Here is a 72,089-nt window from a genome sequence, read left to right as displayed (position 1 = left end):
TGCCCCTCTTTGCTATTATCGTGTAACGAGAATAGAGCAAAGACACAAAGAAAGGCCAATTTTGCCTGGTCTTGTTGGGTCTTGGTGCTCTTCTAGTTCAGATAATCTTCTTCATCCACTGCATCTTCTGATATATGCCTTGTAGTTTAAATCTACTCCAATGTGACTTCAAGATATGTGATTTGTGGCTTTGATCTGCTTCCATGTAGCTTCATAAAGATAAGATCTAAGCTTCAATCTGCTCTTTTATCACTTCAGTGAGATGAGATTCGTGATCTTCTCTTCTGTAACTCTAGCGAGACAAGATTTGATATCCTCGATCAGTTCCACTGCGACCTCAGGGAGACAAGACTTGCAACTTTTACCGGCTCCACTGCAGCTTCAGGGAGACCAAGTCTGGTGTCTTTCATCAGCTTCAATCTTTATTCTTACTCGGCATGTGATCCTGAGTTCAACTCATTCCTCGCAGTATGAATTGACTCTCGTATGTGACCGAGGCTCAACTCACTCTGCAATATGAGTGATTTGGAAAAAGTAGAAATTAAAAGGTTCAACCCACCTCTCGCAATATGAGTTGATTTTTGAAAGTAGAATTTGAAAATACCTCGGCGTGCCCCGAGGCTCAACTCACCTCTCGCAATATGAGTTGATTTTTGAAAAAACAGAAATTGAAATTACCTCAGCGTGTCCTGAGGCTCAACTCACCTTTCGCAATATGAGTTGATTTTTGAAACATAAATTGAACAGGAATTGAAAATACCTCAACGTGTCTTGAGGCTCAACTCACCTCTCGCAATATGAGTTGATTTCTTGAAAAGCAGAAATTGAAATACCTCAATGTGTCTTGAGGCTCAACTCACCTCTCGCAATATGAGTTGATTTTTTTTGACAACAGAAATTGAAATTACCTCAGCGTGTCCTGAGGCTCAACTCACCTCTAGCAATATGAGTTGATTTTGAAAACAAAAATTGAAATTACCTCAGCGTGTCCTGAGGCTCAACTCATTTCTCGCAATATGAGTTGATTTTTTTGACAACAGAAATTGAAATTACCTCAGCGTGTCCTGAGGCTCAACTCACCTCTAGCAATATGAGTTGATTTTGAAAAAAAAAATTGAAATTACCTCAGCGTGTCCAGAGGCTCAACTCATTTCTCGCAATATGAGTCAATTTAAAACATAAACTAAAAATACCTCGGCGTGCCCCGAGGCTCAACTCACTTCTCGCAATATGAGTTGATTAAAAATACCTCAACGTGTCTTGAGGCTCAACTCATCTCTCGCAATATGAGTTGATTTTCCTTGGAAAGCATGAATATCAAAATACCAAAACCAGTCCTTTGGTAGAATTCGGGTATCTTTTCCTTTGATTCAGTGCGACTCTCATTCAAGATTTCTTGCTTTACTGGATTACCTGTATATGCCATGCATGATGTCATCATGATATGCACATGTTTGTCTTAAATGCTTTATGCCTACATGATTATGCAGTGTTCCTTAAGCATATTGGTCGTATGTCATTTTCGCCATGATTGTTGAGGATCTGCGTTCATTGCTTTGATTCTCGACCTTCTCTTCAGGCCTCATACCTGTCTTCGAGCTTTACGAGTAATCGACGTTTCTCAGATATCACCCTTTTGCCCTTGGTTAAACTTTGTTCTTGCTTTGAAGATCTTGCACTTATCAAATTCTTATCCGGGTAATGCTTGACATTTCTTTTGTTTAGAGTATGTCATTTCACTATTTATCATTAAATAAACACATAATGAGATGCATGAAAATGGTCAGGTAGGACAAAAAGGATATATCATATTCCTTTATTTCAAATGCGGCAAACAAAGAAAGTTAACCAATGAGAGTAAAAATGTCAAAAAGAAAGAAAATGTCGTATTCAACGGATACAAATGCTCTAGATATTCAACACATGAACTCTTCCACGTTCCTCAATCAATAATCTTTTCGAGCATGGCTTCTTGCGTAGAAAATTTCGAGCTTTCAGAAGTGCTTCAAATACTGTAGTCTCACTACTTGACCTATCGTTCGACCGCCAGGTTTGTTTCATTAGGACGCCCTCTCGGGTTTTCATCCTAATCTTTTTGTACTAATCAAGACGCCCTTTTCGGGTTTTCCCCTGATCCTTTTTTTTAGATGCCATTTTCGGGTTTTCATCTTAAGCATAATATTTCTTCACCGCATCTGAATTCACCGGATTCGTAACTCCTTCCCATCCATCTCGGTAAGGATTAAAGCTCCTCCGAGAATGCCTTTTTTACAACGTATGGTCCTTCCCAATTTGGTGCCCATTTTCCTCGCAGGTCTTTTTGTATTGGGAGAATCTTTCTCAGAACGATTCTCCTTCATGGAACTCTCTTGGTCGTACCTTCTTGTCATGGGCTGCGATCATTCTCTTTTGGTACATTTGCCCATGACAAATTGCCCTTAGACGTTTTTCTTCAATGAGGTTCAACTGATCATATCGAGCTCGAAACCATTCTGCTTCTTCTAACTTTGATTCCATCAATACTCGCAGAGAGGGGATCTCAACCTCGATAGGTAGCACAGCTTCCATTCCATAGACTAGAGAGAAAGGAGTTGCTCCCGTAGATGTTGCACAGATGTACGATATGCAAACAAAGCAAATGGAAGTTTCTCGTGCCAATCTTTATATGTCTCAGTCATTTTCCCAATGATCCTCTTAATGTTCTTTTAGCTGCTTCAACAGCCCCGTTCATCTTTGGCGATAGGGCGAGGAATTATGATGCTTTATTTGGAACTGCTCGCACACTTCTTTCATCATCTTATTGTTCAGATTCGTGGCATTATCTGAGATGATTCTTTCAGGCAAACCATATCGAAAATGATTTCCTTTTTCAAAAACTTGCACACTGCAGTCTTCGTCACATTGGCAAACGAAGCGGCTTCAATCCATTTTGTGAAGTAATCGATAACCACAAAAATGAATCGATGTCCATTTGAAGCTTTTGGAGAAATTGCCCTATGACATCCATGCCCCACATAGAAAAAGGCCACGGAGAAGTCATGACATGAAGAGGTGAAGGGGCTACATGAATTTTATCGCCGTAGATTTGACATTTGTGGCATTTTCTGGCAAAATTGATGCAGTCACTTTCCATTGTCAGCCAATAATAACCGGGTCTCATGATCTTTCTGGCCATATTGAAACCATTGGCATGCGTTCCGCAAATTCCCTCATGGACCTCTTCAAGTATTTTTCTGGCTTCAACATCATCCACACATCTCAAAAGCATCTGATCCTTTCCTCTTTTATACAGGATATCCCCATCAAGAACAAATCCCGCTGCCATTCTTCTAATTGTTCTTTTATCGTTCTCATTCGCTTGTTCGGGATACCTTTGATTCTTGATATATTCTAAGATATCATGGAACCAAGGCCGTCCGTCTACTTCTTTCTCAATGCTACAACAGTGTGCAGGGACCTCGTATATGCTCATTTTGAGGGGCATTATTTCTGCTTCTCTACTTGCTTTGAACATTGAAGCCAAAGTGGCTAGGGCATCAGCCAGTTGGTTCTCTTCTCGTGGGAAGTAATAAAAGTTATTTCTTTGAATTCCTTGATCAATCCAGCCACTAAATCGCTGTACTTAATCAATTTTGAGTCCCTCACTTCCCATTCTCCACGGATTTGGTAAATCACTAGGGCTGAGTCCCCGTACACCTCCAAGATCTCGATGTTTCGTTCGATAGCTGCACGAAGCCCCATGATACAGGCCTTATATTCTGCGATATTATTGGTACAGAAGAAGTTCAGTCTTGCAGTGAACGGATAATGATTCCCGTCTGGTGATACCAGGATTGCTCTAATTCCATGCCCTAAAGCATTTGACGCACCATCAAAGCACATCTTCCATGACTTCTCTTTTGATGACTCGGATTCTATTTCTGTGATGCACATTAAGTCTTCGTCTGGGAAATCGAATCTTAAAGGCTCATATTCCTCTGTCGTTCGAGTTGCTAAGAAGTCAGATATTGCACTCCCTTTTATTGACTTCTGACTTACATAGGCAATGTCATATTCCGAAAGGAGGATCTGCCATCGTGCCATTCTTCTTGATAGTGCCGGCGATTCCATCATGTATTTTATTGGGCCCAGCTTTGAAATTAGCCATGTCGTGTGATACAACATATATTGTCTAAGTCTTCGAGCTACCCAAACCAGAGCGCAACAATATTTCTCAATGGACGAATATTTTGCCTCATATTCAGTGAACTTTTTGCTGAGGTAGTAGATCGCCTTTTCTTTCTTTCCTGACTCGTCATGTTGCCCCAGTACGCAACCCATTGAGTTTTCAAACACGGTCAGGTACAAAATTAAGGGTTTTCCAGGGGTCGGTGGTACTAGCACAGGAGGATTAGACAGATACCGTTTTATCTTATCGAAGGCCACTTGGCACTCCTCGTTCCATTCTCCCGGGTTATGTTTTCGAAGGAGTCGAAAAATTGGGTCGCATTGGTTGGTAAGTTGAGCAATGAATCGAGCAATGTAATTCAACCTCCCTAAAAATCCCCTGACTTCCTTTTGTGTGCGCGGGGGAGGTAATTCTTGGATGGCTTTTATTTTATCTAGATCAACTTCGATACCTCTTTCACTAACAATGAAGCCTAGCAATTTTCCCGAGGTAGCCCCGAATGTACATTTGGCTGGATTAAGCTTTAGCTGAAACTTTCTCAGCCTTTCGAACAACTTCTTGAGGTTCATCACATGTTCTTCTTCTCCTCGAGATTTAGCAATCATATCATCGACGTAGACCTCTATTTCCTTATGCATCATGTCATGGAATAATGTCACCATAGCCCTCTGATATGTTGCCCCAACATTCTTTAACCCGAATGGCATCACCTTGTAGCAGAACGTTCCGCACATTGTTATGAAGGTAGTTTTCTCCATATCCTCAGGGCCATCTTGATCTGATTATACCCCGAGAATCCATCCATGAAAGAAAACAATGAATGTTTTGCTGTGTTGTCCACCAACGTGTCAATATGTGGCAAGGGAAAATTATCTTTTGGGCTTGCTCGATTCAGGTCACGGTAATCCACGCACATTCGTACTTTTCCATCTTTCTTTGGTACCGGGACTATGTTAGCCACCCATTCTGGATATTTGGAGGCTTGTAGGAAGCCAGCGTCAAATTACTTCTTGACTTCCTCTTTTATTTTCAACAGCATTTCGGGCCTCATCCGTCTTAATTTTTGCTGGATGGGCTTGCATTCTGGCTTTAATGGGAGCTTATGGACCACTAAATCTTCATCTAGCCCTAGCATGTCCTGGTATGACCACGCGAAAACATCTTTGTATTCGCGGAGTAAAGTGATCAAACTATGCCTGGTACTTTCTGAAATAGAAGTCCCAATCTTCACTTCTTGTTTCCTCTCTTCAGTGCCCAAATTTATTGTTTCCACAGATTCTTCATGAGGCAGAACCTGTTTATCCTCTTGTTCCACCATCCTTAACAATTCAGGAGACGAGACATAATCTTCAGCATTTTCTTCGGCTTCAAATTCTCCTAAGCAAACAGCCTTCTCAAAATCAATTTCAAGATTCGTAACGGGCTTATTCATGTCGTCAATATCTGAGCACCTGAAAGTTGAATGGAAAAGGAAGCTATAGGGGGACATCCAAGTATTGGAAACAACAAACAAATGTTATGTCATGGCAATGAGGCAAATGCAAGGATGAGAAAATGATTATGAAATTAGTGATAATGCGAAAAATCGTGACAAAATGCATCTTCATTGATATTCATTTAAACGATAAAGAGTGAATGCAAACTCTTACAAAAGAATTCTATTATATCTAAGGACACAATAGAAGGTTGATGTTTAGCATTACTCTGAAGGCTTATAAACTACAAGAAGCTCCTCAGCAATCCAATTGTTCAACATGAAACCAGGAGGGCAAGGGCGTATCCTCGAGACATCTTTACTTGCACCAGCTTCTTTGTCAATGACATTTATACTGACATTCTGAAAATCCCTTTCAATTAATCCCAGCATGTTTCGTGGATCATCTTGTCCAGGGTACATCATTCCCGCAGATGTAAATGTTTTTGACAAAGGAGGGTACTCTATTGGTTCCCATTCTGGTTCTTGGCCCAAAGTTCTTGCAATTCTTCTCTCTTGATCCTTCTTCCACTGTCTTCTTCTTTGGCGCATGTCAGGCTGGAACCCTAAACCGTATCGGGCCTTCTGCTGCACTGCTTTAAAGCCCTCACTATTCCTTGCAGATGTCTCCCTAAACCTCTTCTCGCACGAGCTCCCCTTCCTACGGTCAACTTGACACCCATTCTGGTATTTCTTGACAGTTTTGGCATCAGAATTCTATTTCCCTCAGCGACGAAAGTGGCATTGATGAATTCAATGGATCGAAAGGAACATTCCACTGCGCCCTTGCTTACTTCCAAGGATGGCGCATCAGCAGAGATAGATGCGACGATTTCTTCTTCGCCCTCGACTGTGACCAAACAGCCATCCATGATGAATTTCACCTTTTGATGGAGGGATGATGGGACTGCTCCAGTAGAATAAATCCAAGGTCTTCCCAAAAGGCAGTTATAAGAGGGTGTAATGTCCATGACTTGGAATTCGACCTCATAGATGTAGGGGCCCACTTCCAAAGGGATTTTGATCTTTCCCATGACTTCGCGCTTCTTCCCGTCGAATGCCTTTACCATGGAATGACAGGGCTTTAAGTAGGACAAATCCATCGGTATTCTGGAAAGTGTAGCCAATGGCATAACATTTATCGCTGACCCATTATCGATGAGTACGTTCGGTATTATGTAGCCCTTGCAGCGGGTCGTGATATGCAGCGCTTTCACCGAGCCTCTACCATTTGGCGGTATCTCATCATCACTAAAAGAGATGAAGTTGTCCGCATTCAGATTGTTTACCCACCTATCAAGCTTTTCGACAGATATGTTGTTGGCCACGTAAGCTTAATTTAACACCTTCAATAAAGCGTTCCGGTGTGGCTCTGAATTTAACAGTAGAGATAGAACTGAGATTCGTGCTGGCTGCTTGCTCAATTGTTCCACCACACTATATTCGCTGTGCTTAATAAATTTCAAGAATTCTTGAGCTTCTTCCTCATTCACAGGCTTTTTAATTTCTTGCACGGGTGGAATTTCTTGCTCGACTTCGACCTCGTACATCACTGCTTTCCCTTTTTGCTTCGAGTCGCTACTTTTCTTTACCGGTTCAACTTCTTTAGAATAGCATCGTCCACTTCGAGTAAAATGACCTACCTCCCCAACATCTTCAGTTATGGCTTTGGACTTTTCAACTTCCGGTGTAACGATATTAACATCATATTTCCACGGTACTGTTTTGTTGTCCTTATACGAGAAAGGAGATGGTACTTCAATTACCATCTGTGGCTTCAATGGCTCTCTCATCGCGTCGTAATAAATTACCAACGGTCGATTAGCACTATAAAGGGGCCCTGATGATTGGCTATCAGAGACGCATACTTCTCTTTCGTTGGCATCTTCACTCTTGTTAAGGACCTTGATCTCCTTATTATCCATCCGGTCTTGAAGTAACCTTTTAAAGTCCTCACATGACTGAATGTCATGTCCAACAATCCCATGAAAATTGCAAAAACTTTGACCTTCTTCTCCAAAAATTCTATCAGAGTGACAGAACAATCCTTTCTTAACCAATACCTCCCAGATTTTCTGTAGAGGCGTCCTTATTTCTGATACACATCTTTTGACCTTCCATTCATCCTCTTTCCCCACTGTGCTCACATTCCCTTCGGTATGGTTAGGGAACGGGTTCCCCGTGGTGTTACTAGCACTATCGAATCGTAGGATACCTGCGTCAATTAGTCCTTGAACTCTCCTTTTGAAAGCGAGACAGTTCTCAGTAGAGTGCCCTTGGTTCCCTGCGTGGTATGCACAACTAGCGTTTGGATCGTACCACTTTGGGTATGGAGGTTTAAGGGGTGCCATGTAATGGGGAGAAATTAGCTGTTTTTCTAAAAGTTTTGGGTACAATTCCCCATAGGACACAGGGATGGGGGTAAATTGCGGTCTCTCGGGATTATGCCTTGATTGGCTTTGGGCGGGTACCGTGTTTTGTGGGAAAGTGGTGACGGGTCTTTGGTTATTCGTGGCATATACGGGGCAGGACGGATGTGGTGCTTGGTAGTAAGGGGTTTGAGGGGGATAATAGGAATTCGGGGGTGGATAATTTCGAGGTCGGGGTTGGTTAGGATACGAATTGGGAATGTAACGACTCCCAGTTCCCACCATGTGGGCTTCTGGCTCTTTCTTCCTTAAGGGTGTTGCTTTTCTTGAGCCTTCTGATCCTTCCATTCTATCGCTCTTGACGGCATTCTCTATGAGTTCACCGGATATTACAATATCCGCGAAATCTTTTGTGGCACTTCCCACTAATTTGTCATAAAACGGTGCCTTTAAAGTATTGATAAAGAGAACGGTTATCTCCGTTTTTGTTAGTGGGGGTTCCACTTGAGCTGAGACGTCTCTCCATCTCTGCGCATACTGTCTAAAGGTCTCTGATGGCTTTTTCTCCATCATTTGCAAGGTCATACGGTCTGACACCATATCCAATACATGCTTGTACTGTTCGCAAAATGCTGACGCCAAGTCCTTCCAGGATCGAATCTTTTCTCTACTAAGTTGATTGTACCACCGAAGAGCTGACCCTGTTAGACTATCTTGAAAGCAATGTATGAGTAGTTTATCCTCGTTCACATAACCGGTCATTTTTCGACAGAACATAATGAGATGTGCTTTCGGGCACCTTGTCCCATCATACTTCTCAAAATCAGGCACTTTGAACTTCGGAGGCAAAATTAGATCAGGTACCAAACTGAGTTCCTTGGCACCTAGTGCGGAGAAGACTTCAGTGCCTTCTATTATTTTGAGTCTTTCCTCTAGACTCCTATATTTTGCGTCATGGTTATCCAATTTCAACTTGGCTACCTCTGCTGGGTCATCCAGATCTGGAACTAGTGGATTAGCAGAACTAGCCCCTAGGTTCGACGCTAACATTCCTTGCCCCAAATTAGTGGGTGGAGCAGGTGGCATAGGTTGATGTTCCAAGCTAGTGGGTTCCTCTTGAGTATACCCTCTTTGTATTGTATATGCGGGCGGTGGAGTGAATCCCGGGGGATAGAGTGGATCCTGATCGTGGTGAATTCTTGACCGAGGTTCCATAACATCGGGGTTCTGCATGGGCCATTTTCCTTTGACCAAAGTTGTCATCATCTCCATCATTTTAGCCATCTGATCTCTTTGCTCGAGAGATTCCTCTCTAGATCTCACCATTAGGTCTCTCGTCTCTTGTTGCGATTTGGCTAGTTGCTCTTGTAATTCCTTTTGAGCCCTTTCCATCCTTTCGATTCTCTCATTGAATTCATTCTCCATTACTCTAGCTTGTCGGCGCATTTTATACGGATGACGTGGTTCCAGTCTTGAAGTCTGGCAACTGCGAATTGTACGTTTTAACCTCAGCGAACGAATATGGGATATGCAATGAATGAACTGATGCATGAATGAATGTATGAATGTCAAATGAATGTCAGTTATGAATGAAATGCAAGAAATTGGTGTTGATTTCAAGATAGCCCCATATTTAGGCATTTCATTTATCAACATAGTCTATTACACAAAGTTCTCATTTTTCCAACAGTTACACAAATTTCCTAGCCACATTGCCTTGTTTCTTCACTTGCTCTAAAAACTCTGATATGCTCGATCTTTGGCTCGGAGGGAATTGGCAACTGAGAACTTCGGCTTCATCTGATAATTGAACAACTTGCATAGCCGTTTTACGAATTTCATTGATCAAGAAGTCAAGTTGCATTTCTTTTTCTTTGAGGGTTCCTTCATACGCGTGAATGTCCCTATCGTACTGCTCATTCTTTTCTTCTAGAGCCTTCAAGAGGTTATCTAATTGTTGTTGACGAGATTGCAGCATATTTTCTAGATCTCGTGTTTTCCTTTTTAATCTTTGATGTTCAGACTGACTATTCGCCAATTTTGCAGCCACTATTTCATACTCGGCGTTATTCCTTCTTAACTCTATCACAGCGCGCGCAGCCTTTTCCTCCTCTTTCTTTGTTTTTCCCTTCCAAAACTCCATTCCTCCCTTGATATTGCTAATTTCTTCCTTCCATTCTGCTGTCGACTTGCCCAACCCGCTATTCTTTATAGTGTTTCTTAATTTCTTGTTTTCCAAATGAAGGTTCCTTAAGTCGTTTCTCATAATCTCGGCTTCTCTTTGTACTTTTTCAGTCCTGGACCTTTCAACCTGAACTTCAATCTTCAGTTGATAGTTTTCTTCTTGAAGGGCACTAAGGTCCCGAGACATCTTGGCCTTTTCTCGTTCGAATTCTTGTTTTGCCATTTCTAGCTCAGACGGCGTTTCCTCCGAGAAAGGATTCTGGATGGTGTAGTTTGTTGATGAGATTTGCTGACTATTTACCCTTTACTTCCTCCATATATCGTAATCTTGGGTAAGGGTATCAGCATACAAAGCTAATTCCATGAAATGAATTTCCTTCCAATACTTTGCAGTGTCCCGGACTCTCTTCATATATCCTTCACCCGCGAAAGCGAACTCGAACTGTGCTAATCCTCCAGTTGCGGGGAGGAATTGTCGCGAAGAAAACTGCCTTTGGACTAATAGCGGGGCATATCCAACTCCTCCCCATAACCCGAGTAGAGGTACCCAATCTTGGCTTCCACATTTGTATAGCAGAACTGAAGGACGGATCCAGGGTGCTCTCCATGTTATATTCTCGGCGCGAAGATTCTGAAAAACTGATACCCAATGTTGCTCGGTGACTTCCTTCGGCCATTCTTTATTGAGGTAAGCTTCTAGTGGGGAGAATGTTTTAGAAAACATATGGAACAGAGTGCGCTCTACCTTCCAGAAGTGACTCAAAATCCAAACATTGAGCAACTGCGCGCATCCGATAAATCGTCCCTCCCCTTTTCTTCGACAACTACTCAGGGACCTGAAAGTCTCGGCTAGGATGGTCGGGACAGGGTTGATTCCTTGTTTTAACCTTTCGAAGAAATCAACTACCGAGAACTTTTGGGAAAATGACCAAACCGTAAATGGCCAAAGCGAATAGATTTACCCTTTTCAGCATGTTGGGATGGTTCAGAGCCAAATCTCGTAGGGAGGACCATGGAATGCAAATGGTTTCATTCTTCTTCTTTATCTGTTTTTCGGCCCATGCATCAGTCATGTCTGTCAGTCTCACTAACTTTTTCTTGAAGGTCATCGGCTTAGGCTCCTTCACATATATTTTGCCGAATTGTACATTGTCGATGCGGAGTAAAGCAGCATACTCTTCTATGGTTGGAGTCATGTCTTCTTGATTGAAGGTGAAACACTGATAAGCTGGGTCCCAGAATCGAACCATGGCTTGAATCAACTGTTCGTCTACACGGATGGTGATCAGGTGAGCTATATCCCCATACCTCTCAGTGAAAATGTCTCTAGTGTCTGAATCCCACTGATTCCAAATTCGAACCAAATCCTCAAGGTTATTTTGGTGAACATTTACAGTTATATGTTCGGGCAAATTGGCAATACACCCTTCCACTAGACTATCCCCCTTTTCTTTCTGAATTTTTAGAGACCAGTCCCGAACCACGGCACTCTTCTCGGTTATTTGTGTAATTGACTCCTCCATCAGAAACCCTTTTTTTTGGCAACCAACTTTTAATCAACACCTTCCTAATATGATGCCTATGATGCATGATGAAAATAAAAGTAAAAACAAACAAACTTGGTTAGTAAACACAACAAATATAATTTGAAAAACAAATTAAACTACCCAATCCAATATTTTGCATAAACAGTGTAAATGAAAGGCAAAGGCATTTTCCCCGTGTACTTATTTTGGTGACTATAAGCGGACAGAGGTTCGGCATGGCTCTAGTTAGGTGGCTCGTATGGTTCACTATATGCAGTCTCGGTTCTAGACAGGTACTCAAATTGCTCGTACTATCATCTGCTAAGATTAACACGGAGCCTCAGTCATAGCCTATCACAGGCTTACGAGATCAATTCGAGGGATTACATTTACTTATGCCTATGCGGAGGGACAAGTTAACTCACGAAAGCATAAGTCATATGTAACCCGAAAGTATTCACTAGCTTGTGCGGAGGAACGAGTTAACTCACGAAGGCGTAGCATTTACTTTCTCTTAACAGGGACGGAGCCCGGGTATAGAGCTCATGTTATGCAACAAAAATGCACGCGCACGGTGGGTGGGGAGAAACTTGTAAACCTTTACGTTTTATTTAAAGAAACTAAACCAAAATTAAAACCATAAAAATTAAAAACTAAAAAACAACCAAATAAGCAAGTTAGAAGAAATATTTACAGCACGATACAAATGCATGAATTTTGAAAACGAGATTTTTCGGATCATGACCAAATATTTACTTTGAACAAGGAAATTTGAAAATTTTGACAAAATGTGTTTAATTCCAGACATGCCTCTCAACAAGGTTGTCCCAGTGGAGTCGCCAGCTGTAGCGACGTAAAAATTTTAGCTTAGCTTGGTCGCTAATTGTGGCGATTTATTGAAAAAAAGTTTGAAATTTGATGTTTGATTTTTGAAATAAACGGGGAGTCGCCACCGATCCTTTTTATAGGTGTGATCGGACACCTTATAAATTTATTTTTGAAATGAAAAGAAATGAATTTAAGTCCACGTTAAAATCCAGAGAACAAATAGGGTTCGGGAGTCAGTTACGCGCGAGGAAGGTATTAGCACCCTCGCGACGCCCAAAATTGGTATCTCATAAACACGTGTTGTCTTGATTTTTAAAAATACGAGTTCAATATTAAAATTTAGCCGTGATCCAATTAAAAGAAGACGAGAAATTTTAGTTTATTCCGGTTTTTGAGAAGGGTATATCGCTTTAACACGAGTCAATTGACGTTCACCCAACATAGCGATGAACTCGATGACTTAATGTTAAATCGGTATATTGCCTTGATTATTGAAATTGATTTTAATCATGAATAAGAATATTTTCGAAATAATGCAAAGTAAAATAATATGAAATAAAAATCAATAAATGAAAGAGCTAGGAATATATTGAAACAGATAATCGAGGTGACAATAATATTAGAAAAGATGAAGGTATAATGTAATAATGGAATTGAACACGAAATGAAAATAATGAATGTATACACGTAATAATAATATTAAGAATGCGTGCGTATGATGATATATGTATATTTAGCAATATTAAAAATCCATACAACACGCATAGAACATATACAGTATATGCATACCTTAGAAATGATAAGAATAATAATAAAACTATTTTGTACACTACATAAATACATACACACACATATATATATAAACAATAGTATATACAATATAATATTAGAAATATGTGTATAATAGTGTAAAAGAAAAATATAACTAATAATATTAAAATATATACAATGATAATATATATAAAAGATATATGTATATATAATTATATAATATAATATTAAAATATAATAATACAACATAAAAAACATGACACAAATAAAGTATAGTATTAAGAACACATATATATAATACACGAAGAATATACATAATACTAAAATATTTAGGTAATATATGCGTATATTAAAAACTAGTAATAATATTACCGAGGTACATACAAATATATCAAGTATATATACGTATTATAAATATATAAATATATAACAAAACATAAACTAATAATAATAATAATAATAATAATAATGATAACATTGGAATATAAAAGAAACAAACATAACATTAATAAAATATTAAAATAAAGTGAAATAAAAATATTAAATATGAAAATATATATATGTATACACGTACATAATAAAAATATATACTAATACATAATAATAATAGTAATACTAATAATACTAATAAAAATAACAAGGATATTTAATAAAGATATAAAAATAAACGAAAAAAAGGACTAAAATTGAATTAAAAACAAAGTTTTGGGGCAAATGTGAAAGGAAATAAAGAGAAAAGGGCTTATTTGAGCGCGCACAAAACATAGGGGGACCGAAACAACAATAATTCCTTTCCATTAAAACGCAGCACATTAGCGGGGACTAAATCGAAAAGCGCGAGAAATTATGGGGCCAAATTGGAAACAAGAAAAATGGCTTAATTGCAAAACCCTGAAAAAGCGGAAGGACTGGGCACATAAATAATCCATTCAAATAAAACACGCGGATCCTCCTGGCGGGTCGGGTCGGATGGGTCGGGCATGATCAAAACGACGTCGTTTTGGGGCTTAAGTGTAGCCCCCAAAACGACGTCGTTTTGGAGGGCTATATAAGGCCTAAAATAACCAAAAAAAATCATTTGGGGAGAGGGAAAGAAAAAAAAGAAGAGAGAGGGAAGAGAGAAGGGAAAGAGAAGAGAGGGGAATCCGGTGGGACTCTGGCCGGGGGGGTCACCGGACGGCCACCGGAGGCTCGCCGGCGCCGGCGCCGGCCACCGAAAAGGTAAAAAATATTTTTATTTTTATTTTTTTTTATGTTTATACTTTTTTGTATTTTATATATATATATTAATATTTATGTATGGAAAATAGGTTTAGAGAACGAGACTAACAAAATAAAGAAAAAGATTACCTTATATTTGTAGTTTTTGATTTTTTTGACAACTTTGAACTTCTGATTTCAGTGTTAAAGTCACGGCTTGTACATGTGTTTCATTCTATCTTGGTTATTGATTTCTTTTGAACACTTGAATGAATGTTAAAAACGAAAACAGAAAAGAAAAAAAAGCCCCCTGAGTTCGATTTTGCTTGTGGCTTTTATAGCCAAAAATACAATATTCTGTTACTGTTTATTGCTCCATTTTTTGTCCTTTTCCTTTGCTTGTTTGCAGGTGCGGCAAAGGCATGGTGGTGGTAGTGTCAGACGCGTGGGGCGTGGTGGCCAAGGCTGAGGGGCATGGTGGCCGACATGGTGGCATGGAGGCGTGGCAGATGAGGAGGCCACGTGAGGCATGCGACGGCCAGCTAGGGTTTGCTGCTGAAATTTTGCTGAAAAATGTTTTAGATTTTGGGCCATTTGGGCTTTAAGGTTTTGATTTGTTTGGGTTTAAATTTTGGGTTGGCTGATGTATTAGTTGGGCTTATGGGTATTGGGCTGTTTAGGTTAGGGTAGGTTAGTTAGGTTTTGGGGTGGCCCAAAATTGGCCTGTACACGCGTCCTACCCTAATGGGTTATATGTAGAGATGGAAAAAAAAGAAAAAGAGAGCGAACTATGAAGCTTAGTGTGAGTTCCATCACAAGTAAACCAATAGCAATTTCAAAATATCAATATTTCGTACCACTTCCATAATGTATACATATATATATGTCATTTTAGAAAATCCAGTTTGTATGCACATGTTTTATGTATGCCATACGATTTTGGTTTAACAGAAAAGATCTTACCTCACCGCTACACACCACAATGGGAGTTCCTCTAAACTTCAACAACCTATACACTAGGTTGTGGTTTAACCACCACTGGTTTCACAGATAAAATCTGTCACTGGGCTGTGAATACACATCAAAGATTTGCAAATGAAACCTATCATTGGTAAATGGCTAGGGGAAAGGTGTAAATGGGTCAAAGAAAAATTTATGGCAATGGAAACCACTAGAGGAAAGGTGTAAATGGCTCAAAGAAAAATTTAGGGCAATGGAAAGCACTAAATTTTTCTCGGAACGCAGCAACACATGCATGGCTTATAAAACGAATCAAATTTTTGATTTTTTCATGTCAGCTTTCAACTTACAGCAAACCCGAATCATGTCTCAATTGCATGCATCAAGGTTACAAGTTGACAAAACTCTCACAGGACATTCTAATAACCGTGTGGCTACTGGTACCTGCAGGCAGCCAAAGATCCGCTTCAATGGCTGTTTGTACAACATACAAATGCGAACAATTCTTTGATGTAAATTGCCCTTCAATTAACGTGGGAAAGAAGGGCTTTACAATGGAGCTAGAACTGAATATTCAGCCTAAACCATCTGCCAAACCTACACTGAGTTTACATCAAAGATGTTCACCCTCAATCATGTTTTTGCATACATATATATATATATAAGAAATTTTATGAGTCAATGTTGCTAATTTGACAAGTAACAATTTCATAAAAAAGAAAAAGTCAAACTAGTCAGTACTTTCTAAAAAGATTACTTATAAGTAACCAATCTACTACCAAGAAAATATGAATTTTGAACTTATTTAATTAATTAATTTTATAAAATGCTTAATATATTAAAAATGAACTTCCAAAATAATTCAATAATCAATTGAGCCTTCAACCTAAACCAACATTCAATTGAGCCCTTAATCGAATATAAAAAATCAATTAAGCTCTTAAAAAAATTTTCTGTATGAGCCCCTAACGTCCGTTAATTTTACAATGTGACATGTCAAGGTTGTGCAACTTGGTGAAATCTAGTAATTTCCTTTAAAATTGATAAAAACAAATTATAAAAAAATCATAAAATTATAAAAGAATAGAAAATTTAAAATTTTAAAATATGAATTTTTCAAAAATTATAAAATTAGAAAAATAAATTTATAAAAAATTATAAAAATTTTCACCTGATTTTTTTTATAAATTTTAAAAATATATAAAATTTTGAAAAAAAATGCAAAAAAATAAAATAAAAATGTTATATAAAATTATGAAAATATAACAAATTATAATTTTTTTATGGATCTATCTTTGAGATTGATCAACTTGTCGATATCATCAATATAAACATCAACACCACGGGCTACATGGTGCAGCCATTGGGAACTTGAACCCCTCCCTTTGACCTTAACCAATTCTGGTTATTTTTCTTGACTATCAACTCTTAACGTGCCACGTTAGCAAATCATGCAAACTCTTTTTCATGATTTTATATAACTTTTTATTTTTATTTTTTGAAATTTTAATAATTTTAATATATATTTTTTGTAAATTTTATTTTTTTTGCAATTTTATACTATTTTAAATGAATTTTAATAATTTTTATTTTTATATATTTTTAAAATTCTAATTTTTTTATAATTTAAAAAAAATTCTATTTTAAAATTATTTTTGAAAATTCAATCGCTTATAATTTTATAAGAATATGTTTTTATGATTTTTATGTTTTAAAAACATTTTAAAGGGAAATTGCTAGATTTAACGTACGTCAAGGGCTTACATGGAAATTGTTTTTTCGAGAACTTAATTGATTGCTTATATTCAATTAAAGGCTCAATTAAGTGTTTTTCTCGATTGATGGCTCAATTGATTATTGAATTATTTTGCAGGACTTTTTGATATATTAAGCCTTTATAAAAGTATTTGAAAACTATTGCATTCAAACCATTAATAATCAATTTCAATTAGTGAGTAAATTAATATAACTAGGGGTCATGGACCGGGTTGAGCCCGAAAAATGGATCTAAAATTTTACTCAATTCCGGTTTGGATAAAGATGTTAAAACTCGGGTCCGATCATATTAATTTTTTACATAAATTTTTAAAAAATATAATACATCAAAAATATATACTAAAAACATTAAAATAAATATTTCTTAACAAGTTGAAAATAAATTTTAAAAAAATATGTTTCCTTAAATAACACTAAGATATGTGCAACTTAACAAATAATAACAAAATTAACAATAAAATAAAAGTTATACAATATCCAAACAATAATTAGAAAATAGTAGTAACATAATAGTGAAATGGTAGCAAAATAGTAAAAAAAAAAAAGAACAACAGATTCTTTTTTGCATATTCGGGCCAAAAAGGTTTTACTTTAGGCTCGACTCGTTTTCTAGATGAGTCTTATTTTTTTGCCTAAGCCTATATTTTTATTCAAACCTTCTCACTTTTTAGGTGAGTTCATCCCGACTCATAGACAAGTCTAGATATAACACATAATTTGTATTCGTAGCATTTTCACTGTAGATTAATAGAATAAAAGTGTATTACAGCAATATATAAAGGGAAAAAAAAGGAGAGTTTATAGAAAAAAAATATTAAATAAAATTAAATAAAAAGTCAAAATTATTATTAAAGTAATATATTAATAGATTTGCTAAAGAATAAAATCTTCAAACAAACAAATTAATAAGCCCGAAATCAAAAATTTTTTAATGTAATGTCAATTTATTCAACTAATACCACAATAAAATACAAACTAAAAAATACAGTTAAATCAACAGAAACTAAAGCATAATTACTAAAATCGAAGAATATTCCACCAAATCAACTTACCAAATTTGTCTAATTCAATGGATAGATAACCTTATACATACATTCAATTGTATAATTCTTAATTAAATTCAATTTCAATTACTAAATTATACGAATATATGGTGGATTCTGCAAATAAATAGTGTAGTCGAGATGGATTATGATAATGCTGTGCTACGGAACAAAAAAGACTAATTGCTTGTGATTGGGAAATTGAACTCAAGCATGTGTTTCGTGAAGGGAATTGATTAGTAGATCGAATGGCGGCCTTGGCTGGATTCGAGAGTTTACTTGATCACTACTATTATATAATTTGATATAACTATTAATTCATTAAGATGACAGTATAAGATTATAAAAAATACATATAAAATTAATTAATATTACATAAGTATAAAATTGATTACTCTTTATCATATATAATATAGGTTAAATTTCAAGTTTTACCCATTCAATGCTATTATATAATCAGATTAAACTATTAATTTGTTAAGCTGTCAGTGAAGATTATAGAAATACATTATTTCTCTTATACATATTGGTCACTGCTATTAAATAATTCAATTTAACTGTTAATTCATTAAGATGTCAGTCGCAAGTGTATAAAATTATAAAAAATAATACATGTAAAATTAATTAATATTACATAAATATAAATTTAATAACTCTTTATCATATATAATATAAGCTAAATTTGAAGTTTTACCTGTTCAATGCAATTATATAATCAGATTAAACTACCAATTTGTTAAATTGTCGGTCAGGTCAGCTGGTTATAAGATTATAGAAATATATTATTGTGCAATAAGTGAGGGAAGTAGGTTACCAAAAAAAGAAAAGAGGGATGTGAACATAAAAGGTGAAATTATTGTACATTTCTATGATGTGTGGGTTGTTTCAACTTTACAAGAGACCTAATATGAGATGAGATGATGAAGTAAGGAAGAAGATTGAAGAGTGTGCTTAAATCAACGCCCCCACCAAAGCAATGAAATTGACAAGAGAAAAGAAGATATGAAATGGGATTAAAGTACCCAAAGCAACCAAGGAGCTCTACTTTCACTCACATGAACTTATTAACAGTTGTTCCAAGTAATCAGCTCCCAAATCTTCAAAGACCAGCAAGTTTTGCTGTTGCCTTAATGCCGCGTCCTTTGGCTTGATTTTCTTGTTCTTGGATCTTTTCCTCGATGAATACCGGTTCTTGAGATCCACCACAGGGGACCAACCCTTGTCTTCATCGCATCGACACTTGAGTTCCTTAAGCGATGCCTTGACAGCTTCAGTGGGGAAATTGAGAGTAGCCGATGGTCCTCTCATTAAAAATGCGGCTTGGTCGTAAGCTAAAGCAGCTGCTTCAGCGCTGTCGAATGTACCAAGCCAAACCCTGGCACCATGTCTGGTTGAATCCCTAATCTCAGCAGCAAATTTGCCCCATGGCCTTTTCCTCACCCCTCTGTAACTCTTCGTTTCCTTGGGTTCTTCTGAGCAAACCTCTTCCTCCTTTACGCCATCGATGGAGTTGTCGCTACACTCTGACGATGCTTTACCCCTTTCTTCTTCTTCATCACCCAATAAGTCCATCCAAGCCGTTTCTTGGGAGATATTGAACTTGAGAAGGAGCTCATCCCACTCACAGCTGCTGGAAAACGCCTCCTCGGATACAAACGCTGATAAATCTGCATTATTTGAGTATTGAAACAACCAAGACTCCTCCTCCATAACTGGGTGATTTTTTGCCCAGCTTGTTTTTTCCTCCTTGACGAGTCACAAACTAGGTTTTGTGTCACAAGATTTGAAGTATGGCACCCACTATATATACCAGAATTTAGCAGATGTGAACACACTTAAATTAAGAAACTATCACACAAATATTTTATATACGTTAGGTTATTTCACAAAAAATTATTTTTATTTTTAGAAAAATTATTTAACAATAGTCAAAACTTTGTATATTAAATCTTTAAATATTTAATTTTAAATTATTTTATTTAAAGATCATATAAAATTATTAAAATATAAAAATATTATTATAATAATATAATTTATCATTTAGAGTATACTAATTTTCTTCCGATTGAGTTTGCGTTATCATCATTTAAAAAAATTATGTATGTTAACTTTTTTTTAACTACTGAGTTGAAATCCAATTAATTTAAACATTAATACAATAAAAATTTTATAATAAGTATAAATAGGATATATTTCAAAATTTGATTTTAGCAACTAAAATACATTAGGGCTTGGCCACAAAATGGAAAATTTGTTATGCAGGTCCATTAAGAAATGTTTAAATTAGAAATTATACTTTGCCTCTCTTTAAAAAAAAATTCTAAGAAGTCCTTTTATAAAATAATAGAATTATAAAGTAATACATGATAAAATTATATTTTGACCACTAAAAAATTTATAATTCGACCCTGATACATAATGTGGTAAATGTCTTTGGCTACAAAGGTTATTAATTTGATTTCTTTTGCAATTTGGTCACTGTAAAGTTTTTCAATTTAATTTCTTTTTATAGAATTTTAATTATTTAACATGAAGGGTGGTCATCAGATTATTTAAGAGTTTGGACCTAATAGACGCTCTCTATATTTTTTCTTTTTCTCTGTTCTATGAAAAAAAAAGAGAATTTTATTGTAAAGTCGTATGCAATGTACAAAAAATTTTATACAGTTGTTCAACTCTATCTTTTTTCTTTCTTATTATTATTTAGTTATTTTTAACTTTTCTTCTCATCTCATTATGTGAGTTAGAAGAACCTTTTATTACGTTATATCATTAGGGCAATGATCCATCAACCTGCTAGTTCCTTTTAAGAGGCACAAAACTTCGTGAAAACCTCACAAAAATTTATATACAAAGAACGAACAAATCCCTATAAATTATCCGAAAACATAGAAAAAATATTTACAAATGACCATAAAATGTGATCTAATTCTCATGAAGATAATTTAAATCTCCGATCACATTGTTTTGAGACAACATGAGTAACTACCATCCTTACTAAATATGAAAAAACATATAGAAGAATAAGATGACGTACGGCGGCGGGGTTGAAACATATGGACCAATGAGTGCACAAAGAATGATGCTTTCCTACCAAACTGGCAGCCACTTGTTAAGTGTAATAATGTAATTAATTTCCTCTCAACGAGGAAAGTGGTTTGAAAAACCATAGATTAGGGACCGGCAGTAAATCATTTTTATATTATTACTTTAAACTACAAAGTCTACTTTCATCTTAATTTATATAACTCATATTTGAATTGAAAATAATAATTTTTCGAACCCATGTGATGGTCTAATAGTTAAGTGTGTTTATCGTCTTAGGTGTGATTTGGATTTGGGTTGCGTTAGTCACATTTATTGTTCGGGTTTTACCCTGTTATTGTAATTCACAAAAAAAGTGAGTAATTCTTTTCTTATTTTAATTTTCACATGAGTTTTTCGATGAATAATAAATTATTAAAAATAAGTTTTTTTTTAGTTTTTAGAGTTATGATTAAATTGACAGGTTTTTGTAAATGTTAAGAGCCAAATTTATTGAACTTTTTAGAATTAAAACTAAAATAATAAATTTTGTAAACATTAAGGGCTAAATTTGTTAAATTTTTTTATATTTAGGATCAAATTGTTAAAATGTGTAAACATTAGAGGGCTAATTTTGTTACTAGACCGATAAAAAAGCCGACATCAATTCAGAATGGCTAAAATATTTAATTTCAAATAGTTTAGTAACTAAATTAAAATAAATTAATAGTTGGGTGACCATTTTTATAATTTAGCCATAAATATAATTTTTTAGCATGAATTTAATGTTCCACGTCGTCATTTAATAGATTGGTTAACTTGCACATTTAAAAATGTATAACTACTAATTTGACCATTTTTTTAATAAAAGGGCCTAAATAGAATCAGTCTCAAAATATAAGGGCTTACTTGATACTTTTACCTTCATTTAACTGAATGGGAAAATTATGTTACGTGACAAGAGCATGGTCACTAGGGGTGTGCAAAATTCGGGTAAAACCGAAAAAATTCGGTTAATCGGTCGGTTAACCAAATTTTTTCGGTCGGGGGTTGATTAATTATTTTTTAATTTTTCGGTTAACGGTTAATTCGATTAAAAACTGGTCGGTTAACCGAAGTTTTTGCCAAGTTCATTTTGAATATGCAATTTGTAGTACTGTTAAATTTTAATGAGTTTCCTTTGATAAAAATTTCAAAAATCCTAATTCATTGCCATAACAACATGCTGGTGCATTTATTTTCCAAATTTACTACTCTTGAAAGCATGTGAAACGTAAAATCAACATTTCTATCTCTAAGTCAATGAATTTGAATAAATAGAATTTTTTTTTAAGTGAGGACTTTGAAATCAATATATATGCAAGTCGCGATTATTCATTTACTCTGTAGGTTTGGCAAGAGCTTGGAATTAATTGGAGAGTGAATCAAATAGAAGATTCTATGGCTAATTGAGTTTGACCGTTATTTTCTGGGAACAATAATCAGCAAAAATTAATAGTCATAATTGCAATTTGGGCAATTTAGCTTTCGAGAAATAAATTAGTTCATGAAAGAAAGCAGCAATCTAAGATTGAAGTTGGTACTTTCATTTTGGGATACACTTGTGAGTTGGAGCTATTGACTGGGGAAAGAGTTGAAAGAGCAGTAGAGGAGACGGTGGTGTTCTGGTCTCCCTCAAAGCCTTTTGTCCAAGTAAATTTTGATGCAGGTTTCTACAAGGAGTTGGAGGCAGCAAGTATGGGTATTGTCATTAGAAATATCACTGGTCTGATAATGGGAGCAGCTTGCCTATGGAATAGACATGTACCAAACGCATTGGCGGTAGAGGTGTTGGTTGGTACCCAGGCTCTCAGATTGGGACCTTGGGCAATGGAGGTTGAGGGGGATTTCTTGGTGGTTATAACGAAGCTCCGAGTGACATGCATTGATTGATCAGAAATTAGTAACCACATATGGAAAGCGAAACAGATTGTGCTTGATTTTGAGAGATATAAATTTCAGCATATCAAGAGAGGGGCAATTGGGTTATTCACCTGTTGGCCAAAGAGGGGTTTTGTCGGAAACGTGATGTCTGGTGAGTGGAGGACGGCCCGATGGTGATTTAGGGACTGGTGGAGGAGGAGGGATAATTCGCTCTTCAGGTCAATTGAGGTCCATCAATATGGTGACAAAAGAGGCTACAAAAATTCAAGTATAGCTAACACGAAGTTTGCTTCAGACCGAAGCAATTCAATATAGTTTTGGGTATCTAAAACGGAATATAACATGTGGTGTGGGTAGTGTTAACACATCATCAATGAATCTTAATTACATGTGCAACATAGGCATTGATTTTGCGAATTAAATTTGATAACGCCAATTTAGGAATTTTAAATTGCAAAGTGTGATGGTTTAACTTATTTGAATTGTACGAGCCCATTTTACCCGGGCCCAGTGCCAAAACAAAAACAAAAAATAATAACAGCCCAAATCAGACCAGCCCAATTCAAACCCAACAGGCCCACAAAATGAAAAGACCCTAGCCCACAAATTCAGCAGGTTTTAGCCAAGGGGAAACCCTAGGTGCGCCGTACCTAGGTCTTCAGCCTCCAGCGCCGCTCCACCTGCGCCACACGCCACCGTCGCCGCTCGCCAATCGCCAGCCTGACACCTGCAAACAGAGAACAACACGCAATAGCAAAGAAAGAGAAGACAACAAATAAACAAACAAAATAGTGACAGTAGATAAAAAACGAAAAAACAAATGAAAAAAGGCAAAAGAAATGATGAAAATAGCCTTAGTTCAGCTATAAAAAACCAAAATCTCACCCTTGTATTTTTTCTGGACATTTTACGAACATCTGAAATAAAAGAAAAAAGGTTGCTGTTCTTCGCTTTTTTTTTTCAATCGATTATTATTACTATTTTTTATCATTCTTTTCTTTTTAAATCTAATTTTTTAAAAAAACTATAAAAAAGAAATAAAAAAGGAGAAGAAAGGTTACCTGAATCGACCTGTAGCCTTGCCTTCGGTATCCTTTCGCCGTTGTTGGATTCGAACTCGGGGGAGGGCCAATGACCTTTTTTTTCTCTCCCATTTATCGCTTCAAGGACTCGACCTTTGAACGCGCTTCAAAGCGCTGGTCGAAGAGGCGCCTTCGAGCGATGCCGGCCAACAAACACGGTAGCGCTACAGCGACGATGGGGGCCGTTTTCTGGAAATGTTTTTTTTGAATTTTTTTGGTTTAAATAGCAAATACAAAACGGCGCCGTTTTGCAACTGGTTGTCAGGTGTCAAAACGACGTCGTTTTGGCTTGACCTGGGCGCGCGACCCAACCCGCCAGGGGATCCGCGTGTTTTTGCTTGGAGGGGCTATTTTCATGTTCAGCCCCTCATCTTTTACGCATTAATGCAATCCGGCCCTCATTTCTTTTACATTTTCGCCCCTCAAGTTTTCGGCCTATTTCATTTTGGTCCGCGCTTAAACATTGCGCTATGGCCTAGAAATATTGCCCAGTTGGTCCCTCATGCCTTAAGTGCGCTACATTTCAGCCCCGAACCCAACTTTATTACTTATTTTCGAATTTGGCCCCAAGTTTTAGCCCGATTTCAATTTGATCCTCGGCCTATTAAACCTCAATTTTTTATTTTATGTATTTTTAAAAAAAAGAGAAAATCAGTTTTATCTAATATTTTATTTAATATTATTTATTTATTTTCAATTTTTTGGTCAACTTACATTATTTCATATTTTATTTATTATTATTTTTTATATTGGTTTGTGTATTTTACTCTTGTCATTATTATTACTTTATCATTTCATTATTTATTTTTTTTGTCATCTTTAATAATTTCAAAATTTAGATTTATTATTATGGTTATATTGTTATTGGCATAATTGTTCTTGTTAATGCATGTTAATATTGGAATTTATTAAAACCAACGATATGTGTATTCTTTGATGCATAGCATGTTACGATTGTTTTAAACGTGTTTCGCATCATTATTGTTAGACGTGTACGACCCCTTTTAAAAAAATAATTTCTTTTTGAATGTCATCAAAATGAGTATTCTATTTTCAAATATTTCATTAATATTCATTCAAATTCAAAAAAAATTCAAAGTAAGACAATATTTTGCGTTTGGAAATTCGAGAAAACGTGCCCTAACGTGTTGGGTTTCGATTTCTCGTTCGACCAAATAGCCGAATATTCTTTCAAAATTTCAAAGTAAGGCAATATTTCGCGTTTGGAAATTCGAGAAAACGTGCCCTAACGTGCTGGGTTTCGATTTCTCGTTCGACCAAATAGCCAAATATCCTTTTAAACTTTCAAAGTAAGGCAATATTTTGGTTTGAAAATTCGAGAAAACGTGCCCTAACGTGCTGGGTTTTGATTTCTCGTTCGACCAAATAGCCAAATATCCCTTTTAAACTTTCAAAGTAAGGCAATATTTTGCGTTTGGAAATTCAAGAGAATGTGCCCTAACGTGCTGGGTTTCGATTTCTCGTTCGACCAAATAGCCAAATATCCTATTAAATCTAAATCCATCTTATTCGAGTTTTTTTTTTAATACAAGGATCGTATTTTTAAGATTTTTCAAAGTTTCCAATCTTCGACATTAAGACACTAACTAATCAACTAGGTACCAATATTTGGGCGTTACGAGGGTGCTAATCCTTCCTCGTATGTAACCGACTCCCGAATCTATTTTTCTGAATTTCGTGGACCAAAATCGTTGTTTTATTAAAATTAAATAGTTGATTAAAAACAACCACTTTTCAAGGTGATCTGATCACACCTTATCAAAAAGGATTGGTGGCGACTCCCGTTTTCGTTTTCGTTTTCAAAATCTAAGTCGACCCTGTCTTATCAAAAAAATGGTGTAAACATGAATGATATAATTGGATTTGAATTGAATTAATTATTTTTTAATGTTGTAAAACATGACATAAGGGATGATCACCGTAAACGTAGAGCCGCCGCCCGCCGAAGGAAAAAAAAAGCCTCATCAGAAACAGCTCTCGTGCATGCACCCTCACAAAATTTAGTTCCGAAAACCATAAAACTAGTTATTTTACTACTCTATTCATACACCAGTTTTCAGATATGTTATTGGTGAGCTGATTTTTATAATTAAAGTGGACTAAATCGAAACTTTTGTTCCTCACCTGAGATTTCAAGGATGTGTGAGGAAGTTTCATAACACCCCCGCCCCCCCCCCCCCAAAAAAATATAAATTCCAAGCGCCAAGTACGACCCTCCCCATAGCTTTATTCACATGGCAATGCATTTGGGGGGCCAAATACAATGACCACAATCCATGTCATATATATATAACCCTATCCATGTTCTTCTTGATTCACAGACTTGAGAAATTGAAACAAAATGGAAGCATCCCAGAGAGGGAAGAGGAAAATGAAGAATGAGATGGAGACTGGGGGAGTTCGATACAGGGGAATCCGCAGGCGACCATGGGGAAAGTTTGCAGCCGAGATTCGTGATCCGACGAGGAATGGGACACGGCTATGGCTCGGAACTTTCGAGACGGTTGAGGAGGCTGCTAGGGCTTATGACAGGGCTGCTTTTGCTTTCCGGGGTCAGTCGGCTATTCTCAACTTCCCAAACGAGTTCCAATGTCAGAATCCAAGCTTTCCAGCCTCTTCATCTTGTAATTCAGTTGGAAGAGTAAATCCCCAAAGAGGAGGAGGAAGTGAAGTTATTGAATTTGAGTCCTTGGATAACAAGTTGTTAGAGGACCTTCTTGAAACGCAACAAAACATGCATGGTCTATAAAGCAAATCAAAACTTTGAGTTACAAGTTTATTACATTCCATTCATTAATTAACCTTGGAAAGAATAATAGTTGTTGCAATATTTTCTTTCTTTTAAAATCTTTAACTCAGACTGCATTTGTATTCAAAACGTATTTTACATGAATTTCATATTTTTGTAATTTTGAACTTAAAATTGAAAGTTGGGTGTTGAATCTTTTCTTCAAGTTTTGGGGATTAAATTGGATTTTTGCTTTGAAAATTCTTATCGTATGTCCAATGTTCATGTTAGGTCTAGTTTAGTAATACTTTTAAAAAGTGATTTTGAAAAGCCAAAAAATTAAGCTAAAATCAGTTTATTTAGTACAAGTTTTCTTTCAAAAGTGTTTTTTTTAAGCACTACTTAACAAGCTCTTAATCTAAGTTCGATCAGCTCGTTTAAATTCAAGTACTTGCCATATAAAAAATTATTGATTAATTTATGTATTTATTTAGCATTTATATTTATTAAAAATAGTTTTTTTATATATTTTGATTATTTTATGTTAGGATGGCAATGGCGGGTGGATATTGCTAAATCCATTACCACTTTTCATTTTGAATATATAATATTGAAAACCACTACTACCTTAATGTATGTTAGATGCATCAATTCTCACTTCATCCCGTGCTACTTTCAATTTTAATTTTTACCACTTATGTTTAAATTTTTAAATTTTTTAAAGTAAAATATATATTGAAATATAATTTTATATAGTTAAGTGGGTTAAGACGAGGCAAACAATTACTATAATTGTTTCGTACCAAGTATCCAAAATAAAAATATTCATTCTGCATCCACTTTTCAAACAACAAAATCCAATCCAATCGAAGCAGATTGATTCGGAATCCACTGGGTGGTTCGAGTTTTACCATCCCTATTTTTAAAGGGGGGTTAAGGTAACTTTTTAATGGTGTTAGTAGGTAGTAGTACCCTATTGACATTACATAAAAAAAAAAAAGAAGAGGAAAGCGAATGATAAAAACTATTGGGGTCCGGTGGGTTGTAAATTGCATTTATATTGTTATCTTGTCGAACTCCATGCTTAGGCACATCTCCTGCTTCCCCTTTAATCTTTAAATGCAGTTTGTGCAACACTATTAACATCATCTAGTACCAATCTGCATATATCCAAAGGCGTTGACCGAATAGTTAAAGATGAAAGACATTGGCATTAGCAACTTTGGCAGATGATCCGCAAGCTTATTGGCCTCAATAAAAATGTGCTTGAACCTGACTTGCAAATCTCTATCGCACAGCCTTTGAACTTCCTACAGTGTATGTCGATCTGCAAGGCCATTGTTGTGACTAGCAGTTGATTCTGTAACTCGAATGAATGGTCTTAATCAAAGGCATATTTGAGCCTCCAAGATGCCAATAGCATCAATCGGAAGCACATTATAAATGATCTTGTTGTAGTAGTATTATCTTCACAATGGATTAGAATTCTTCAGGAGCCTTCTGTAAACCTAGTCCACAAATCCTTCAACTGCACCTATAAACTAGGGCATAGAACGGGAAGCCCTTGGTTTAATCCCTCATTTTTTTCTATCGAAGTTATATTATCCATTTTTGAGTAAAATTTAAAAATATTTAATTATTTTATTCAAGTTAAAAATAATAATAACCCAAAAATTTATAAAATATTATATCTTTTATCAATAAAATATAATACAGGCTAGATTCAAGAGTTTACTTAACCACTGCTGTTATATAAATCGATTTAACTATTAATTCGTTAAGATGTTAGACACAGATATATAAAATTATAAAAAAAACGTGTAAAATTAATTAATATTACATAAATATAAATTTGATAACTCTTTATCATATATAATATAAGCTAGATTTGAAGTTTTATATAATCAGATTAAACTATTAATTTATTAAGGTGTTCATGAGTTGTATATAAATACATTATTGTAGAATAAGTGAGGGAAATAGTTTAAAAAAAGAAAAAGAAAAGAGGGATGTGAACATAAGAGGTGAAATTATTGTACATTTCCATGATGTGTGACAAGAGACACAATACGAGATGAGATGAAGTAAGGAAGAAGATTGAAGAGTGTGCTTAAAATCAATCACCTCACCAAAGCAATGAAATTGACAAGAGAAAAGAAGATATGAAATGGGATTAAAGTACCCAAAGCAACCAAGGAGCTTCACTTTCACTCACATGAACTTATTGACAGTTGTTCTAAGTAATCAGCTCCCAAATCTTCAAAGACCAGCAAGTTTTGCTGTTTCCTTAATGCCGCGTCCTTTGGCTTGATTTTCTTATTCTTGGATCTTTTCCTCAATGAATACCGGTTCTTGAGATCCACCACAGGGGACCAACCCTTGTCTTCATCACATCGATACTTGAGTTCCTTAAGCGATGCCTTGACAGCTTCAATGGGGAAATTGAGAGTAGCCAATGGTCCTCTCATTGAAAATGCGGCTTGGTCGTAAGCTTAAGCAGCTGCTTCAGCGCTGTCGAATGTACCAAGCCAAACCCTGGCACCACGTCTGGTTGAATCCCTAATCTCAGCAGCAAATTTGCCCCATGGCCGTTTCCTCACCCCTCTGTAACTCTTCACTTCCTTGGGTTCTTCTGAGCAAACCTCTTCCTTCTTTACGCTACACTCTGACGATGCTTTACCCCTTTCTTCTTCCTCATCACCCAATAAGTCCATCCAAGCCGTTTCTTGGGAGATATTGAACTTGAGAAGGAGCTCATCCCACTCACAGCTACTGGAAAACGCCTCCTCCGATCCAAACGCTGATAATTCTGCATTATTTGAGTATTGAAACAACCAAGACTCCTCCCCCATAACTGGGTGATTTTTTGCCCAGCTTGGTGTTTTTTCCTCCTTGACGAGTCACAAACTAGGTTTTTTCTCGCAAGATTTGAAGTATGGCATCCTCTATATATACCAGAATTTAGCAGATGTGAACACACTTAAATTAAGAAACTATCACACAAATATTTTATATACATTAGATTATTTCACACAAAAACTTTATTTTTATTTTTAAGAAAAATTATTTAACAATAGTAGAAATTTTGTATATTAAATCTTTAATTTTAAATTATTTTATTTAAAGATGATATAAAATTATTAAACTACAAAAGTATCATTAGAATAATATTAGTTATCATTTAGAATATACTAATTGTCTTCCAATTGAGTTCGGGTTATCATATAAAAAATAATGTATATTAATTTTTTTACGACTGAGTTAATATCCAATTAATTTATATATTAAATACAATAAAATTTTTATTATAAAGTAATGAGATATACATTATCTAAACTAAAGTTTATATTTCATTAATAACAAAGAATTTTAATTATTTAGAAGCCCTAAAATAACTATCAATATCTATGATTATAGAAAATTTGCTATCAAGTTGATTAAGAAATGTTTAAATTATAAATTAATAAATGGTTAAATTGCACTTTTTCCCTTTTAAAATAATTTCTGTTAATAAGTCTTTTTATAAAATAATAAAATTATATTTTAACCACTCAAAAATTTATAATTCAATTCCTCTAACTTAAAAAGATTTCTGAATTCACCCCTGATACATATATAATATGATAAATTATGTTTGGCTCCAAATGTTATTAATTTGATTTCTTTTGCATTTGGTCACTCTAAAGATTTCAATTTAATTTCAGTTTATAGAATTTTAATTATTTCACATGAAAGGTTGATTTATTTCTCTCTCTTTTAACACTAAAATATGTTAGACTTTCTGTGTTTTAAAGTTATACGAAAAATATTAAATTTTAGTGTTTTTTAGTATTCAATACTTTCTGTCGTTTAAATTTAGTTCTTCACGTATTAAATTGTTTAATTTATATAACAAAGGGACTAATTAAATAATTTAATTGAAGTTATAACTCAATATGACATCAGATCAATTACTTTAAGTGAATATTTAAAGGGGTTTTTTCAGTTTTTTTAAAAATTTATTTTTATAGAATTTTTAAATGTTGAAAATTGTTAATTAAGGTTACTAAAAGAATATCTGCTTAGTGCAATGATAAAATTCATTGTATTTTTAAAGAATAAATTCGAAATTTTCATTCACTGGACATAACATTATTTGAAAATATAGTTACGAATTCTAAAAGATTTAATATTTGTAAGAAAAGAACATGATTGACACCATTTTTTCGTCATAATTAGGGTATCTATCGTCGATAACTGTGACTAAAGAAATTTGGGATTGCTGAATCACAATGAAATAAATATATAAAGCAATGGAGTCATCATAGTATTTTTGAACTTTTCTGAAAAAAAGAAGAAGAATGATCATTGTATTATTTAAGGGTCTAGATCTAATAGACGCTTTCTCTATTTTCTCTTTTTCTTTTTTCGATCAAAAAACAGAGAATTTCATTGTAAAATTATATGCGATGCACAAAAAATCCTATACAGTTTTTCAATTCTATCTTTTTTCTTTCTTATTATTCTTTAGTTATTTTTTAACTATTCTTCTCGTCTCATTACGTGAGCTAGAAGAACCTTTTATTATGCTATATCATTAGGGTAACGATCCATTAACCTGCTAATTCTTTTTATAAGGCACAAGCAGAAGAATTTATTTTAGAAGCGAAAAAACTACAAAAATTTTGTGAAAACCTCACAAGAATTTATGTAAAAAGAACGGACAAACCCCTATAAATTATATCTGAAAATACGAAAAGAAAGGTTTACAAATAACCATAAAATGTAATATAATTTTCATAAAGATAATTTAAACTTCCGATCACATATTTAAGAGATAATTACCCATTACTAATGTGAAAAAACATATAGAAGAATAAGATGACGTACGGCGGCGGGGTTGAAACATATGGACCCATAAGTGCACAAAGAATGATGCTTTCTTACCAAAGTGGAAGCCACTTGGTTAGTGTAATAATGTAATTAATTTCCTCTAACGAGGAAAGTGGTTTGAAAAACCATAGATTAGGGACCGACATTAAATCATTTTTATATTATTACTTTAAACTATAAAATCTACTTTCATCTTAATTTATATAACTCATGAATTTTTTTTGTTGCTTTAATCTTCATATGGTTAGCCGATAAGTGATGAAAGGTTAAAACTAAGTTTTTTTTAGCTTTTAGAGTTATAATTAAATCAACGAATTTTGTAAATATTGAGAGTTAAAGTTATTGAGTTTTTTAGAATTAGAATTAAAATGATAAATTTTGTAAACATTGAGGGTTAAATTTGTTAATTTTTTTTGTAAACATTAGAAGGCTAATCTTGATACTAAACCAATAGAAAAAGTTGACATCAGTTAGTGACTAAGATATTTAATTTTAAATAGTTTAGTGACTAAATTGAAATAAATTAGTAGTTGGGCTACTAAAATAAAAGAAATGACATAGTTCGTGACCATTTTTATAATTTACCCATAAAAATAATTTTCAGCATGGATTAAATGTTCCACATCATAAATTTACGTTTAATTTACACATTTCAATATGTATAATTTGACCATTTTTTCGATAAAAAGATCGAAATAGAATCCGTCTCTAAATATATCGGCTTACTATACTTTTACCTTCATTGAACTGAACAGGAAAATTATGTTACGTGTCAAGAGCGTGGTCACGTGTGAAGGTGGACAATGGTGTCCCGACCACCGTATGTTGACACAGTCCATGCTAATTTGACAATTTATAATTCAGTCCAAACAAGGTAATAAGAATTATGCCCCACAAGACAAAGGACTCCAATATTCAGGTTTGTCGTAAATGGTCACTTCCTAGGTTACAACATAATATATATATATTTTAATCACCCAAAGTTATTTCTTATTTAATTAAGTCCTGCATCAGGACTTGACTGCCTCACATATCCATAAAAAAACAAAGAAGGGAAGTAGCTTTTGGCATATCCCATTATTATACCGTTCACGAGTCGCCGTCATCATCTCTGACGACCAACTAGGGCAACTGTCTTTTTCTTTCCTTTTTTTTTTTGGTTCAGTAATTCAGCGGTGATGCCGACTCGTTGGTGATGTAATTGCTGAGTAAGTGGGGATCGGTTGGGCTGCCCGCCGGCCGGCTGGGTAAACTTTATTTCAATTATTTAGGGCAAGGGTGCAGGAACTAGTGTTCCAACGTAGCTTCGTTTGAATAACAGCTAGGAGCTTAGCTAATCCATCCATTAAAAAAAAAAGTCATTTCCTTATCATATTAATTATGATTTATACGGGGAGGGATTATACGAAACATATAAGTTATCTTTTTCCAGTAATTTTATATCACATCAGTAATTTCATCCTTAATTTCAAGATTTTATTTTGAATTTGATTCTTTTCAAGATGAAACGTGGTGTCACTATTTCATACAATTTTTTTCCTAATTTATATTCTCAATAAAATTAAAAATTTTGTTTTAATCATTCTAAAAGGGCTTAATATATTATTTCATACTCAAGTTTGATATTTTTCTTTAAGTATGATATCTAGGTTTTTTTTGTCCAAGTTGGTATTTATATTTTACAAAAGTTATATATTTTAATATCTAAAAGTAACAATATTAAATTTTTAGGATTTAATTTACGTGTACGAGTTGATTTGATGAAAGTTACTTACTAATACTATTAAGCTTGAAATTTTCAAATATATAAAAAAACAATTACATGTGTGCACATTTTCTAATAATATGTTAATGGGTTGATGTACTTTACAAGCGACGGATGATACATGGTGAGATTCTTATCATTGGTGTGGTGATGAACGTTGACGGGATAAATATCTAGCACAATTCCATTGAAGCAACATAGAGGGGCCAAAACATATAACAGTTGCCTCCCCTCCCCTCCCTTAGGATGTTATCTTTGAAAAGATCCGTTTCCCCATCGATAGTTCTGCATCGACACCACCCACGTTCGGTGGCTCCTCTTCGTGATCTGGCTAAAGAGTAGTCAGTTGCTTCCAAGAATCATTGCTCAGGCTAGAAAGCATTTTATGCTTACTAAATAATAATAAATCTAACATCATGGATAAATAAATAGATTTAAAAGATTTTAAAAAAAAAGAGTTTTAAATTTTTGGTTGCTTACAATTAATATCAACAAGCGCAATGGCACACATCATTATTTTTGCAAAGAGCATCTCAGTGGTACAAAACTTAAAGCAGTCGCCGTCAGGAGCTTGATCATATTTTCGATGCGTACATGGCCCACGGTGATAATCTGTGCAACATCCCTCACCAGCCACTCCCATAACGTCTGTAAATTCAAATGCAATAACTATTATTTTCCCTTTCATGATGACTAGGAATACATACACATGCATCTATTATTTTCCATTCTAAGATGAAAGCATTGATGTGGGTAAGGGCGGTGTATAATGAAGTAATTTTAACTGAAAGTTCTTGGTGGTGCTGTCCTTTAAAATGCAGGTCTCATAACAAAACTTATAAGTGCTTGGAGATGAGTTGGAGGTTTCCTCCAAGGGGTTGGCTGAAATTTAATGTACGCGGGGTAGTGTTCGAGGACAAAGCTGGAGGTGGAGGGGTATTGAGAGATGAAGATAGAGTGGCGCGGGCATTATTCTCGAGTCCAACCAAGACAAAAAAAAAAATACTGAATTGGCAGAATTGAAGTCAATTGGAGTCACGCTTGAGTTATATGAAGGTATGGGATGGGCATCATGTTGTCCATTATTGATTGAAGTTGGCTCCAATGTGGTATTTAAATAGCTTTCAGAAACAGAGTCAAGACCAGGAAAATTACATTATTTTTTTGTTGAAATTGAGAGAAAAATCATATCCGTCATTTGGGAAAGTAAAAAACATGGAGAACGAAATGGCTTTTGCACTGGCAATAGCAGGGGTTAAAACATGGTGGTGAGAGTAATGAAGAGAATAGGAGTATTGGTCTTTGTTTGATTAATTATTTTATTTCTGCTGTTATGTATGCAGTTAAGGGGATTTTGCGGAATTGGTTTTATTGGCTTTGGTAGAGTTTATTGTATGATGCAAGTTTTTGAGATTGGAATGGCTTGGATTCTCGATGGCCTTTTTTTTTTTTGGTAATTATTAATGATTGAGAAAAAAAAACTACAAAATACATCAAATTAAAAAATAAATTAAATTAACATGTTTATACAATGTTGCCCACAAATTAATGTCACATACCTACAGATAGGACGAGGAAAAGAAAAAGAACAAATAAAAAAACTTCTGTTTTTGCCAAGTTAATCTTGAATATGCAATTTATAGTAGTGTTAAATTTTAACAAGTTTCCATTCTCAAAAATCCCAATTCATTGCCATAACTACATGCTGGTGCATTTATTTTCCAAATTTACTACCCTTGAAAGCATGTGAAACGTAAAATCAACATTTCTGGCTCTAAGTTAATGAATTTGAATAAATAAAAAATTTTAAAATAAGCCTTTTGTTTGAAGACATATATTTTCAAGAATACAGCTCCAGATGTGGTGAAGACTCTGAACCCAATATATATGCAAGCCGTGATTATCCACTTACCTTGTAGGTTTGGCAAGAATCTGGAATTAATTGGAGTGTAACACCCCATATCCGGCCTAGACATTCGTACGTGAAAAATATTGATGTCTAATTTTGATGAAAAACTAACTTTTAGTGAATAAGAAATCAATTTGAATAAGTCTTTGAAAAACATACCAATTTACGAGAACACATCTTTAATAGTTTTACTAAAATCAAATCCAATTTACTCAAAACGTTTGCGAGTTAAGACACTTTAGTAATTTTTGACAAAATTTTGGCAGCGGACACATCGTAACAATTTAGCCTTTATTACCTTTAATAGTCTTGTTCCAAATACTGGTTAAAAACTAAAACTTTAACAAAACAATTACCGAAATAAATCCAAATGTCCAAAACAAGATTAAAATGTCCAAAGTCCTTAAAAGTCCAAAAATATAAAGTACGTAACATACAAAACCCAAAAAGTGTGAAACCCGAGCTCCAATGTCTTCGTTCAATCCTAAGTCTAAGGATCACTTGAAAAGAAATATACAAAAGCATGAGCTTTAAGCCCAATGTGTGATTTGGCCCACAAATTTTAGTATAAATAAATATATATCAAAACGTGACATAGCATAACAGAATTCAAATCAGAGTATATCTTTTAATATTTCATATTGTATTAGATTTCAAGCTAACTTATATCTTATCATATCATACGTATCATATCATATCGAATCAAAACATATCATATCATGTCCTATTCTCATCCGCTACACATCATCTCCGACTAGCTAATTACCGCAAATAAGACTACAAGAGTCCATCCATCCAATCACACCAATTTGTGGCGGTGTGCCACTCATAAATATGCAACTGAGCAACCAAACATAAATTTGCGGTCTAACCGCTATAATTGCAGTAAAAACTGTCGTAGAATACTTCCTTCATATATGATAACCCACCCACAAACATAAGCATACTCGTAAACATAATCATAAAATCAACTTATACATATTATAAATCACATGTCATGCTTACATATATTTTTCAACGGATTATTGTATGGCATATGGTTACTACAACATAATCTACTTAACATACCTCCTAAGCTTACCCATATATGTTTACATGTTAAAACTTACACTTTTCCGAGCTCAAATTATGCCTATAGGCCCATATGGCCCACACAGCCTACCTACACTAGCTGCAATATTTCACAGGGTTGTGTGCTCCACAAGACCAAGCCACACGGGTTGCAAAAACACACATGGTTGTATGGCGCTGGGCAATTTCAAAAGCAACTCTTGTTTCGCATTTTCTCGAGTTTCAAGCAATAAATCGAATTATTTTCAAACACCTAGTTACCGATGTGAATATCCACACAACCCGGTTGAACAAAAAGTGAAAATAGGGATTTGGTCAAAAAATAAATTAAAATAAAATACTTAAAAGATTTAATTTGATCCAAATCCCACCCACCAGAATTCTTTTAGAATTTAAATTAAACTCAATAACTAGCAAGAGCCTAAGCAAAAATATTCCACATTTGCACACCACAAGATTCAAACATAGGACTAAATGATAAGCTGAAGCCTTACCACTAAACTAGCAAGCTCATTCTATCACAATTCAATGAAAAATATATGATAAGCCCTAAGGCTCAAGCTTAACATAAAACCAAAATAAATAGGAAAGAATTCAAAACATGGTAATCTAACTCAAAACCTTAACCAAACATTCATGGCACCTAACCACCAAACCAAAATTATTTAACATAATTGCTCAACTTAAAACAAAAAATTTGGGGAAGTTACATGGAGGTTGACTCAAACAGAGGACTCTATGATTAATTAGGTTCGACAATTAATTTTTGGGAGCAATAACCAGCAAAAATTAGTAGTCATAATTGCAATCTGGACTATTTAGCTTTCGAGAATTAAATTAGTGCATGAAGACAAGAACCAATCTAAGATTGAAGTTGTTACTTTCATTTTGGGATATGCTTGTGAGTTGGAATTGTTGACTGGGAAAAGAATTGAACAAGCGACAAGGAGACACTGGTGTGGTGGTCTCCCTCTATGATGTGATCCGGCTCGGTTGATTGACTCGATTCACTTGATTGCCCGATCGTCGACGAGGAATAGTTGAGTTATCGGAAATAGGATGAAATAAGGCTAAAGATGCGGAAGCTTTCAGATGGTTTTAAAGGTTGGCTAAGGTGATGGTAAATTTATAAGGGTAGTAGGCTCGATTTAAGTATAAAAATAAGAAAAATGGAAGTTGATAAATGAAGGCTCGGTTTTGTAAAAAGATATTATAGTTGGGTAAAATCTAGGATAGTCGGTGGAATGGATAAATGAGCTTAAACACCAGAAATGATTCAACACTAAAAGTGTCACCCCGATTTCTATTCGGTTCAAGGTGGGATTGCGGAATTGTAGAAGGTTGAACGCCACACCAAAGCAAGGTGATAAGTTCAAAAGAGAACGATAGACGCCACTAGCACGCTAGATAAGTCAGATCGAAACTCGTACGAATTTAGAGAGGAGAAAACTCACTCTTTGAACAAAGTTCATTCAAATGATCAAAAGTCAAAAGTCCTTTACAAATGAAATCAACAAACTATTTATACTAGTTTCTTATGCTAACCGAATAGTCCATTCATGAACTTAATGATTAAGTAATGAACCTAAATTAAGACATGAACCTTCTAGAAAAATGACCAATGGTGTCCTTGTCCATGTTCGGCCGAATGGGAGATGAATGGGCAGCTTCATGTATGAGCAAACTTTGGAAGCCAATGGGATTGTCTAGGTTCGGCCATGGGATGCATGAAACTCCCAAAGGGCGTCTCTTGGCCGAATAGGTGCTTAGGAAACTCCAAGGGTCCTCCCACATGCATCGATTGTACATGGAACTTGGAAGGGGCCTTGAACCTAGCCATACATGCACTTGCATTGATTACCCCCCATTCATGCATGTGTGCCGTCCAAGGGAGATGCACCTTTCAATATGCATTAACCTTCCATGTACATGAATGTATGTCCTCCAAACATTGAACCGGTCCATGCATGTATCCTCCCGTTCAATTAACTTTCCCATGGACCTTGCATTAAATGCCATGAATGTATCTTCCAAATTCGGCTAACCTACAAAAGTAAATAACATAATTAAATAACACACAACTATTCATATAATTATAATTTAAAATAATAACTAAATAACTTAATATCACTAACTAAATTTGAACACAATAATTATAAGTCAACTTATAATAAATTCAGCTAGCTCAAAAATAGTCAAAACACTTAATGAGTTGAAATTGAGCTAGGGGTTTCGGCATGAGCTGTAGTAAACTTAATTATAAACTAAATTAAGACTTAGTTTATTGAAAGAAAGAAAGAAGGAGCTGAAAGTAAGCTCAGTTGAGCTCAAACGAGCTGAAACAAGATCAAATGAGCTGAGTTGAGCTGGACGGTGCTCGAGGAGCTAGAAATGAGCTAGGATCAGCTTGCCAACAATGCACGGGTCCTTTGGATAGTTGCTTCAAGCTGATTTTGTGAGCTTTGGCCCTTGTTTCGAACCAAGGTTTTGCATTAGAAGCTAAAATAGCTTCTAGGAAATGTTTAGCATAAGCTTGAGTTATAGGTCCTTTAGGCAGCTCGTTTAGATCTTGGTTTGCACTCGAGGATGCCCCGGGCGTGCTCACATCATTCCCTCCCTCTTTAAAGCGATTTGTCCCCAAATCGGGCCATTTTCTCAAAAACAATTTTACATCGTCACCAGCCCTTTTGTCGATGGAATTGGCATAGTTGCTCCCAAAAACCTGCAAATCAGACATGCCTTGAGTAGGACACAATTTATGTTTATACCCTCCCTCTTTAGGAGGGAACCACTTCGAAGTGTCACCTACACAAAAATTAAATAGATTAGTGACACCTTGGTTTATAAGTTCAAAAGGACTTCTTAAGATCTTATGCAAAAATTGAACAAATGAACCAATGCCGGGATCAAAAGTGAAAGTTGATTTTACCTTTCCGCAATGAGTTAAGAATTTCTTCGTTGGAGATATACCAAAAACAAGAAGCATTCGGGAATTATAATTTTGGACAACAAAAATCCATGACTTAAAAACTTTGAACAATGATGTAGAACCAAAGCTTCGATTTAGCGTTTGCAACTTGTCATAGTTCAACAACTTCGTTTTCAAATTTAAAGTCATAACATCAAGCAAGCACAAATGGTTCACACATCTATTCACACATAGCGATAAGATTCGGAAAAGATGAGAAGATTCAACATATTTATTCCAAACAAAATTAGAGTACTCACCTTTATTTATCAACAACTTAAGATAACTTGCTCCGGGCTTAAACACACGGTTTTGGTCATTCTTTGTTAAAAACAGCAAAGGCTTTTTCAAACATGCAAAATTTATACAACAAGGCAGATTTGAGACACCATCTTCAACTTTAAGTGCACTAACCATTTTACATGTCATCCTCGTATCAAACAAACAAATCAAAGACATGCATGTTTTCAAGCATTCATGCATCTCAAATCTCATACGTACATTCTTGTTTAGACAAAGTAGTTTCTCATAAAAGATCAATGAGTGCATATTTTTACTCAAATCAAGCAGATGGAAAGGCTTATATGTTTTCTTATCTTGCAAATGCCGAATATTTATTATTTCAATAACAAACTCATCAGCATCACAATTTCCAAAAACATTATTCTTCTTGCCATCATTCCACGCAAATATGATATTATCAATCAAAGAATGGCAAGTAACCACATCAAAATTCAGATAATTTTTAAAGGACAAATCATCAACAAGGTTTCCATCAACAATCGAATAAGGCAGAGGTGCTTTAAAATTTTCAACATTCATACCTTGCTCCTCTTTTGGCTTAGGCGAACTACGATCATTAAGAATGTTACCTTTTTCAACCAAGGTGAACCCTCTCTCTTTCGAAAGGTATTGAAGTCGAAACTTGTCAATCGATTCCTTGGAAACCTGGAAAGAAGAAAATTTACACGGCAAACTTGCAAATGGGTTAGTTAGAACATTCCTCACTTTTGCTCGATTACTTTCTCCTTTTTCACTCTTCTCTTTTTCAAACTCTTTTTCAAATTCTTTTTTTGCTTTTTCTTTTTCAATTTTCTTTTCTTCATTTTCTTTTTCTCTCACTTTTTTGATTTCTTTTTCTTTTGCAATTTCTTTTTCTTTTTCGTTTTCTTTTTGTTTTCTTTCAATTTCTTTTTCAATCTTTTTCTCCTTTTCTCACTCAATGGATTGCTTCATTTTGAATTGGTCTTCTTGCACTTGTTCCGGTGTGAGCGGCTCTAAAGTGATTTTCCTTCCTTGATGCTTGAAGGAATACCTATTGGTACGTTCATCGTGAATGACCTTGCGATCCGATTGCCATGGTTCTCCTAGCAACAAATGGCAGACTTGAATAGGCACAACATCAAAAAGGACTTCGTCTTGGTATCTTCCAATGGAAAATGCAACACGCACTTGTTGAGTAACTTCAAATTTGCCTTCAACACCAAGTCCTTGCAGTTGATAGGGTCGTGGATGCTTGGTAGTGGCCAAGCCAAGTTTTTTTACCGTTCGAATACTAGCCATGTTTGACCTACTTCCACCATCAATAATGAGGCAACAAACTTTATCGTGGACACGGCAACGCGTGTGAAACATATCTTCACATTGTGGTTCATTTTCCAATCTTTGAAGGATTGCACTAATCTTGATGTCAACGATAGTAGATGTCAAATCTTCTTTATCTTTGTCGAATTGTCGAAATTCAGATCGCATTATCCTTTGCATTTCTTGTCTCCACATTTGGAATTCAAATTCAGAAAATTCTTCAGACATGCTTCAACAAAATATTAGAAAACAAAAGTTAAATTAGAAAGAAAAAAAATAATTCTCACCACAAATCTCTCAAGTTCGCTCAAAAAGAAAAATTCACTCACTCTCGTGTTTGAACTCTCTTTTAGGCTTTTTTTCGAATGAACTCGCGCTCTCTTGCCTTTTACCACTCGACCTCGTCTCACAAATTCGTAATTCGTCTCGATAGACTTAATTTGCTGCTTGAGGGTCGGTTTGAAAATGGGTTACAAGGGAAAATGTCGGGTGTAGGGTAGGCTGAATAAAGAAGAAAATTGGTTTAAAGTGTGGCGTTGGGATGGGTAAATAATGGTAGGAAGGGAAACTTGATGATCGGAGTAATAAGTGATAATGATAAAAACTCGCAAGCCTTTTCACTTTTTTTTTCTTCTTTTTTTTTAACTCGATTTTTTTGTCACTTCTTTTTTTTTCTTTTTTTTTCGATTTTTTTGAAATTTTTTTTTTGAATTTATTCTTTTTTTTAAAAATCCAATACAATAGTAAACAAAATACAAGGAAGAGAAAAAAAATTAAATTCCAACTCAAATTTTTTTTATTTTTTTTTGACTTTTTTTTACATTACGAACCTACTCCGAGCTTGATACGAATGTCGGCACTTCTCGTTTTAGTAGCTCTGATACCAAATGATGTGATCCGGCTCGATTGATTGACTCGATTCACTTGATTGCCCGATCGTCGACGAGGAATAGTTGAGTTATCGGAAATAGGATGAAATAAGGCTAAAGATGCGGAAGCTTTCAGATGGTTTTAAAGGTTGGCTAAAGTGATGGTAAATTTATAAGGGTAGTAGGCTCGATTTAAGTATAAAAATAAGAAAAATGGAAGTTGATAAATGAAGGCTCGGTTTTGTAAAAAGATATTATAGTTGGGTAAAATCTAGGATAGTCGGTGGAATGGATAAATGAGCTTAAACACCAGAAATGATTCAACACTAAAAGTGTCACCCCGATTTCTATTCGGTTCAAGGTGGGATTGCGGAATTGTAGAAGGTTGAACGCCACACCAAAGCAAGGTGATAAGTTCAAAAGAGAACGATAGACGCCACTAGCACGCTAGATAAGTCAGATCGAAACTCGTACGAATTTAGAGAGGAGAAAACTCACTCTTTGAACAAAGTTCATTCAAATGATCAAAAGTCAAAAGTCCTTTACAAATGAAATCAACAAACTATTTATACTAGTTTCTTATGCTAACCGAATAGTCCATTCATGAACTTAATGATTAAGTAATGAACCTAAATTAAGACATGAACCTTCTAGAAAAATGACCAATGGTGTCCTTGTCCATGTTCGGCCGAATGGGAGATGAATGGGCAGCTTCATGTATGAGCAAACTTTGGAAGCCAATGGGATTGTCTAGGTTCGGCCATGGGATGCATGAAACTCCCAAAGGGTGTCTCTTGGCCGAATAGGTGCTTAGGAAACTCCAAGGGTCCTCCCACATGCATCGATTGTACATGGAACTTGGAAGGGGCTTTGAACCTAGCCATACATGCACTTGCATTGATTACCCCCCATTCATGCATGTGTGCCGTCCAAGGGAGATGCACCTTTCAATATGCATTAACCTTCCATGTACATGAATGTATGTCCTCCAAACATTGAACCGGTCCATGCATGTATCCTCCCGTTCAATTAACTTTCCCATGGACCTTGCATTAAATGCCATGAATGTATCTTCCAAATTCGGCTAACCTACAAAAGTAAATAACATAATTAAATAACACACAACTATTCATATAATTATAATTTAAAATAATAACTAAATAACTTAATATCACTAACTAAATTTGAACACAATAATTATAAGTCAACTTATAATAAATTCAGCTAGCTCAAAAATAGTCAAAACACTTAATGAGTTGAAATTGAGCTAGGGGTTTCGGCATGAGCTGTAGCAAACTTAATTATAAACTAAATTTAGACTTAGTTTATTGAAAGAAAGAAAGAAGGAGCTGAAAGTAAGCTCAGTTGAGCTCAAACGAGCTGAAACAAGATCAAATGAGCTGAGTTGAGCTGGACGGTGCTCGAGGAGCTAGAAATGAGCTAGGATCAGCTTGCCAACAATGCACGGGTCCTTTGGATAGTTGCTTCAAGCTGATTTTGTGAGCTTTGGCCCTTGTTTCGAACCAAGGTTTTGCATTAGAAGCTAAAATAGCTTCTAGGAAATGTTTAGCATAAGCTTGAGTTATAGGTCCTTTAGGCAGCTCGTTTAGATCTTGGTTTGCACTCGAGGATGCCCCGGGCGTGCTCACATCACTCTAAGCCTTTTGTCCGAGTAACTTTTGATGTAAGTTTCTTCAATGAGTTGGAGGCAACGAGTACGGGGATTATCATTAGAAATAGCACTGGTTTGATAATGGGAGCAGCTTGCCTATGGAATAGATATGTATCGAATGCATTGGCGTGGAGATGTTAGCTAGTACTCAGGCTCTCAAATTCGCACAAGAGTTGGGATTTTGGGCAATGGAGGTTGAGGGGGATTCCTTGGTGGTTATAATGAAGCTTCGAGTGACATACATTGATTGATCAGAAATTAGTAACCACATATGGGAAGTGAAACAGATTGTGCATGGTTTTGAGAGATGTAAACTTTAGCATATCAAGAGAGGGGGCAATCGGGTTGCTCACTTGTTGGCCAAAGAGGGGTTTCACCGGAAACGTGATATCTGGTGAGTGGAGGATGGCCCAACGGTGATTTAGGGTCTGGTGGAGGAGGAGGGACACTCCACTCTACAAATCAATCGAGGTCCATTGATACGGTGACAGAGGAGGCTAGAAGATTCGATCATACGTAGCAGTGTCAAATTGCTTCAGATCAGAGCGATTCAATTTCAGCTTTGGGCATCTAAATTAATATATGACATGTATGGGTTGTGTTCACATATCATCAAATCTTATTTTTTTTTTTGAAACACATCAAATCTTAATTACATGTGCAACATAGGCATTGATTTTGCCAATTAAATTTGATAACGCCAATTTAGGAAATTTAAATTCCAAAGTGTAATGGTTTAACTTATTTGAATGATATAATTGGATTTGAATTGAATTGATTATTTTTTAATGTTCTGAAACATGACATAAGGGGTGATCACAATATACTGTGAAATTAAAAAATTAACATGAATTTGTTCTACTTGCAGGTCCAAAAGGAGAAACCAATCCGCTCACCGTCAACGTAGAGCCGCCGCCCGCCGAAGGAAAAAAAAAACCCTCGTCAGAAAAAGCTCTCATGCATGCACCCTCACAAAATTTAGTTCCGAAAAACATAAAACTAGTTATTTTACTACTCTATTCATACACCAGTTTTCAGATATCGTATTGGTGAGCTGATTTTTATAATTAAAGTGGACTAAATCGAAACTTTTGTTCCTCATCCGAGATTTCAAGGATGTGTGAGGAAGTTTCATAACCAAAAAAAAAAAAAAAAACATACAAATTCCAAGCGCGAAGTATGACCCACCCCATAGCTTTATTCACATGGCACATGCATTTGGGGGGCCAAATACAATGACCACAATCCATGTCATATATATATAACCCTATCCATGTTCTTCTTGATTCACAGACTTGAGAAATTGAAACAAAATGGAAGCATCCCAAAGAGGGAAGAGGAAAATGAAGAATGAGATGGAAACTGGGGGAGTTCGATACAGGGGAATCCGCAGGCGACCATGGGGAAAGTTTGCAGCCGAGATTCGTGATCCGACGAGGAATGGGACACGGCTATGGCTCGGAACTTTCGAGACGGTTGAGGAGGCTGCTAGGGCTTATGACAGGGCTGCTTTTGCTTTCCGGGGTCAGTCGGCTATTCTCAACTTCCCAAACGAGTTCCAATGTCAGAATCCAAGCTTTCCAGCCTCTTCATCTTGTAATTCAGTTGGAAGAGTAAATCCCCAAAGAGGAGGAGGAAGTGAAGTTATTGAATTTGAGTACTTGGATAACAAGTTGTTAGAGGACCTTCTTGAAACGCAACAAAACATGCATGGTCTATAAAGCAAATCAAAACTTTGAGTTACAAGTTTATTACATTCCATTCCATTAATTAACCTTGGAAAGAATAATAGTTGTCGCAATATTTTCTTTCTTTTAAAATCTTTAACTCAGACTGCATTTGTATTTAAAATGTATTTTACATGAATCTCATATTTTTGTAATTTTGAACTTAAAATTGAAAGTTGGGTGTTGAATCTTTTCTTCAAGTTTTGGGGATTAAATTGGATTTTTGCTTTGAAAATTCTTATAGTATGTCCAATGTTCATATTAAATTAGAAATTATTAAATTTTTAGATTTATGAGACTTTACGCTAAGTGTTAGGTCTAGTTTAGCAATGTTTTTAAAAAGTGTTTTTAACAAGCCAAAAATTTCAGCCAAACTCAATTTACTTAGCACAAATTTTCTTCCAAAAGTCTTTTTTTAAGCACTACTTAACAAGCCCTTAATCTAAGTTCGATCAGCTCGTTTAAATTCAAGTACTTGCAATTTAAAAAATTATTGATTAATTTATGTATTTATTTAGCATTTATATTTATTAAAAATAGTTTTTATATATTTTGATTATTTTATGTAAGGATGGCAATGGCGGGTGGATATTGCTAAATTCATTACTCCTTTCCATTATGAATATATAATATTAAAAATCACTACTACCTTAATGGATGTTAGACGCATCCATCCTCACCTTACCCCGTGCTACTTTCAATTTTAATTTTTGCTACTTATGTTTAAATTTTTTAATTTTTTAAGTAGAATAAATATTTAAATATAATTTTATAAGTGGAGTGGGTCAAGACGAGGCAAACAATTACTGTAATCGTTTCATACCAACTATCCAAAACAAAAAAATTCACTCTGCATCTACTTTTCAAAACAACAAAATCCAATCCAATTGAAGCAGATTGATTCGGAATTCACTGGGTAGTTTGAGTTTTACCATCCCTATTTTAAAGGGGGTTTTAAGGTAACTTTTTAAGGGTGTTAGTAGTAGGTAGTAGTACCCTATTGACATTACATAAAACAAAGAAGAGGAAAACGAATGATAAAAACTATTGGGGTCCGGTGGCTTGTAAATTGCATTTATATTGTTATCTTATCCAACTCCATGCTCAGGCACATCTCCTGCTTCCCCTTTCATCTTTAAATGCAGTTTGTGCAACACTATTAACATCATCTAGTAACAATCTGCATATATCCAAAGGGGTTGACCGAATAACTAAAGATGAAAGACATTGGCATTAGCAACTTTGGCGGATTATCCGCAACCTTGTTGGCCTCTATAAAAATGTGCTTGAACCTGACTTGCAAACCTCTATTGCACAGCCTTTAAACTTCCTTCAGCGTATGTCGATCTTCAAGGCAATTGTTGTGACTAGTAGTTCATACTAAAGCAGTTGATTCTATAACTCAAATGAAGGGTCTTAATCAAAAGCATACTTGAGCCTCCAAGATGCCAAGCATCGGTCGGGAGCATATTATAAATGATCTTGTTGTAGCAGTATTATCTTCACAATGGATTAGAATTCTTCAGGAGCCGTTTGTAAACCTAGTCCACAAATCCTTCAACTTGCTATAAACTCGGGCGTAGAACGGGAAGCCCTTGGTTTAATCCCTCATTTTTTTTATTGAAGTTATATTATCTATTTTTGAGTAAATTAAAAAATATTTAATTATTTTATTCAAGTTAAAAAAAGATAACAACTCAAAAAATTATAAAAGATTATATCTTTTTATCAATATAATATAATACAGGCTAGATTCAAAGGTTTATTTCACAACTGTTATTATATAAATCGATTCAACTATTAATTCGTTAAGATGTCAGTCACAGACATATAAAATTATAAGAAAAATACGTGCAAAATTAATTAATATTACATAAATACAAATTTGATAACTCTTTATCATATATAATATAGGTTAGATTTGAAGTTTTACCTGTTCAATGCTATTATATAATCAGATTAAACTATTAATTTGTTAAGCTGTCAATAAGCTGTGTATAAGATTATAGAAATACATTATTGTGCAATAAGTGAAGGAAGCATTTAAAAAAAGAAAAAGAAAAAGAAGATCGGGATGTGAACATAGAAGGTGAAATTATTGTATATTTCCATGATGTGCGAGTTGTTTCAACTTTACATGAGATGAGATGATGAAATAAGGAAGAAGATTGAAGAATGTGCTTAAATCAATCACCCCCACCAAAGCAATGAAATTGACAAGAGAAAAGAAGATATGAAATGGAATTAAAGTACCCAAAACAACAAAGGAGCTGTACTTTCAATCACATGAACTTATTAACAGTTGTTCTAAGTAATCAGCTCCCAAATCTTCAAAGACCAACAAGTTTTGCTGTTGCCTTAATGCGGCGTCGTTTGGCTTGATTTTCTTGTTCTTGGATCTTTTCCTCAATGAATACCGGTTCTTGAGATCCACCACAGGGGACCAACCCTTGTTTTCATCACATCGACCCTTGAGTTCCTTAAGCGATGCCTTGACAGCTTCAATGGGGAAATTGAGAGTAGCCAATGGCCCTCTCATTGAAAATGCGGCTTGGTCGTAAGCTAAAGCAGCTGCTTCTGCGCTGTCGAATGTACCAAGCCAAACCCTGGCACCGCGTCTGGTTGAATCCCTAATCTCAGCAGCAAATTTGCCCCATGGCCGTTTCCTCACCCCTCTGTAACTCTTCACTTCCTTGGGTTCTTCTGCGCAAATCTCTTCCTCCTTTACACCATCGATGGAGTTGTTGCTACACTCTGACGATACTTTACCCCTTTCTTCTTCTTCTTCTTCTTCTTCTTCATCATCACCCAATAAGTCCATCCAAGCCGTTTCTTGGGAGATATTGAAGTTGAGAAGAAGCTCATCCCACTCACAGCTACTGGAAAACGCCTCCTCCGATCCAAACCATGATGAATCTGCATTCTTTGAGTATTGAAGCAACCAAGAATCCTCCATATCTGGGTGACTTTTTTTTTTGCCCAGCTTTTCTTTTAGTACTCTCGCATTGAAGACTCGCAAATTAGGTTTTGTCTTGCACAAAATTTGAAGTACGGACACCCTCTATTTATACCACAATTCTTCAGATGTGATCATAGACAAATTAGGAAACTACTATATATCGACAGTTTGTATACGGCCAGTCGACTAATAACCAACAAATTTAATTATTTAGAAGCCTGTATAATTTTACATATTATTGTATTATATTAGTAAGTATATAATTTTGAATTTAGGGAAAATATTATTAAAAAGGATTTTATCTTAATATTATTTTCAAGGTGAGTTTGGACGGACGGTAAGGTGCGTTTATATTACTTTTTATCTTACGCTACAGTATTTAATGTTACAGCTATCGTTGTTTTTACACTAACCGCCGTCCTCAATCCAAATAAGACTAAGTTCATATTATAAAACGAATTAGAACAATTATTGTCTTACCAAAAAATATTTTACTTATCCTAGTCCATAAGGCCTTTAATTTTTTTTATATTTGATAAATTAAAACAGTTTTACAATTAAATCTTTCGTGTTAATCGAAAAATATAATCGGACAAATTTTTAACATTCTCTTTAATATCAAATCGTTTAATTTTATAATAAAGAGATTAATTTATTTTTTATCGAACTTACCAAATTATTTAATCGATTCAACCAACTCATACAAAAGGGTATTTAAAGATTGGATTTAAAAAAAATTTATTTTTATAGAATTTTAAAATGTTGATTAACGAAGTGATAAGATTTAAATTAGTAAAATAATATGTGAATGTATATCGTTAATGCAACAAATTCATAGTTTTATAATAACGAAGTAAAAGGAACATAGAAGAATAAGATGACGTACGGCGGCGGAGTGTGGAAGCCACTTGTTAGTATGATATGTGTAATTAATTTCTCTTGTCATGGTCGGGTTACCAGTCTAAATTTGAAAGTTGGTCCGGAAAATGTGATAGTTTGAATAAGAATGTAATTTTAAAAATTGGATTTGAAAAAAAAAAATGAGGCTCATTTTTTAAACTGGCTGAATCTCGGGTAAGATTCCGAGCTTAACCTAGCTCAAATTTGCTTAAAATTTTTTCCTATTGTTGTTTACTTGTTGTTTTGCTACCATTTTATTATTATATTACTACTATTTTAGAAATATTTGTTTTCTAAGTTGCAACATGTTATTTAAGTATAAAGACTTTTTTTAATGTATTTTCAAAATAGTAGGAAATATTTATTTTAATATTTTTAGTGTATTTGATGTATTATATTTTTTAAATTTATTTTTATATAAAATAATTTTAATACGGACTAGTCGAGCCAAACTCGAGTTTAACATTTTTTATCTGAGCCAAGCAAACGACTTGATATTCAAGTTCAGCATACACTTCCTAGGTTACAACATAATATTTCTTTTTTAATCATCCAAAGTTTTTCCTTTTATTCATTAAGTCCTCAATCAGGACCTGATTACACTACCTCTCATAATCCACTTAAAAGGTATAAATCTGTGATGATCCATGTATTTTGAGATTTGTTCTAATACAATACTTCTATTTTTAAAATGTTCAATTTAATACCTAAACTTTAATTTTATTTATTAATGTGATAATTGATTCTTAACATTGTTAAAATTTTTATCAATGTGGCATGTTGACCAATCAAGGGATGCAACCGTGACATTGATTTTAAGGGCTTAGAAGCAAAAAATTGTGACACATGTCAATTTACGATAGATTATCATGTCATGTCATTTAAAATTTTAACGAAGTTAAGGATATATAGTTATCATCCTGATAAATTGAATTAACATTTAAATACTAAATCGGAAGAGATGTCACATTACCTGAGTTGTTTCATGTCGTTATCTCAAATAATAAAAACTTTTGGCATATTCCATCATTTTACCGTCCACGCACCGCCGTCATGGTCTCAAAATTCTATCAATTTGATCATCTTACGTTATTTGGTACAATATTATATTTAGTCCTTAACACTTACGTATTTTATCAACTTGGTTCTAATTCTAAATTATTTAATAAATTTAACTCTTTCTATTTACAAATTCTGTCAATTTAGTCTTCAAATACATCATCATAAATCAAAATTATAAACCCATAAAAAAACAAAACCCTATAAAAATTAAGTATAACTGCAGCTTTGCTTAAAGTTAAAATTTTATCACATATGTTATTCAATCTTTTTATTAAAAAAAAAAGTATCAAAATGGGTTTTTATGATTTTTTTCTTTTTCAATTCAACCCTTCGAAATTGACTGAATGAATCTTTAAATTATAATTTTAACAGATTCAATCTGTGGATCTAACTTTTTAAACATTTCTAAATTGCAATCTATATTTTTATATTAATAGCAAAATGGGACTTGACAACTACTATGTTCGAGCAGGTAATAGGGGCATAACTAGGGGGTGACAACGGTCCTGGCTCCTCTTTAAAATTTTTAAAATTTTAAATTAATAAATATAAAATTACATTTTTACCTCCTTAAAAATGATAAAATTCAATTTAATCTTTTGAAAATTATAAAATTATTAAAATATTAAAATTATATTTATATTATAATAATTATAATTTAATTTCAACTCCTAAAAAATATTTTCTGATTTCGTCTGATCAGGTAATATGGTTATATATATATATAGGAGACAATCTTATTCAAATTTGGTCGGTTTGTGAAATAATATATAATTGTTTCTCTTTGGGCGTTGAGCTCACATTGGACCTTTCTTTATTGAAGTTTGATTCAAAGTGTATGAACATCGGATTATTTTAGCCCCAATTATTGTTCAAAAGGCTTGGCTTGGTCCATGATTGAAGTTTGAACATATGCATAAATTTTGATCTTTATTTTTATTCAATTATATATATTAAATTTTGATTTTGATTCAAATGTATATATAAAATTTTGATTTTGATTCAATTGTATACATACGGGCGTATCTAGGGAGTCTGGCAGGAGCCCAACCCTCCTTAAAATAGAAATTTTTTTATTTAAGCCCTTTAAAATTTTTAAAATTTTAAATTAATAAAAAAATTGCACTTTGACCCCCTAAAATTAATAAAAAATTAATTTAATCCTTTAAATTTTAAGAAATATAGGATATTCAAATGGTGAAATTGCATTTTACTATCGTAAAAATTACGATTTAATTTTGGCTCCCTAAATTTTTTTTTGGCTTCACCCCTATGTATACATTTAAAGAAATAAATAAATCAACTTAATTTTATATTATATAAATATACTTATTTATGTATGTAATACGCAAACAAAAAATGGTATTTTATCGATAGTTTATGAAACTCATGGCTCTCATGCATGCACCCTCACACAATTTGTAGATTCCCACCAATGGCAAAGTCAGTGGGAATTGGTAGGGGCCCTGGTCTCTTTAAAATGAAAATTTATTCATTTAAGCTCCTTTATAATTTATACAATTTTAAATTAGGAATAGTAAAGTTGCACTTTGCCTCCCAAAATGATAAAATTTTGATTTAATCCTTTAAAAATTATAAAGACATAGGTTATTAAAATAATGAAATCACATTTTTACTATTGTAAAAATAAATAAACTAATTATTTTACTACTTCATTCATACACAGTTCTCATACGTGGTCTTGGTTAGCTGATTTTATAATTAACGTGGACTAAATCGAATTTTTATTCTAAGGGCACATGCATTTGGGGGGACAAATACAATGACCGCAATCCATGTCATATATAAATATAACCCTATCCATCTGCACTTTCTAATGTTCTTCTTGATTCATAGACTTGAAATTGAAACAAAATGGAAGCATCCCAAAGAGGGAAGAGGAAAATGAAGAATGGGATGGAAAATGGGGGAGTTCAATACAGGGGAATCCGCAGGCGACCATGGGGAAAGTTCGCAGCCGAGGTTCGTGATCCGACGAGGAATAAGGACACGGCTATGGCTCGGAACTTTCAAGACGGTTGAAGAGGCTGCTAGGGCTTATGACAGGGCTGCTTTTGCTTTCCGGGGTCACTCGGCTATTCTCAACTTCCCAAACGAGTTCCAATGTCAGAATCCAAGCTTTCCAGCCTCTTCATCTTGTACTTCAGTTGGAAGATTAAATCCCCAAAGAGGAGGAGGAAGTGAAGTAATTGAATTTGAGTACTTGGATAACAAGTTGTTAGAGGACCTTCTTGAAACGCAACAAAACATGCATGGTCTATAAAGCAAATCAAAACAGTCTTTGTCAATAACAATTAGAACTATCAATTTCGATGTCAATCACAACTTAAGGAAAAATCGATAAAACATTATAACTTGTCTTATTTGATTGCCTGCTTTAACAAATCGGTTTGGGCAATTAATTGTTGAATATCAAAGATTATTAACAACTTATTTGAGAAGATTTTGTGGACAAGAATCAAGACAAGTAAGATTGAAATTAGACTTTTAATGTAATCAAAGTTCTCCTAAATAGAGGATCTAATCTTTATAGGAGTTTGATTACTAGAAGATTACTGCTAGAGGTGTTCATGGGTCGAGTTAGTCGATTTCGGGTTTGGTTTAAATATGATATTAACATATTTTATACTTGTCCAACCCCAATCGGGCCTGAAATATGAACCTAAAGTTTTGTCCAAGTCTGTCCATATTTATAAATTGCTAACTCAAACCCATTTTAAGATAGCCCGTATTATTTTTTAATCTTTTTGAAAAAAATAATAAATAATTATTTAATAATTATTTTTTTCAATTAATAAGATTATATATAAGCATCTTAACATTTTTTAATGTTTACATTATAATTGTATATATTGCTAAAGACTAATTTTTATATGTTATAAATTGCATAATATATAAAAATAACATAATATAATAAATTACGAACTTAGAGAAACAAGTTTGGTAGGGTCGGGCTTGGGTTGGCCCTTGGTGCTTGAGCTCAAGCGCCAACCCAAACCCTATCCATATCTAAACGGGCTAATTTTTTTTGCCCAAACATATTTTTTAGGCATAATATTTTTCCTAAATCCTCCCAAATTTCGAATGAGCTTTTAAGCGTGGGCGAGTAGCCCGACACATGAACAAGTTTAATCATTGTCAATATGTTAATTATTGAAGATCCTTTTATGACTATTTTGAAGGAGTTAAGTGATTATAATTGATTGTATTTCAACAAGCCTTTTTACTCTTATATAGACGACTTGTTTAGGTTATAGGCACGAATGAGAGAGCACATTACTTGTTTAAGAACTATTTTATTAGTGAAAGTTTGTAAGTAAACTGGATTGAGTCGATGAGTTTACGTGTAAACTTTTAGGTGGGGAGGGAGAGTGATCTAGATCAAAAAATAGGAATAAAGTTGTAACATGGTGAGTGAATTGAACATAAATCACAATTTGTACTTGTTGATAGTAGAATACTCTTTAAGTAAGGTCTTGCAAACGTAAAATGTAACCATGTGTAACTGTCTGATTACTCTGTCATTAACACTAATTTTTAACAATAGAAATAAATGAACTTTTTAACTACTCTTTTTATATTTTTAAATAAATCTCAAAAGCCACGCACATCATCATCTTAACCTTATAAAATATTTACTTCCCATTGAGTTATTACATAAATGATTATCGAGTAACAACTGATTCTCTCCTAGAAACTGTTCTTCTTTCCCTCGTGCAGGCTGTGTAAGATTATAAGCGAGACCAAAATAAAGAACTCAAGAAGAGATATTTCATTAGTTACTTGATGCATGCAGACTTGCATGTATTTATACAAACGTGATAGCTAAAGCTAACTGATGCAGTAGCTAACTTCTTAACTGCTAACCAACTTAGTAACCACTTAACTGCTAACTGACTTTAGTAACAACTTTGACCATAATAACTCTAACATTCCCTTAGCATTTTTTTTTAATTTTTGATCACCAACTTCATTTAATGTCAACACCCGAAGCGCATGTCGAAAGGATGCAAACAGCTTAGGAGGAATTGGTTTAGTAAGAACATCCGCAATCTGTTGATTGGATGGAACAAAATTGATCTGCAGCATTCCAGCAAGAACTTTTTCACGAACAAAATGATGATCTATTTCCACATGCTTCATCCTAGCATGATGTGTAGGATTTTCAGTAACGAAAACAACAGATGAATTATCACACCAAACAATCGGCAACTTAATCAGAGGTATCCCAACTTCATCCAGCAATTGTTGGATCCATAGTAGTTCAGACACGCAATTGGCAAGACTACGGTATTCTGCTTCAGCAGACGACCTGGACACCACAGACTGTTTCTTTGAGCACCAGGTGACTGGAGTTGAGCATAGGTATATCACATACCCCGACGTAGAACGACGATCTTCAATGGACGAGGCCCAGTCAGTATCAGAATAACACACCAGCTCTAATGAACCTGCTGCAATATACAGACCATGATCCATAGTGCCAGCCAAGTACCTTAAGACTCGTTTGACAGCTTGCCAATGAGTGATACTGGGAGAGCTCATGTACTGACTCAGCTTGTTTACACAGAATCACAAATCTGGTCGAGTAATGCAGACATATTGCAACATTCTTACTGTACTGCGAAAAAGATACACATCTGGAAATGGAGAGCTTCCATCTGAAGCGACTAACTTAGGTGCAACTACCATGGGTGTTGGGGTGGAGACTGCACCGAGCATGCCAGTCTTAATAAGGAGCTCAGTAACGTACTTCTTTTAACTGAGCAGTAGTCCTTGAGGTGTACGTTGAACATCAATCCCCAAGAAAAAACTCAGAGGTCCCATATCTTTAAGAGCAAATTTGCTGTGCAGATGATGAACCACAGCATCTATTTCTTGACCACTGCTACCAGTGAGCACTATGTTATCGACATACACCATAAGGATTAGAAAGTTTCCCGTAGAACCTCGAATGAACAGGGACGAATCAGCTTTGGAGGCACGAAAATCAAGCTGAGTAACAAGGTACTGCTTGAGGGTTTGAAACCACGCCCGAGGAGCTTGTCATAAGCCATAGAGAGCTTTATTTAACTTGCATACAAGTGGCTGACTAGAGGCACCCGAACTTCAAAACCAGGGGGTTGTTCTATATATATTTCCTCAGTGAGCTCGCCATTAAGAAAAGCATTGTTGACGTCAACTTGACGCACAATTCACCCCTTCATAACAGCTAATGCAAGGATGGTGCGAATGGTAGACGCTCGAACAACCGAGCTAAAAGTGGCATGAAAATCAAACCTGCATGCTGAGAGAAGCCTTTCGCAACTAACCTGGCTTTGTACCTGTCGATAGAACCATCAGCCTTCTTTTTAATCTTAAAGAGCCACTTACACCCAATAGCTCGTCGATTCTCAGGAAGAAAACAGAGAGTCCAGGTATTATTACGAACCAAGGCTTGTAACTCACTGTGAACTGCCTCTTGCTAGCCTTCAAGCACCATTGCAGCATGAATGTCAGGGGGAACATCACTAGAAGAAGACGATGTTGTGCTCAGATAAGCTTTTGGTTTGAAGATGCCAACCTTACTCCTTGTGATCATGGAATGAGAATTTATCGGGGCAGACTGGGAGGGTTGTAGTTGTATAGGTGACGAGGTGCTAGGTAACGTGAGTGACGATGGAGATGGTTGAGCTAAGAGAGGAGACATGGACTGTGAGGGAGGCATTGTAGATATTGGAATTGGAGAGACAGATGTTGAAGTGGTATTAGTAGAGCTGACAGTAGGTGAGCTGCTATGATGAGTTACCTGACTAGGATGTATGACAATAAGCTTTGGATGGATTTTTGAAGTAGCATTAGGTGAAGGGCTGACTTTTGGACTAGGAGTGTTGTAAGGAAAAATAGCTTCATTAAATGTGACATGACGGGTAATGAAGATTCTACCAGTAGGATCACGGCATTTGTAACCTTTGTACAAAGGAGAATAGCCAAGAAAAACACAAGGGACAGATCTAAACTGTAGTTTCGTTTTGGTGAAAGGGCGAATATTAGGAAAGCATAGGCAGCCAAAAGTTCGAAGGAATGAATAATTTGGTTTCGTTTTAAAAAGTTTTTCATATGGGGATAAATCACCTAAGGGTTGGGAGGGTAATCTGTTAATCAGAAACACTGCACTACAAGCCTCATTCCAGAACATCAAGGGCATGTTTGCATGAGCTAGCATAGACAGACCGGTTTCAATACCTGTCAATGTTTCCTTTCTACAAGTCCATTTTGAGCTGACGTATATGGACAAGTGAGCCGCTGGAGAATTCCATGTTGACTCAGATAACTGTTCAAAGACCGAAACTCCCATCCCCCATCTGTTTGTAGAACTTTTAGTTTTGTTCCAAGCATCCTTTCAGCTTGAAGGTGAAACTGTGGAAACACAGTAATAATATCAGACTTATTCTTCAAAAAATAAAGCCATGTGTAGCGTGAATAAGCATCGGTGAAGGCGACATAGTAACAAAAATCGTTAGATACAACAGGAGCAGGACCCCAAACATCAGCTACCACTAACTGCAGGGGTGAGACATACTCAGTGCTTGATTTTGGAAATGGAAGCTTACGCTCTTTACCCAGATGACAGGCAACACAATCAGAAAATTTATTACTGTCTGTAAATTGTATATTACATTGAAGTAGAGCTTTTGTGAGTGTAGCTCGACATGGATGACCTAATCTAGTGTGCCAAACACTAATAGGAAGCCTGGAGCTTGTTGTAAAATATTGAGCATTATGAGAATAAGTACTAGTTGCAGGAAACTTGTTAAGCTGAAGTCTATATAAACAACCATGATGCACTGGCCCTTGAAGAACTTCTCTGGTCCTCAGATCACGCACCTTGCACTGAGTAGGGAAAAACTCAAACATTACCTGATTATCTTTAGCAAATTTGGACACAGACAATAGATTTTTAGTAATCCCAAGGACAAGCAGTAAAGATCGCATAAACAACGGTCGAGATCGTCTGAGTAAAGATGACTGCCCAGTGGATAAAACAGGTAATGATGAACCATTGCCTACAAATACCTTACCTGGTCCTTTGTATGTCCCACTGTCACCAACCACGGTAGCAGAATTGGTGAGATGATGCGTGGCACCAGAGTCCGGATACCATGCATTGTCAGCTACTATCTCAGGAGTTGCTACATATGCTTGAGGGTTTGCAGCTTCAGAGGAGGGCATATTAACTTGTTGTGGCATACTGACCTGTGGTGATGCACTACCAATAATTGGGTTAGACCAGACAGGTGGAGAAGGAAAACACCAACCTGGAGGGCACCACTGAGGATTTTCCTGAGACGAGGCAAACCAAGGTGCAGAAGAACCAGAACCAACCATGCACACATTTGCTTGAGAGGGAGGTCTGTAGTTGCTGCTTTTATAAGAAGAGTCAAAGCGGGAGTAGCAACGGTCAACAAGATGACCAGCTTTCCTACAAAGTTAACACTGAATCCTTGAGCTGAACTGTTAGAGTATTCAATAAAAGTGATTTAAAGCACGTCTTAACAGCTGTTAAGTAGTTAAGCAGTTAGTCTGTTTTTGATGTCAGTTACAGCTCATGCTACACTGCTACGTGTTTGTATAAATACCTAGCCAATCTGCATGGCTAAGCATCAGATATATGAAAGAAATATTTTTCTTATTTCTTGTTGCTTTCTGTATAAGTCTAATATGGTATCAGTTGTAAGTTCTTTCCTGGCGTTTCTTCTTGTTAACCGCTGTGCAGATTTTCTTGGTTGATATGGCTGCTAGCTCTTCTAATGGATTGCTTGACAGCAGGTTCTTCTCTACAAAGAAGATTAGCGTTCTTCTTGATGATGATACGTTTTTGTTATGGAAACAGCAGGTCCTCTTGGCAGTAAAAGCGCACAAGCTTCAGCGTTTTCTGGATATTCAACAAACTCTTCCTCCACAGTTTATTTCTGATGAAAGTGGCGGTCAACATGAAAATCCAGAATTTGAACGTTTTGAGCAACAGGACAGTGCCCTTGCGTCGTGGTTATTGTCTTCCATTAGTCAGGCAGTTCTTCCGCATTTGATAGGTATGGACACCAGTGCCAAAATCTGGAATGCTGTAGTTACTTTGTTTGGCAGTAAAACCACCTCTAAACTGATGTTTTATCGTCGAAACTTGCATTCTCAACGAAAAGGAGATTTGAACATGAAAGAATTTTTGATGAAAATTAAAAGTTGTTGTGATAATCTTGCTAGTTGTGGTGAAGTCATTAGTGAGCGTGAGCATGTGACAGCAATTCTTAATGGTCTTCCTCCCGAATACGAATCTGTTATCTCTATTGTTACAGCCAGTCAAGTGCCCTACACAGTACAAGGAGTGGTGTCAATGCTTCTTGATGCTGAGACTCGACAACAGGTGGTTAGTAGTGATATCTCTGGCTCTGCGAATCTTGTGTCTCACCAACCTTCTGAAACTGTTGGTTCTAATGGTTCTATGCCTGCTTATCGACCAACAAATGCAACTCGGGGGCGTGGTCGAGGACGTTATTCCAACTCAAAAATTCAGTGTCAATTATGTGGAAAACCTGGTCATCTTGTTGATCGGTGTTATCATCGGTTTGATTCCACTTACAAGAGCAATAATTACAGGCCTCCCCCACAAGTCAATATGTGCATGGCCGGTCCTTCTGTGACAACATGGCCTCCCTTCTCGCCAAGTGCACAATGGAGTACACAAGGTTTCACGCCAGTCCCTGGTGCAACACAGTCTCAAGCATATTTGGCAACTCCAGAAACAGTTGCTGATAACTCTTGGTATCCAGATTCTGGTGCAACCCATCATCTCACAAATTCGGTTACTTCTATTGGAGACGGTGGTGCATATAAAGGGCCAGGTAAGGTATTTGTAGGAAATGGTGCAGCTCTCCCTGTTATGTCTACTGGACAATCATCCTTACTTACTCGATCTAGACCACTGTTCATGAGGTCTTTGTTGCTAGTTTCTGGAATTACTAAGAATCTTTTGTCAGTATCCAAGTTTGCCAAAGATAATCAAGTAATGTTTGAGTTTTTCCCTACTCAGTGTCAGGTGCGTGATTTACAGACTAGAGAAGTTCTTCTTCGAGGCTCAGAGCATCAGGGGTTATATCGACTTCGTCTTAACAAGTCTACAGCAACTCCTGTATCCTCCACATCTGCTCAATGTTTTACAACTACTATGAAGCTTCCTCTTAGTATTTGGCACTCTAGACTAGGACATCCATGTCATGTTGTTCTTTCTAAGGCACTTGCAAGTTGTAATATACAGGCCACTGATATTAATAAAATGGTCAATTGTATTGCTTGCCATCTGGGTAAGGAGCGTAAACTTCCGTTTGTCAAGTCCAACACGGTTTATACTGCTCCTCTACAATTGGTTGTTGTCGATGTTTGGGGGCCCGCTCCGGTTGTGTCTAATGGGTTTCGCTATTATGTTGCATTTACTGACGCTTACTCGCGCTATACATGGCTCTATTTTTTGAAGAACAAATCTGATGTTGCTGGTATTTTTCCACAGTTCCATCGCCAAGCTGAGAGATGACATGACGAGTGATGTATATTTTACCAGTGGAGTCACGACACTTGTAGCCTTTGTAAGCAGGTGAGTAACCAAGAAAGACACAGGGTGTTGACCGAAATTGCAGCTTTGTTTTTGTGAACGGCCTAAGATTTGGAAAACACAAGCAGCCAAAAGTTAGAAGAAAAGAATAATCAGGTTTCGATTTAAACAATTGCTCATATGGGGATATATTACCTAGAGGTTGAGATGGTAATCGGTTAACCAGAAACACAGTACTACAGAAGGCTTCATTCCAAAAACTTAATGGCATGGTGGCATGAGCTAACATAGACAAGCCTGTTTCAACCACCTGACGATGCTTGCGTTCAACAAGTCCATTTTGAGCAGACGTGTATGGACAGGTGAAGCGATGCAGTATTCCTTGCTGAGCTAAATAATTTTTTAACACTTGAAACTCCCCTCCTCCATCTGTTTGCAGAACTTTAATTTTGGCACCCAACACTCTCTCAGCTTGGCGATGGAACTGTGGAAAAATACCAGCAACATCAGATTTGTTCTTCAAAAAATAGAGCCATGTATAGCGCGAGTAAGCGTCAGTAAATGCAACATAATAGCGAAACCCATTAGACACAACCGGAGCAGGCCCCCAAACATCGGCAACAACCAATTGTAGAGGAGCAGTATAAACCGTGCTGGACTTGACAAACGGAAGTTTACGCTCCTTACCCAGATGGCAAGCAATACAATTGACCATTTTATTAATATCAGTGGCCTGTATATTACAACTTGCAAGTGCCTTAGAAAGAACAGCATGACATGGATGTCCTAGTCTAGAGTGCCAAATACTAAGAGGAAGCTTCATAGTAGTTGTAAAACATTGAGCAGATGTGGAGGATACAGGAGTTGCTGTAGACTTGTTAAGACGAAGTCGATATAACCCCTGATGCTCTGAGCCTCGAAGAAGAACTTCTCTAGTCTGTAAATCACGCACCTGACACTGAGTAGGGAAAAACTCAAACATTACTTGATTATCTTTGGCAAACTTGGATACTGACAAAAGATTCTTAGTAATTCCAGGAACTAGCAACAAAGACCTCATGAACAGTGGTCTAGATCGAGTAAGTAAGGATGATTGTCCAGTAGACATAACAGGGAGAGCTGCACCATTGCCTACAAATACCTTACCTGGCCCTTTATATGCACCACCGTCTCCAATAGAAGTAACCGAATTTGTGAGATGATGGGTTGCACCAGAATCTGGATACCAAGAGTTATCAGCAACTGTTTCTGGAGTTGCCAAATATGCTTGAGACTGTGTTGCACCAGGGACTGGCGTGAAACCTTGTGTACTCCATTGTGCACTTGGCGAGAAGGGAGGCCATGTTGTCACAGAAGGACCGGCCATGCACATATTGACTTGTGGGTGAGGCCTGTAATTATTGCTCTTGTAAGTGGAATCAAACCGATGATAACACCGATCAACAAGATGACCAGGTTTTCCACATAATTGACACTGAATTTTTGAGTTGGAATAACGTCCTCGACCACGCCCTCGAGTTGCATTTGTTGGTCGATAAGCAGGCATAGAACCATTAGAACCAACAGTTTCAGAAGGTTGGTGAGACACAAGATTCGCAGAGCCAGAGATATCACTACTAACCACCTGTTGTCGAGTCTCAGCATCAAGAAGCATTGACACCACTCCTTGTACTGTGTAGGGCACTTGACTAGCTGTAACAATAGAGATAACAGATTCGTATTCGGGAGGAAGACCATTAAGAATTGCTGTCACATGCTCACGCTCACTAATGACTTCACCACAACTAGCAAGATTATCACAACAACTTTTAATTTTCATCAAAAATTCTTTCATGTTCAAATCTCCTTTTCGTTGAGAATGCAAGTTTCGACGATAAAACATCAGTTTAGAGGTGGTTTTACTGCCAAACAAAGTAACTACAGCATTCCAGATTTTGGCACTGGTGTCCATACCTATCAAATACGGAAGAACTGCCTGACTAATGGAAGACAATAACCACGACGCAAGGGCACTGTCCTGTTGCTCAAAACGTTCAAATTCTGGATTTTCCTGTTGACCGCCACTTTCATCAGAAATAAACTGTGGAGGAAGAGTTTGTTGAATATCCAGAAAACGCTGAAGCTTGTGCGCTTTTACCGCCAAGAGGACCTGCTGTTTCCATAACAAAAACGTATCATCATCAAGAAGAACGCTAATCTTCTTTGTAGAGAAGAACCTGCTGTCAAGCAATCCATCAGAAGAGCTAGCAGCCATATCAACCAAGAAAATCTGCACAGCGGTTAACAAGAAAGAAACGCCAGGAAAGAACTTACAACTGATACCATATTAGACTTATACAGAAAGCAACAAGAAATAAGAAAAATATTTCTTTCATATATCTGATGCTTAGCCATGCAGATTGGCTAGGTATTTATACAAACACGTAGCAGTGTAGCATGAGCTGTAACTGACATCAAAAACAGACTAACTGCTTAACTACTTAACAGCTGTTAAGACGTGCTTTAAATCACTTTTATTGAATACTCTAACATGAACGAGCACCCTCGCCCACGTCCTCGAGTTGCAGATGACGATCGATAAGCAGGTAACAAGTCAGAGCCGTCAGAGGGCTCAGACGAGACCAAGCTTGCAGAACTAATAACTTCATTGCTTATTGTCTGCTGACGAGCTTCTGTATCAAGAAGCATAGAGGTTACACCCTGAACAGTGTAGGGTACCTGGCTTGCCGTGATAATGGTGATAGTAGACTCATATTCTGGAGGAAGACCATTGAGTATCGCAGTAACATGCTCATGTTCTCCAATGATTTCACCACAACTTGCGAGGTTGTCACAGTAACTTTTAATCTTCATCAAAAATCCTTCATGCTCATTTCAACTTTGCGCTGAGAGTGCAAAGCTCTTCGATAGGCCATCAGTTTAGAAGTCGTTTTACCACCAAATAGAGTAATAACTGCATTCCAAATCTTGGCACTAGTATCCATGCCAATAAGATGGGGAAGCACTGTTTGACTAATCGAGAATAGTAACCAGGACGCAAGTGCACTATCCTGTTGTTCAAAAATAGCAAACTCTGGATTTTCATGCAACTCACCATTAGCGTTGGCAAGCAACTGAGTAGGAGGATCTTCTTGAGAATCCAAGAAACGTTGTAGTTTATGCGCTTTAACAGCCAAAAGAACTTGCTGGCGCCATAGCAGATAAGTATTATCATCAAGAAGAACACTGATTCTCTTTGTAGAGAAGAATCGACTGTCAAGAGCTCCGTCAGCATTGGAAGCCATACTGACTTATAGAAAACTGCACAGCGGAAAAAAAAACGAGAGAAAAAATACAAAGAAAGACTTACATATGATGCATGCAGACTTGCATGTATTTATACAAACGTGATAGCTAAAGCTAACTGATGCAGTAGCTAACTTCTTAACTGCTAACCAACTTAGTAACCACTTAACTGCTAAGTGACTTTAGTAACAACTTTGACCATAATAACTCTAACAGGCTGCAACATCAACCCCAGCTTACGCTCAGCTTTGCGTTGCTCCTACCACAAATTCGCTGATTAAATGTCATTTTTTATTAATTGGATGTTGAAAATAGTCTAATTGTTTTGATTGTTCTTTTATTAATTGTGAACTACTTAGAGAAACGGGTGGCGGCTGTCATGGTCAAAATCGCATGCTCCGGTTTATCTGTCCGTAATATTTGCACCAATTGAAAGTTCTATTTTTCTTTCTTTTCTATAATTTAATTTTTTTCATAAAATAGCTTTAAACTTAATAAATATGTGAATTAAAATTCAAACAACTTTTTATTTCCATCTTCGACATTGACGGTCAGATCGACTTGAATTGAAAATATATTATTCTACTTATTAATGGGTACTAATCCATTGTACCAATCGTTACTTGTAACTCTCAGATAGAATTTTTTATAATAAAAGAAATTAACAATTCGGTTACTTAAATAAAATTTTTTGAATAATTCAGTGAATTAAATAAAAATTTAGCTTTATGTAAAAAAACCAAGTATAATAAAGTAGATAAACTGCAAAATCCAAATCAACCAAAACTGCAATACGGGGGTCTCCATATAGGCCCCCTGTTATGTTACACTACTTTTTTACAATAACTAAATGCAAAGAGGTTATACAGATGATTTTTGCTTTGCTGACAAAGAAACCATGTTATTTCCCAGGGATAACAACACCCCCTGCTTTATTGCTGAAGCCAATCAGAGTTAGAGAAAGAAGAAACCACGTGTTTCAGTCTTTAGTGTCTTTATTATCAAAATCAAGGAGTTGCTCTAACAATTCGTCATCCAAGTACTCCAACTCCAAAACTTGTGTGTCATGCTCTCTCTTCCTTTCTGCATTTTCTATGGCTGAAGAAGAAGAAGAAGCCATTGATGAAGAAGGTGGAGGATTGGTGGTGGGTGAAGCCATACGTTCATCTGGGAAGTTTAGAATAGCGGAGGCACCCCTCATTGCAAAAGCTGCTCGATCATAAGCTCGAGCGGCGTCTTCCGCTGTATCAAAGGTTCCCAGCCACAACCGAGGTCCTCCTAGCCTCGTCGAGTCCCGAATCTCCGCTGCGAATTTCCCCCATGGTCGCCTTCTAACACCTCTGTAACGGATGCTGGAATCTCCCTCTCCCGCTTTCTTATTCTTGTCACCTTCCATGGCCACCTTGAATAACAACCGTGACTTACACTTTGGCATTTATAGTAGGTGGCAAACGCTCATAATTGGCTCATATTATAACAAAATGGAAGATCCGCTTAAACCTATCCAATTAACCAATGCCAAGAACTTGACCTTTCAATCACATAGATTTTGGTGCAACGAATATGAACGAATCACACCAAGGGAAAAGGTGAATTTACTTTTTGTGTATATTTTAAACATCCTGTCTGCAATTGTTTATTCTTATTGTTCCTTTCCACCAAAAAGTAAAAGAAGAAAAACTCTTTATGTTCCTTTATCAATTCCTTATTTTATTTTTCAGTTTGATTCCAACAGGTAAGTTGGTGTTGATGTGAGACGGTAATTATTTCATTTAATTAATTTGATAAATAAAGAACTCGAATGGTTCGATAGATTTTTAATCGGTTCGTGCCGAATGGAGTAATTTTTGTTTACAGGTAAATGCGAGATGAAGATTTTTAGATAGGGTCGATGTATAACTTTATTGTTGTATTCATTTTTAAAGCAATTAAATTCAAATCGTATTATCTTGGGAGGTCAAAATGCAATTTTATCATTGCATTAACTTATAATTTCAGAAAGTTTAAAATGAAATTTTATCACTTTGGGTGTTGGGAGAGAGGGAGGAACGACTCCTACATACTCTCTTGGGATTGCGGTTTGATGGTGGACATGAAGCAATTATGATAATTATTTACCTATTTCATTGCACGTCGCTTTATTAAATTACCACCCTTATATATATAATTATTAAAAAGGTAAAAATATGAAAAATGTATTAAAAAATCTATTACGTTAACAAGGTAGAACAATGATAAATGTATATAACTCCCATGAAGGTGGTCATAATTCTCAAGATTATACATATAGTAAAGTGGGTGATGAGTAGATGTGTCCATATGTGTCAAGCTAGGTTTGGCTTAAGCATCATATTAATATACTTTATGCATTGTAAAAAAATTTATAGGTAGGGAATTTAAACATTTTTTAATGTTTACATTATAGTATTATATATTACTATAAATTTAGATTATGTGTTATAAATTATATAGTATATAAAAATAATATAATATAATATAGGGATAAATATCAAAACTACACATGAACTTTGATATAATGTGCAATGTTATACATAAAACTTTGATTTTGTACAATTTTATATATGAAATTTTGATTTGATTTAATTTTCATAAATCACTGACACTATTACCAATGTAACACAATTTTATTATATGTTGCATACATAAATAATTATATTTTTTAATTATATATAATTGAATCAAAATTAAAGTTCATGTACAATTTTAAGTTTTATCCGTGTAATATATTATTACAAACTTAGAAAATGGGCTAGAACTGACCGAGTTCGAGTTTTGAGTATTTGAGTCTAAGCACAACTCGTATTTAAAATAGATATAAATTTTTTACTTAAACTCATTTTTTGAACATAATATTTTACTTAAAATTTTCAAATTTCGAATAAGTTTTTAAGCTTGAACGAATAACTCGACTTTTGAACAAATTTGATGATAAAGTAGAACATATCATCTATGAAATCATCTTGGATTTTACAACATCAGCCTCTCCTTACATCAAAATCCTTGATAGATTTAAAAGCAACAACTTTTTTTAAAAGTAAATTTGTAATTTTATTGGTGGGATAATTTCTATTTGCATAAGCATCAGTGATGTAAGTCATGAGGTCAGTCCATTACGTTAGCTTAATCCATCGTCATCTTCATAACATCATCTTTATTCTTAGTTATGGTTTTCACTTTTCATTAATTAAATCGAGAAAACAATAATAATAAGATTAAAGAAAACACACACACACCTATATGTAATATAGGTGTAGCATCTAACGAGGTTGGATCTAGTCCTCGGGAAGACTAATTTCTCAATTAAAACAGCATCTGAAATCTGATTTTCCGGGGTGACAATTCTATGGCTTACCTAAGTATATGATTCGTTTGATATACATGGTCATGCTTTCGTGTAAGTGGCTGAGGTAATTTGATGGCGTCAACACGTTTTATCACCATGGTTATGCCAAGTGATTCCTTATGTCACTTGATGAAGGTAGTAGGATTTTGAAAGAACCACAATTATTTGTTTAATCGGTTGATTGATTAGTGTTTGATTTGAAATCCTCATAATTATAGACCAATATAGCAATCAAAATCGAAATGTAAAGATAATATAGCTGAGGTGCTAAAAGCTTTGTTGTCATTAAATTAAATGGAGATGCTGATGTTAATTGCTGAAATCCAACTAAAAACGTCACTGATTCAATTTATGTAAATTTCAATTTAACAGCTGACATGAAATTTAAGGTTAAATCTCTATATTTATAGTATAATATTAAAGGAATCCGATACCCTAACTCCCTCCCATACAATATTTGGATGTACTGTTGACATAATAATGGTGGTCCTTCCTTTTTTTTATTCTATTTTGCTCTTAAAATTATTTAATCATTGTGCTTTGTATTATTAGAGTATTATATAATAGAGTTGACCCATTAGCAATAATGATCACCCAAAGAGAAGTAGTTCTATAGTTTAGGCAACCCCTTGCATGAATCTTTTTATTATTTTATCCATGGTTGAATGGGGAAATGTTCTTATATTGAAAATAGGGTATAGTGGAAATATAAATGGATTATAATAATTGGTAGGCTGATAATCAATCTATGAGAAAAGGGACTGTTATCAGTAATATGCATGCACTTAGAAATTTGTAAATGTAATCTTCTTTACCATGTGGGCTATTCCATATGTTCCAAGTTCAATGCAGGTTGGCCGCTGAGCATTAAAAAAGCAAACCAGGAATTTAGCAACTTGGTGGTGGCTTGTAGGTCAGAATCGTTAGTTTTTTAACAGTAAAAATAGATTAAATCTTTAATAAGAAAAGCAAATTTACCTTTTAGTTTAAGTATAGGGTTTCTATAATACTTTTAGGGCGTAAAAAGCTCCCCATCCATGTAAAGCCTACCTGCAATCATCTGTTGGAGCTAGATGTAAACAGATCATTTGCATGGACATTAATTTTCTGTTGGCGTAAGCAAGAGTGATGTTAGCGATGAGGTGGGTCCATTACGTTTGCTTAATCCATCGTCATCTTCACAAGCATTATGATTCCTCGTTATGGTTTTCATATATATATATATGTTGGATCTTGTGCTGGGGAAGAGTAATTTCTCAATTAGTCTAACAATGGCTTACCTAAGATTATGATTCGTATGATAGAGATGGTCATGCTTTGGTGTAAGCAGGTGAGGTAATTTGATGGCGTCAACACGTGTTATCACCATGGTTATGCCAATTGGTTCCTTATGTCACTTGAAAAGGACCATCGAAATAATCAAAGTTCTCCAACAAGCTGTAATGTAGACCCAAACCCAAATAAAAATAAAGGAAGACCTAAACATAATCACACCAAAAGTCAAGTTACAGAACTAAATCCAAATGACAAGAAAAAAACACCTCACCCTAATATAACATCTCATATTTGAGCTTAGATGGACAAAAGAAGGTGAACATCCAAGCTAGATCCCCACAATTTCATTTTGAAAGTTTGTGGTATGCCTTCAGTACCTACCCACAGCCAAGATCAACAGCCAACTTCCTCCATTAAACAGCCTTAAGTTGAGACCCCAGATGAGAAAACTCCCCCAAACAATCCAACCAGAAGCTTACAACCATTTCTTAAAAAAAAAAATCTTACATGTAAAAAAAAAAGTCCTTTAACAACATGCGAAAAAAATCAATTAAGCTCTTGTATTAAATTCACATTCAATTAAGCCCTTGCCATTGATAAAAAAATCAATTAAGCACTTCCGTTAACGGTTTTCATCATTGACAACGTTGATTGTTAAAAAAATTGACGGACCAATCGAATGGTGACATGCGGCAAGTTCTTATTTAATCTAATATTTTCCCATAAAAATATTAAAAAATCATAAAAAATCATAAAAATCATTAAATATTAAAGAATATTAAGATTATATAAAATTATAAAAATTAATAAAAACTTATAATATTATAAAAATAATAAACAATTATAAACAATTTGTAACATTAATAAAAACATATTTACAATTTTATAAAAAAAACCTATAAAATTTCTTAAAAACATATAAAAATCATAAAAAAATATTGAAAAATATAAAAATAAATAAAAATGATATAAAATTATTAAAAAAATCATAAAAACATGAACTATATCGAATCAATTGGTTGGACTAGTTAGATAGAAATCGACAAGGGTATCAGTCCAAAGAAAGACATTAGATTGGTTAACCTAGGAGTCGAGCAGTTGAACCAATTTTTTTAATATATTCTTTAATTAAATTTGATTGACTGGTCAAATTGGCAAACCGGTAGCCTAACTAATTTGACATCGGTCTAATTCTGAAAATCTTGGTCAAAATATTTCATATTGACATACACTAATAGTTGGATAGTGAAATTTTATAAAATTACTAAAAACAATTCAAAACTAAGTTTTTTTTTTATATAGTTAGATCAATGATCAAGCCGATCAAGCCACCAGTTTGTCAATTCGTCCAGTTTAATTAAATAAAGCATTAAAAATCAATTCAATTTCCTGGCTCCCAAGTCGACCAATCTAATGGCTTTCTCTAGATTGGTATCCTTGTTGATTTCGGTATAATCGGTCCAGCCAACTAATTCAGTCTAAATCAAGTTTTTATGATTTTTTAAATAATTTTTATAAGTTTGTATCAATTTTAATGTTCTTAATAATTTTTTATGATTTTTATAAGTTTTTAAGAATTTGTATACGTTTTTATAATATTTTAAATATTTTCATTAATTTTATAAAAAAATTATAATTTATTAAAATTTTTTAGATTTTTTATAATATTAATAAGTTTTTATTATTTTTTATGATTGTTATAAGTTTTTATTATTTTTTATGATTGTTATAAGTTTATATTAATTTTAAAATATTTTTAATTTTTTATTTTATATTTTTAAATATTTTTTAATTATTTTTATGAGAAAATATTAGATTAAACCATAAATTGTCACATGTTACCATTCGATTGATCCATCAATTCTTTTTAACGATCAATATGGTCAAAGACAAAAATCAATAACAGATGGGCTTAATTAATTTTTTTTATTAAGGACAAGACTTTAATTGAACGCAAATTTAATAAAAAAAAACTTGATTAATTTTTTTTGTATTTTTTAAGAGCTTTTCAACATATAAACCAAAAAAAATAGAGCAAATTTTTATTAATTACTTAACCAAATTGAAGTTTTAACAATTACACAAACCGAATTTATGAATTAACCCATTCCAAATAATTTTATTTTTGGTTAGTTTTGGTTTTACTAAACAAATATGTAGTATCCTATTGAGATCCACGACCTTGTTATTGCTAATGTTATTTTATTAATAAAATTTCAAGTTTTTTATGCAATATATATAAATAGATAGATACAATCAAGTAGGGGTAAAGCAAGTAACACCCTTGTTTTATGCTCCCAAAATATAGGCCCATATATACATAAGTCAAAACTAGCTATGAAATAGAAGTTTAAATGTTTTTTTAACTTCCTCAATCTGGCTTAGACGTTAGATTTGAATCCGGAAGATTACCTTAATCACCAATGATCTAGTAAACTATCGGAGTTTATAAAATAATCATATTAAAACATTTGTTTAATTTAAAATAAAAAAAATTGAATTTTCAAAAAAAAACTCATCAATTAATAAAAAAAGGATTAAGTTATACGTTTTCGTATAATGGTGATTTCCTTTGAAACTTAACTAATTCCTAATTTATTTATTACCCCAAATTCAATTGTAACCTAGCAGCGGAAAGTGATATTCAATTTAGTTTTTAATAAAACTCAAGGTTCATGCATAAATTAATTAATATTCATAATTTGATATCCTAAAATTAAAATAAATGTCATGGAAGCGATTAAAAAAAACTCAAATCTTATGTGTCACAATTCAAAATAAAATAATACAGTCTTTGAATAATAGAAATAGCAAATAAAAAGCCTAAAATATTTTAATAGATAAAAACTCGAGCCAAGACCCTTCAGATGTTGTGTTTGCATCCTAACTTGGTGGGTTATCTGTAGCGAAAGAAATAAAAAAGGGAGTGAGCTATGAAGTTCAGTGTGAGTTCCATCACAAGAAAATCAATGCAAATGATTAAGCATACAGAAACAAGACACACAGAATAACTCACAATAGCAATTTCAGATTATCGATATTTTAGATCACTCAATAGAATATATATATGTAACAACATCAGAAATCCCATAATTGTATTCACATGCTTTATGAATGTAGTACAGTTTTGATTTAACAAAACTTGTCTTACCCCACCGCTACACACCACAATGGGAGTTCCCCTAAGCTCCAACCACCTACACATCGGGTTATGGTTTTAACCACTAATGGTTTGCAGATAAACAACCAATGGCTATGGACACACAACGAAAACACCATCGACGGAATCTTCCTATGGTTACACAACAAAAACACTGCAGATGAAATCTGCCAATGGTTGTGGTTACACAGCAAAATAATGCAGATAAAATTTGTCACTGGCTATGGATGCACATGTTTGCAGGTAATAGTTGTCAATGGGTTGTGGATGCATAACACATTTACAATTAATAAGAAAAAATTGTCGATGGCTATGGGTGCATAACAAAATTTGTAAATAAACTACTTCCTCTGTACATATCATCTCACCCCATGTAATGCAATAAGGCATGTTCAAAACAGGTTAATACGGTGACATTTAATATGCTTTTAACAAAATAATACGGTAGCAACCATTATGCTTATAATGGTTCTATACAGTAGCAAATAATATGTGTATAACCGATAAATTCAGTAGCAAAAGACATACTTATCATGTGTTTGCTTTAACGGTAACATAATGCATGTTGAACATACAATCAGTAGTACAAATGCAATGGGCATATGTTATTCACATTACATGTACAATAATAGTTTGGTTAATTAAAACATGTGTGCATTTCAATATTCATATTCTCATAGATTCAATTGAAAGAAATAAATCTCTAAAAACAATTCGGGGGCTATCCAGAGACTAAACTGAACAAATTATAAAATTCTGGATAAAATTATAAAATATGAAAACAGGGATTATATATGCAGCCATGTGACCAGGCCGTGTGAGAGTGGTTGAAGTCGTGTGGAAGAGTTACATGGTCGTGTGGCCAGGCCGTGTAACAGATTGTGGTTGTGTGGAGTTTGGAAAATTAAGCTACAGGGGAGACACGACAGTGTGGGAGGATATTGGCCGTGTGAGATTCAAACTAGC

At 35.1% G+C, this 72,089-nt stretch overlaps 6 protein-coding genes and 1 pseudogene across 6 annotated transcripts; 3 read left to right on the top strand and 4 right to left on the bottom strand.

The window, feature by feature from the left end:
• Positions 1–19,108: 19,108 nt before the first annotated feature.
• Positions 19,109–20,107, bottom strand: LOC107956881 (ethylene-response factor C3). Its single transcript, XM_016892368.2, has one exon. The coding sequence runs from the start codon at positions 20,007–20,009 to the stop codon at positions 19,347–19,349; it is 663 nt and encodes a 220-aa protein (XP_016747857.2). The 5' UTR covers positions 20,010–20,107; the 3' UTR covers positions 19,109–19,346.
• A 6,537-nt stretch (positions 20,108–26,644) lies between these two features.
• On the top strand, positions 26,645–27,215 carry LOC121219579 (ethylene-responsive transcription factor ERF098). Its single transcript, XM_041097974.1, has one exon. The coding sequence runs from the start codon at positions 26,691–26,693 to the stop codon at positions 27,096–27,098; it is 408 nt and encodes a 135-aa protein (XP_040953908.1). The 5' UTR covers positions 26,645–26,690; the 3' UTR covers positions 27,099–27,215.
• Positions 27,216–29,087: 1,872 nt separating this feature from the next.
• Positions 29,088–29,966, bottom strand: LOC121219578 (ethylene-response factor C3-like). The gene has a single exon (XM_041097973.1). The coding sequence runs from the start codon at positions 29,927–29,929 to the stop codon at positions 29,570–29,572; it is 360 nt and encodes a 119-aa protein (XP_040953907.1). The 5' UTR covers positions 29,930–29,966; the 3' UTR covers positions 29,088–29,569.
• Positions 29,967–45,100: 15,134 nt separating this feature from the next.
• On the top strand, positions 45,101–45,519 carry LOC107943371 (ethylene-responsive transcription factor ERF098). Its single transcript, XM_016877117.2, has one exon. The coding sequence runs from the start codon at positions 45,101–45,103 to the stop codon at positions 45,506–45,508; it is 408 nt and encodes a 135-aa protein (XP_016732606.2). The 3' UTR covers positions 45,509–45,519.
• Positions 45,520–47,591: 2,072 nt separating this feature from the next.
• Positions 47,592–48,578, bottom strand: LOC107943370 (ethylene-response factor C3). The gene has a single exon (XM_016877116.1). The coding sequence runs from the start codon at positions 48,468–48,470 to the stop codon at positions 47,793–47,795; it is 678 nt and encodes a 225-aa protein (XP_016732605.1). The 5' UTR covers positions 48,471–48,578; the 3' UTR covers positions 47,592–47,792.
• Positions 48,579–52,253: 3,675 nt separating this feature from the next.
• Positions 52,254–52,719, top strand: LOC107943369 (ethylene-responsive transcription factor ERF098-like; annotated as a pseudogene).
• Positions 52,720–64,141: 11,422 nt separating this feature from the next.
• On the bottom strand, positions 64,142–64,887 carry LOC107943372 (ethylene-responsive transcription factor ERF098). Its single transcript, XM_016877118.2, has one exon. It carries the CDS (start codon positions 64,757–64,759, stop codon positions 64,304–64,306), a length of 456 nt encoding a protein of 151 aa, XP_016732607.1. The 5' UTR covers positions 64,760–64,887; the 3' UTR covers positions 64,142–64,303.
• Between the last annotated feature and the right edge of the window lie 7,202 nt (positions 64,888–72,089).

This window comes from Gossypium hirsutum, chromosome D07 (assembly GCF_007990345.1).
Source record: "Gossypium hirsutum isolate 1008001.06 chromosome D07, Gossypium_hirsutum_v2.1, whole genome shotgun sequence".
NCBI lineage: Eukaryota > Viridiplantae > Streptophyta > Magnoliopsida > Malvales > Malvaceae > Gossypium > Gossypium hirsutum.
This window is presented reverse-complemented; position numbering and strand designations above follow the sequence as displayed.

Coding starts and splice junctions, on each gene's coding strand:
- LOC121219578 (XM_041097973.1), bottom strand. CDS start 29,929: ATGGGGGAGGAGTCTTGGTTGTTTCAATACTCAAATAATGCAGAATTA.
- LOC121219579 (XM_041097974.1), top strand. CDS start 26,691: ATGGAAGCATCCCAGAGAGGGAAGAGGAAAATGAAGAATGAGATGGAG.
- LOC107943371 (XM_016877117.2), top strand. CDS start 45,101: ATGGAAGCATCCCAAAGAGGGAAGAGGAAAATGAAGAATGAGATGGAA.
- LOC107956881 (XM_016892368.2), bottom strand. CDS start 20,009: ATGGAGGAGGAGTCTTGGTTGTTTCAATACTCAAATAATGCAGATTTA.
- LOC107943370 (XM_016877116.1), bottom strand. CDS start 48,470: ATGGAGGATTCTTGGTTGCTTCAATACTCAAAGAATGCAGATTCATCA.
- LOC107943372 (XM_016877118.2), bottom strand. CDS start 64,759: ATGCCAAAGTGTAAGTCACGGTTGTTATTCAAGGTGGCCATGGAAGGT.